This window comes from Schistocerca piceifrons, chromosome 4 (assembly GCF_021461385.2).
Source record: "Schistocerca piceifrons isolate TAMUIC-IGC-003096 chromosome 4, iqSchPice1.1, whole genome shotgun sequence".
Taxonomy (NCBI): Eukaryota; Metazoa; Arthropoda; class Insecta; order Orthoptera; family Acrididae; genus Schistocerca; species Schistocerca piceifrons.
Genome location: NC_060141.1, coordinates 123,538,868 through 123,610,956, shown reverse-complemented (window position 1 = coordinate 123,610,956; position 72,089 = coordinate 123,538,868). Strand labels below are relative to the sequence as shown.

Below are 72,089 nucleotides of genomic sequence, written 5' to 3'. Positions count from 1 at the left end.
CAAGAAGACTGCAATGCTTCAATCAAGAATTATCAAACAGAATTTTCTTTTAACTATGGTTGAAGGACCCAAGCCCAATGGACTGAGTATGTTATAGCAGTCATTGCTGTGGAACAGCTATTACATGTAACATATGCAAGAGGCTAGGCATACCTACACTCGTGCTAGCTCATGTCGATAGTGGTTGTCCACAATTATCTGTGGGAGTTACCCAGCAATGGATTCGGTCGCATCTGATGAGATACTGTGACCTGGCCACTTACGAGGGTTTTACAGGGTGCAGGCTGTACTGATTTATGTTTTGGGGTTCGGACTAGAGCGGATGGGCAACAGCACCTGCCGAGTGTCGTGTGTCGGGCCAGTGCAGACACTCAAGAGGATGCAGGTGTGCTGTCACGACACTATTATGCCGAGGTATGTGGGACTGTGAGAGCACTGAATGGTAGCAAGCAAAGGTTGGATGGACTGAGATAGTTGTTGCTTCTGATGCCATCTAAAGCACCAGTTGCCAACAGCAGGGGGATTAAAAGTGGTGAGCATGTATCTCAATATTTCATTCCGACCTTTCTGGGTTCTGCAAACCGTGCCTGTCGACACTTATCCTGACGAGCCTGTTTGAGTTGACAAGCTTCATCAGTTGTTGTAAAGAGTGGTTCTGGTATTATACTAGGTGTCTGGCCCTGCCTTTGCTACTGATTATAGCAGAGGCCTGTGAACTTCTGTGTTTTGGATCTGGACATAGTGATTAACTTTGAGATTTTCTTAAAGTTGGGAATAGTTTTTTAATTTATGCTACTAAGTTGTTTGGAGTTTAACATGCGGATTAACTTCATAATGTGTTATTCTAAAGCTGAAATATGGACCACTATCGACATGAGCTAGCACGAGTGTAGGTATGCCTAGCGTCTTGCAAATGTTACATGTAATAGCTGTTATTTTATCGTAATGTAGGAAGTAGTGCCATGCGTTGGGATCAACCACATAAGCCTGTACCGGTGTAACGGTTCCCATCTCTCTAACGTGAGAAGGTCCCCACATAATCAACATAAATCTTCTTCATTGACTGGTTAGCCACCTCCGATGCCAGAACGCCCTGATCAGTATTCAATGCTGGCATACTAATCGCACGTGTCTTACAGTTCAACACGAGATACCTAATCTGTCTTTCTATGGTATTCCAGAAAAGTCCTCCCCTATATACAGCCTGGCCTTAAAAACTTCCTGATGACCACCTAGAGCGGTTTCATGGTAATAACTTAAGACTAGAGGCACCAAATCCTAGTGTAAGCCAATTATATGACCGTGGCTTGCTCGAGCGTGCAACACAAAGTTCCCCTTCAGAAAATACAGACAAACAGACTCCTCTTCCCTGATATCTTCCTCAGATCACTTCACCCTGGATCAGAATCCTTAAAAAGGGGAGAACTCACAGTTAATAGTGGCCAAACTCTGTGGTCTGAGGCATCCAATTCCGTCTCCGGCTTGGATGCCGTCTCCAAATTCGCAAACTCTGCGACACAACGTTCTTCTCAATACAGCACTGAACAGTAACTAACAGACATACAACAATGAAACTTCCGGCAGTTACACTCTAAACACAGGCGTGTGCAGGGATGCCACGCGCATTCCGCGACAAACATCATAGTTGCGAAATTACGAATGTTCCGGAATTGTTGAGCAGACGTCGTATGGTTACACTGCTTCGTTTGTCGCCATGTCAATCAGCAATGCCCTCGATTTTGAAGTGAAATTCAGCAGCAGTTTGCTAAGGTTTATGGTTTAGGTGTAATGAGTGACGGAAATGTGCGTAAATGGCGTAGGCTGTTTAATGACGGAAGGAAAAATGTTCATGATGACGAAATAAATCTCGGGTGAACAGCCTGGTATTTGTGTGCATAGGACACAATATTTCGGTAAACGACCACGTTGCCATCATCAGGTGCGCTGATGTACTGGCCAGTGGTGGGCCGGCGCCATGTATATATAGGACAATCCCCCTCCCGCTCCTCCCTCAGACGCTTCCCATGAGTCGGTGCGGTCCGCGCCCCGCGCGCCGTCCAGTTACAGCGTCCGTTCTCCAGCCGTCTGGGCGCTGCGTCCTACGTCTTCTCGTTCAGGAGGGTCTGCCGGCACCGCTATCGTTATTCTTCCCTCCTTCCCCGAAGTCCTTACACTCTGGGAAAAATCCTTTTTCTTCTTAATCCGGGTGATAGCGGGTTCGCACGCCTTGCTAAGGATGTAACCGCTGTAACAATTTAGTTGTGGCTCTCTTACTCTGATCTCTATGGCTTCTTTGATGACACAGTTCCAGTATTTATAAGCTTGTCAGGACTTTTGTTTGGTCATAATGCATGCTGTGGAGTTCCGACAGGCAATGCTCAGCGATTGCCGACTTACTGGGCTGTTGCAGTCTAGTGTGCCGTTGATGTTCTCGGCATCGGTCCTCAATGGTACGAATGGTCTGCCCTATGTATAGACTACTGCATTGGCAAGGTACCTGATAAACCCCTGATTTACGTAGACCAAAGTTGTCCTTGACACTACCAAGAGGGCTCTTGGTTTTGCTTGGAGGACGGAAGATGGTTTTCACTTGCTGTTTACGTAAAATGCGTCCAATTTTTTCCGGATAAGGCCCCACAAAACGGAATAATAGCCAAGGCCGCCTCCTCCTGAGGTTCATCCTCAGTTTCCGCCGGTGCTGCAGGTGTGGGATGTACAGCCTTCCGGATTTGCCCTTCCTCGTATCCGTTCCTCCGAAACACGGTATATCAGCGCACCTAATGATGGCAACGTGGTCGATTGCCGAAATATTGTGTTCTATGCATACTCATACCAGGCTGTTCATCTGAGGTTTATTTCGTCATAAAATACGCCTGGAGAAATTGAAGAATCACAATATTCATGACGATGAAAGATTTGGGCGGCCTGCTGTCATAAATGAAGACTTGACACAAAAAGCTGATGAGGCGATTCGCCAAAACAGGTGCTTCGCTATAAAAGAACTGCATCAGAAATTTCCACAAGTTTGAGGATCAGTAGTTTATCACGTTGGTAGTGACAAATTCCCCAACGAAATTCCCCACGAAAATTCACACAAGAACTTCTACACTGAAAATCACGGCCCCGGTTTTTTGGGACCTGAAAGGCATTCTTCTGTTAGACTTCTTGCCAATAGGAATGACAATAAATGCTGACAGGTACTCCGTAACACTGTTAAAGCTGTGGCGCGCTATTGCCCTCTAGCGGCATTCTACTTCACAACGATGCTCGGTCTCACTTTGCGGCGAGAACAAAGAGGCAGCTGGACAAATTTCATCGTGAATTACGGGATCATCCACCCTACAACCCTGACTTAGCACCACTTTCATGTGTTTCCTAAACTGAAGGAATTTCTTGGCGGAAAGCTCTTGGAAAATAATGACATGTTGAAAGAAACTGTTACTAACTGCTTTGACGGTCAGGTGGGGCAGTTCTTTGATGCTGGTAACCAAAAGCTGGTGTCACGACCTGACGAATGTTTAAATATTCATGGTGACCATGATGATGTGAAAAAATGTGCATAATGTAGTTTGTGATACAATTTACGTTCATCAGTAAAGTTTCTATAACAAATTGGTTCTTACTTTAAAAACGCCACCTATAAAATTTACGAGAAAGTAGCAAAGACAAGAGAACAAGAAAGAACAAATTTTGTATCTAATAATGTTGATAATGGCAACAAGAAGTTCATTACATTATCCTATTGTGGCACTGTTAGTAAACCGGTTACATCTATTATTCGAAAACAATATGTTGTTTCTTTTTCAGCTTAAAGTAAACTTCGTTGGGTGTTAGTTAATAAAGTACATAAAACTAATTTCCTCCATGAATCAGGCGTATCCAAATTACAATGTCCTGATTGCAATGCCTGTTACATGGCACAAACTCAGAGGAGGTGTGAGATTAGATATCGTGAGCATGTGGAGCTAGAGAAGAGGGATAAAATTAAAGAATCCAATATTTCTTCCCGCCATGTTGACACGGGGTGTGGTCGTTCTGATCTGACCTCGCAACTGAAGCTGCTGCATAAAGCAGATAACGAGTTACCAGTTATATCCTTATGACATCTTGCTCAATCAGCGGGTGACAATGTGTGTGCTTTTTGCAAGTCACATGAGTAACGAACATAATGAGCTTTCACAGGTCCGATGGAGGCCTCACGACACCTCTTAAGTATCGCTGTATGTTATGCTATGTCATGGCTAATGAAGTGAGAACGACGTTCGTATCTCATAAACCACGCCTGTTTTCAAGTACCCACTGACAGTGCATGCATCTGTATTATTATTAACACTAAACCAATTTGCGTATGCTTCTATAATAGACAGGGATACGTTTTTATGAGTCATTATGTACTTTACACTGGTTCAGACCTGACAACCATGTAAGTTACTTTTCATAACGTAAACCATGTTTGAAGAGAGAAATGTGCACTCAGCCTGCGATTTGTATCCATAATGAATAATTCGTTTTTAATATTTGTACTGATATTAGTTTTATGTGTATAAACATGCAAATGTTAGTGTATTAATTTGCTCTACCTACAAGTGGATTCTTTTTGAATTTTAGTATATAATAATGCCGCTGAAATTTTTATATAAGGCTTTCACATTTTCATTTTTTTAAATAATTTTTAAAAATTTTAGAACAGAAACGACAGTAACAAAGAGAGTTCTAGTAACTAGTGACGTTAAATACCAAAATTAGCTGTATGCAAATGTAAATATTAAGTTCAGTTTAACGGCTGTTTGTTATCTGTAACTACAAGTGGTATCATTTTGATCTCTCAGAATTTGGATCTCTCGGAAGTTTTTGGATCTATCGGAAAATTTGGATCTCTCGGAAAATTTGGATCTATCGGATAGTTTGGATCTCTCGGACAATTTGAATCTCTTGAGTAATATCGATATCACGAGTAACATCGATCAATAGAGCAATTCCAATCTCTCACGTTCAATCGATCTCGAGTAATATCGGTCTCGAAAAGTTTCTGTCATGGAAGAATAACGATCTCTCGATGATTGCCGATCTCTCGAAGTATATCGACCACACAAAGAACATTAACCTCTATATAAATGCCGACAAGTAGAAAAATTTCGACCTCTCGGAAAATTTCGATCTCTCGAGAAATTACGAACTCTCGAGAAATATCTATCTCTCGAAAAGTATCTATTACTCCTAACGTACGTATCTATCGAAAGATACTTCTATCCCGAAATGAATCGATCTCTCGTAAAGAATAGATTTTTTAACTGTGGTTCTGTCAAGAGAATGGTCTCAAAAATATCGATCTATCGAAATGTATCGATCACTCGTATAGTATCTAACTCTCAAAAAGTATCTATATCTCGAAAAGTATCTATCTAACGAAAAATATCATACTCTCAAAGATACCAAACGCTAGAAAAATATCGATCTCTAGAAACATTTCTATCTCTCGAATAGTGTCTATCTCTCGAAATGTATTGATCTCTTCGAATATGAGGATCTCTCGGTAAATGTGGATCTCTTGGAAAATGTGGATCTCTCCAGTAATATCGATCCCACGAGTAATACCGATCTCACGAGTAACACCGAGCAATCAAATAATATCGATCTCTAGTGTTATCGATCTCTCGAGTAGTATCAGCATCGATAATATTTATCTCTCGAAGAATATCGATTTCTTGAAATATTACTTATTCAACTTCGCCTCCCCCCCCCCCCTCCCAATTTTTTAAATTGTGTCTCGCAAGATTATTAGTTACGAACTGATTTTCTCTTGATGATGCTTTTAACATCAATATTGTCTTAGTCTGATTGTTCTGCTTAATATGAATTTATGTTTCTGATGATGTTCACTATTGATACTATTCAGTGCACATTCACCAACGCTTCCTGTTACGGAGTTCTGAAGATGGTTGTAATAAACAACCGAAACTAGTCATTATTTAATTATCTAATGTAAATTTCTGCCTCTTCGACCAAAGTTGTTCGCATAACCTTTTTTTAACTTTAATGCATTACGTTAAGATCGCTGTTTTCTTGCCTAATAATTTGAGGGCCACATACCTTCGTTTGAAATTAACTTTGTTTTGTTCTTTGTTGTCGTTATATTTGCAACCAGCCAAATCATTTAATTCGTTTAAGGATATCGTACGGATAAGCACGGAAGGAAGGCGACGTTTCACGTACATTTCTTTTGGACTAGTCCAATGAATGGTTCGTGAATCAATATTCCAGATACAGTATGTCTCCTCAAAATGCTTTCACTATTTGTTTTGCCGGAAAACGGTAAAAAAAGACATAGATTAAATCGTGGCCGAAGGCTTACAGCCGGCCGCGGTGGTCTAGCGGTTCTGGCGCTGCAGTCCGGAACCGCGGGACTGCTACGGTCGCAGGTTCGAATCCTGCCTCGGGCATGTGTGTGTGTGATGTCCTTAGCTTAGTTAGGTTTAAGTAGTTCTAAGTTCTAGGGGACTTATGACCTAAGATGTTGAGTCCCATAGTGCTCAGAGCCATTTGAACCATTTTTGAAGGCTTACAGCTAGTCACCTCTTTCCATACTCCTTTAGCAAATGGTGCAAGAAAGGGAGTTACATTAATTCTGACAAGTACCCTCTAGCGCGCTCTGTTACATGAGTTTCTTTGTGTTTTCTTTTTTTTTCTTTTTTTTGTGCAGATGAAGGCTCCTCAAAATTTAAGATGCATTAAAACAGCCAAATGCACCTCTTGTAATCGGACCATGTGTCCGTAGAATCAACGTCTTATGTATTTTATCATGCTCGCCAAAACAATGGTTTAGAGGAGAGTAACATCCATTACTGTATCCCTACACTGTGAAACTGTGCGTCCCTAATAAGTAAAGAGTCCATTACTGAATACTGAACGCTATTTATCAGTTAGTGAGAGACTTCTGCTATCATTTCTTGTGAAGCAGACAGTGCGTCTCGAAGGAACAGTGCACAGAGTTTCTCATTAACCAAGTAACAAATGAAGATTTCAAACTGCGTGGGTGACACTGTCCGATGGTTAGATTTCCCGACAAAAGGAATAGGGAGTAACGAATCGGGCTGATCTAAAAGAATCTGTTGTCCTTATTCCCACAGAGATTTAAAAGTAATTCTGTGTGCACAGTGGTCCATATTTCATGGTGTCCCTTCTTCAGAGTTGCAAGGTGATACCGCGTTTTTGCTGACGTCTGTGGGAGGTACGGCGGAACAAAGGGAATGATAAAATCTCCTTGGTCTCGGATTTTCAGACTCCTTCCCCGTGAAGTTCTTTCCGCACTTTGACGCTGATAGTCAACACTTTGAAGGGCGCAGGTAACCAACTTTACTTGCCATATGCGAAACACACCACTCGTTTTGTTGCTTGATGTTTGAGCCTTTAAATCCTTCATGTAAGCATATATGTTGTAAATGAGCAGTGCTAATAAACAGGATGCTCTATTTTAATCTCCGCGGAAGAATAAATCAAGAAATACGAATCTTCTTCTTTAAAAGCAGTTTTAATTAGTCTGCCAAAGAGAACTGTAATCGGTGATAATAAAACAAACTTCATACTCATTAGCTTCGCAAATTTTAATTGTATGTGAACTTTCTAAATAAAAGTAAATCCGCATTAACAAGATTTTGTAGAACTGCAGCCTTTTTACAGCTCTGTGAATCGAAATCAGCTTTAATCTATGGACACTATGATTAGGTTCCGTCAACGGAATTTCCTCCTTGCGGCCTCCATGAAAGGAGTTCGTTTCCGTCTACGAGCACATTTTTCTGCACATTAAGTTTTTCAAAGCCAAATGCTGTGATGACGACAAATTATATCCTTGTGTGGCAGTTAATTACTTCATCATGAAACACTGCCACATTTTTGCAGCACAAACTGTTCTCATTACGCTTTTTCATATCACTGAATGTTTTAGTGCGAGGACCTATAATGAAAACTATTTCTTTTACTGCCACATTATGTGTAAACTTAACCCGCTAACGTCGTTGCCGTATGCATCGATGAAAGCGAATGCAGATCGACTGCAGGTTTTTGAATGTGCACTTTCAAACAAATGAAGTTAGATAAAATTTGTATTTAAGATGGTTCAAATGGCTCTGAGCACTATGGGACTTAACATCTGAAGTCATCAGTCCCCTAGAACTTAGAACTACTTACACCTAACTAGCCTAAGGACAGCACACACATCCATGCTCGAGGCAGGATTGGAACCTGCGACCGTAGCGGTCGCACGGTTCCAGACTGAAGCGCCTAGAACCGCTCGGCCACACCGGCCGGCTTGTATTTAAGAATTTTTTTCTATGTAGGCTCATCACACATTCAGGGATTTTTAGAAAAGGATATTCACTATGTTCACAAGGCGTCATTTAGGTGTTAAACAAAAACGTTTCAGACAAAAGTTGCTTCACTTTTAGGATCGCTATAACCTATAAGAACTGGGGTTCCTTTAATTCGGTAATGTAGTTGATCCAGTTATTATTAACTGCAGCTCCATCATAGATGAAACTATGAATTCCTTTGATAGCTACAAGTTTTGCCTGAAACACAATTGTCATAGTAGGAATACCTCTGGAGATATTCGCCGCTAAAATTTAAAATGTTCCAGCCTACCTATCTACGAGTACAACTGCAAGCCGTGGAGAGGTTTCATAAAATATCTGCAGTTGCAGTCGGATAACTTACATGGAATGAGACGCTGAAAGTATTTTAAATAACTTCAAAATAGCGGTATGAAGCAAGCACAGATTTCACTCCCAATAGTTTTGAAGCTTAAGGCAACAAGAAATCCAACAGATATAGTTTACAGCTACATGGAGGTTCTCTAACACTGAATGTTACCGCTAAAACGTAGCGACATTTCGACGATGTACAAATGCACCACCTTCGGACGATGATGCTGATTATTGTTTATTAGCAGGCACGGGTTACAGTTTCAGCCAGTTGTAGTGTCTCATGATGACCCTGATTATCATCCGCTACAGAGGATAATGCTAAAATGTTGCATTTGGCACTCAACGGCCCGTGAGTCAATTTGTACCGCCTTTTAACCCAGTTGGCTTGTATCACGACGAGAGACTATGACTGATGCTCAGATAATAAAATCATTTTCCAACAAAAGCTGACACCGTAATCTTGAAACAAGCGTGTGTGCTGGCCGCTGTGGCCGAGTGGTTCTAGGCGCTTCAGTCCGGAACCTCGCTGCTGCTACGGTCGCAGGTTCGATTCCTGCCTCGGGCATGAATGTGTGGCATGTCCTTAGTTTAGTTAGGTTTAAGTAGTTACAAGTCTAGAGGACTGATGATGTTAAGTCCCATAGTGCTTAGAGCCATTTGAACCAATTTTTGAACCAAACGTGTGTACTACCAAAGTGCTGAAAACCTCGAGAGCCTAGCATCGCATCTTACGTCGAAAGAGGCTTAAATATTACAATACAACTACTACACTGCTGTTATTTGGGGAGGTTTTCTACAAGCATGCGCTGGTGAAACAGACGACCAATGTATCTTTAATATGCATACAAGGCATACAAGAGTAATTGCTGATTCAGAATAGTTTCCAGAGAGTGATTTTAAATGCAGAATAAGAGATTGCAGTAGACACAGAGAGGAGATCAACTGTCTATTGGGATTTTTGGGACACCTTTCCAACGATGCAGTAACTGGGATATTTGCTTTATCAGTAGCTCTGGCGGAATTTTCGCCATATTTAAGCACTTTTTAGAAATCAGCGAACTTCCACAGTATCGTACAGTGAGGTCACACTACCTTTTCTCTTCATTAGTTTCGCTAAATCTAGAACCCGTGGTCTAGGGGTAGCGTCTTTGATTCATAATCAAAACGTCTTCGGTCCCGTGTTCGATCCCCGCCACTGCCTAAATTTTGATAAATAATCAGCATTGGCGGCCGAAGACTTCCGGCATAAGAAGTCAGCCTCATTCTGCCAACGGCCTTGTCAAAGAGGGCGGAGGAGCGGATAGAGGTTCAGGGCACTCTCTTGGCCTAAGGGCGGGAAATTGCCCCTAAAGGCGGAAGAATCAGCAATGATTAACGACATGGGATGCTGAAGGCAATGGAAACCACTGCATTAAAGACACGTAACGCGTATCCACAGGACATGTGGCCTGTAATTGAAGAAGTGTTATGATGATCTCTCCATTGGCAAAAGATTCCGGAATAGTCCTCCATTAGGATATCCGGGAGGGGACTGCCAAGGGGGAGGTTACCATGAGAAAAAGATTGAATAATCAACGAAAGGATAACGTTCTACGAGTCGGGGCGTGGAATGTCAGAAGCTTGAACGTGGTAGGGAAACTAGAAAATCTGAAACGGGAAATGCAAAGGCTCAATCTAGATATAGTAGGGGTCAGTGAAGTGAAGTGGAAGGAAGACAAGGATTTCTGGTCAGATGAGTATCGGGTAATATCAACAGCAGAGAATGGTATAACAGGTGTAGGATTCGTTATGAATAGGAAGGTAGGGCAGAGGGTGTGTTGCTGTGAACAGTTCAGTGACCGGGTTGTTCTAATCAGAATCGACAGCAGACCAACACCGACAACGATAGTTCAGATGTACATGCCGACGTCGCAAGCTGGAGATGAACAGATAGAGAAAGTGTATGAGGATATTGAAAGGGTAATGCAGTATGTAAACTGGGACGAAAATCTAATAGTCATGGGCGACTGGAATGCAGTTGTAGGGGAAGGAGTAGAAGAAAAGGTTACAGGAGAATATGGGCTTGGGACGAGGAATGAAAGAGGAGAAAGACTAATTGAGTTCTCTAACAAGTTTCAGCTAGTAATAGCGAATACCCTGTTCAAGAATGACAAGAGGAGGAGGTATACTTGGAAAAGGCCGGGAGATACGGGAAGATTTCAATTAGATTACATCATGGTCAGACAGAGATTCCGAAATCAGATACTGGTTTGTAAGGCGTACCCAGGAGCAGATATAGACTCAGATCACAATATAGTAGTGATGAGGAGTAGGCTGAAGTTCAAGACATTAGTCAGGAAGAGTCAATACGCAAAGAATTGGTATACGGAAGTACTAAGGAATGACGAGATACGTTTGAAGTTCTCTAACGCTATAGATACAGCAATAAGGAATAGCGCAGTAGGCAGTACAGTTGAAGAGGAATGGACATCTCTAAAAGGGCCATCACAGAAGTTGGGAAGGAAAACATAGGTACAAAGAAGGTAGCTGCGAAGAAACCATGGGTAACAGAAGAAGTACTTCAGTTGATTGATGAAAGGAGGAAGTACAAACATGTTCCGAGAAAATCAGGAATACAGAAATACAAGTCGCTGAGGAATGAAATAAATAGGAAGTGCAGGGAAGCTAAGACGAAATGGCTGCAGGAAAAATATGAAGACATCGAAAAAGATATGATTGACGGAAGGACAGACTCAGCATACAGGAAAGTCAAAACAACCTTTGGTGACATTAAAAGCAACGGTGGTAACATTAAGAGTGCAACGGGAATTCCACTGTTAAATGCAGAGGAGAGAGCAGATAGGTGGAAAGAATAAATTGAAAGCCTCTATGAGGGTGAAGATTTGTCTGATGTGATAGAAGAAGAAACAGGAGTCGATTTAGAAGAGATAGGGGATCCAGTATTAGAATCGGAATTTAAAAGAGCTTTGGAGGACTTACGGTTCAAAAATGGTTCAAATGGCTCTGAGCACTATGGGACTCAACTGCTGAGGTCGTTAGTCCCCTAGAACTTAGAACTAGTTAAACCTAAGTAACCTAAGGACATCACAAACATCCATGCCCGAGGCAGGATTCGAACCTGCTACCGTAGCGGTCTTGCGGTTCCATACTGCAGCGCCTTTAACCGCACGGCCACTTTTTTTTTTTTTTTTGAACAAAACGGAGAGTACATATATATATATATATATATATATATATATATATATATATATATATATACACAAAGCAAAAGTTCTTCAAGGTACCAGTTAAACATATACAAATGAGTGTTAGGTAAACAAATTATTAGAATAACATGAAATACAACAAATTAGAACATATCCTGTTTTCCTTTTTTTTTTTTGTTTTTTTTTTGTTCGTTTTCGTTTTTGTTTAAAAATTTGTATTGAACAAACTAAAAGTACATATATATTCACTATGCAAGAGTTCTTCAAGGTACCATTTAAAAATATACAAATGACTGTTAGTTAAACAAAAAAAAAATATTAAAAAAGAAAAACATTAAATACAACAAAATATAACATATTCTGTCCACTTCCTTTTGTTTAAACAAAAAAAAATGTGTTTGTTTTTGGTCGATGCATGAGAACGTGGATAAGGGTGTTGCATCATGTGACAGGTAGGCATGGTACACCCCAACTTTGAGGGGGGTCAAGGAAGACGCTGCGGAGATAACCGGCAAAAGTTTGTCGGTAAGATGGTTTTCGGGTGAGGGTGCTATGCGCGGCCACGACTTTGTACCAGAAGTCAAGGACTGTATGCGGACCACTCCGAAAGAGATATTCTAAAGCCTGTCCTCGAAACCAGATTAGGGTATGGTGCTTAGCAAGAGGGTAGTGAAATGTCTGGGGCAACAACAGGAAATCCGGGGTTACCGTCGTTGGCGGGGCACGGAGGTAAAAGCCCACGATTCGTTGGATGAGGAGCCATACGTTTTGTTTCAGGGGGCACGTAAGACGGTGCACGTCGGTGTCTTCGAGCTGACACTCAGGGCAGAGTGGGGAGGTGGCCAGTCCTATGCGATAAAGTCGACTATTAGTCGGGAATTTTCCATAGACTAAAACATACCAGAGTGCAGACACAGACGACGGTAAAAAGGGTGCATGCACACACCCCCAAACCGTGCGCCAGTTAATGTCAGGATGCTGTAGCACCATGGGGTCGCAAGGGTTGGACAGCATAAACAAACGATAATAATCTTTTGTACGGGGAGGACGGGTGACTGGAAGATCGGCCCGAACGTAGCTGAGTTCTATGAAACAATTGGCGACGTAGTACAATAATGGAGAAATAGGTGCCACATTGATCGGTGGATCGAGAGAAGCTGGATACTTCGGCCGGCTGGACTTACGGTCAAATAAGGCAGAAGGGATAGATAACATTCCATCAGAATTTCTAAAATTATTGGGGGAAGTGGCAACAAAACGACTATTCGCGTTGGTGTGTAGAATATATGAGTCTGGCGACATACCATCTGACTTTCGGAAAAGCATCATCCACACAATTCCGAAGACGGCAAGAGCTGACAAGTGCGAGAATTATCGTACAATCAGCTTAACAGCTCATGCATTGAAGCTGCTTACAAGAATAATATACAGAAGAATGGAAAAGAAAATTGAGAATGCGCTAGGTGACGATCAGTTTGGCTTTAGGAAAAGTAAAGGGACGAGAGAGGCAATTCTGACGTTACGGCTAATAATGGAAGCAAGGCTAAAGAAAAATCGAGACACTTTCATAGGATTTGTCGACCTGGAAAAAGCGTTCGACAATATAAAATGGTGCAAGCTGTTCGAGATTCTGAAAAAAGTAGGGGTAAGCTATAGGGAGAGACGGGTCATATACAATATGTACAACAACCAAGAGGGAATAATAAGAGTGGACGATCAAGAACGAAGTGCTCGTATTAAGAAGGGAGTAAGACAAGACTTTAGCTTTCCGTTCCTACTCTTCAATCTGTACATCGAGGAAGCAATGATGGAAATAAAAGAAAGGTTCGGGAGTGGAATTAAAATACAAGGTGAAAGGATATCAATGATACGATTCGCTGATGACATTGCTATCCTGAGTGAAAGTGAAGAAGAATCAAATGATCTGCTGAACGGAATGAACAGTCTAATGAGTACACAGTATGGTTTGAGAGTAAATCGGAGAAAGACGAAGGTAATGAGAAGTAGCAGAAATGAGAACAGCGAGAAACTTAACATCAGGATTGATGGTCAGGAAGTCACTGAAGTTAAGGAATTCTGCTCCCTAGCCAGTAAAATAACCAATGACGGTCGGAGAAAGGAGGACATCAAAAGCAGACTCGCTATGGCAAAGAAGGCATTTCTGGCCAAGAGAAGTCTACTAATATCAAATACCGGCCTTAATTTGAGGAAGAAATTTCTGAGGATGTACATCTGGAGTACGGCATTGTGTGGTAGTGAAACGTGGACTTTGGGAAAACCGGAACAGAAGAGAATCGAAGCATTTGACATGTGGTGCTATAGACGAATGTTGAAAATTAGGTGGACTGATAAGATAAGGAATGAGGAGGTTCTACGCAGAATCGGAGAGGAAAGGAATATGTGGAAAACACTGATAAGGAGAAGGGACAGGATGATAGGACATCTGCTAAGACATGAGGGAATGACTTCCATGGTACTAGAGGGAGCTGTAGAGGGCAAAAACTGTAGAGAAAGACAGAGATTGGAATACGTCAAGCAAATAATTAAGGACGTAGGTTGCAAATGCTATTCTGAGATGAAGAGGTTAGCACAGGAAAGGAATTCGTGGCGGGCCGTATCAAACCAGTCAGTAGACTGATGACAAAAAAAAAAAAAAAGAAATCTAATCATGAGTGACCGTACCTCACAGCAACCACAGCTAGTTAGCGGAACTAGTGCCGCGAGCGAGAAATAACTCAAATATTTTGTAGCCATAGTGTTGACTGGTCCACAGACCTAAATGTTTAACAAAGTACTTGATCAGATGTCGTAAATACGTCTACGTAGACTCACTAAAAGTGAAAAATGTAGGTCCGGTGGGATTAGTGTTGGGAATATTATCGTCCGTCCCTGCTTTCGCAAACGAACTTTGCCAATTTAGTGCTGGAATTCGTGCTTTTACAGTGACGTATCTACTGTAGTGATAGATGATCGAAAGCTCCTACTTTGGAAATCCAATGAACAGTGATTTGGCTCAAAAGGTTGTTACCTTTCCATGGGAGTTCTGTATTAGACCAATCGCTTATAGGGTACTCTACCCAAAGGTAGGTACTTGGTTGGGCTTAGGGAATAAACCGTGTTTTTGACATGACAAATGAAGTGATTTTAGTGAGATATTTTGATCTTTACACCTTTATATTCCTTTCCGAGATTTTTCGTTTAATAAAGGTGGAAAGAATGTTGGAAGAAGACAATTCGGTAAGGTCCAACCTAACCATAGCTATGCAGTTTCCTTTGCACAGTTAGTTCTTCGCAGTGTTCACTCTCCATCTCTTTTTCCACTCCCGCAACAAGGACATGAAAATAGCTTGAAAGCATTACCTGCAATCTGCGGTCCACATCTTGATATCTCAGCCCCATGTGCCAAAAAACACTGACTGCAGTAAGGTAAATGGTGGTAAAGTAAGCTTTTCGAGAAATAAGGTAAAGTTCGATCAAGTAAAATAGAAGTTTCTTTAATATTTTTAAGTCCACATGGTCAGCAAGCCCTTCACAACGCAAACAGGCAGCACGTGGCACGTAAGAGACTCTGTTAGCGGCCTATGATTCCGTCCAGTGGTTAGTTCTTGATAATTTTTCGTCCCGCCGTAGCCCTCAGTGGTTCACGACCCACAACAGGCCACAGCAGTCCACCCACCCCACCGCCGCCCCACACCGAACCCAGGGTTATTGTGCAGTTCGGCCACCAGTCAGAGGCTGGCTGAAGCGGCACAAATAAAAGAAAAAGGAAGAAAAAATATGCAAGATCTACGTGTTTAGCTCGAGTTACAGCACTCTTCTTGTGAAGATGCATACGCACTGTGATGCGTTGTTGAGACTCATTGGCGAAATTCCTTATCGTGGAGCTTTCATGACAGACTTCTTCGCCATTCCTCGCGAAGAATCGTGTCCACTTGTAGGATTAATTCAAGGTTGGCGGAAAGCTGGAAGTTGAGTCATCTGCTGTACTGCTGGAAGAATGTACTGTATGTAAACGAAATTGCTGAAATTCTATTTCAGAAACCATTTTACTTGTAGCATAAAAAACAAACCACGTTATGTTCTGCATTTTCATGTTATTTCGATGTACAGTTTTTCTCCACTATTGGTTATCTCAAATTGTAAGTCTCATGTCACAGCCTAATGATCAGGTTTTTACCTTTTTTGTTATTGGTCATATTTAATAAGACATTTCAAAGCTTAATACATCACTGCCAGTTGTTCGAAGAATGTGCATTGAATTAACGGTGAGAACTGCGATTGCTAAACTGATAGAATCGGAACTCGGCAGTCTGCTACTGCCGCCATATTTCCAATGCGGATCTCCACAACACTGGACGGCGAATGCTGCGATAAAAAGCAGAGTGAAGAAATTGGATCGTACAACAATCTGTTTTCCCGTCATATCCTCTACCGATAGACCTCCACAGCACATGGAGAGTTTGGCTCCGCTTGCTCCGTTCTCGAGACACTTCTGTTCTCTCGGGCTATAATGGAAACCTTCCTCCTGAATCAATGTATCCATTAGTCAATACTGGATCAAACTTCCACCATCAGTTCATGCGATTAGAATGCATATACACATGGACACGAGCAAGTGCAGAGAGGTATCGCTGAATATTGAATATGAGATGAATGTCGATGACAGATAAGCAGTGGAAATGGAAAGAAAGTGAGAGTGATAGTTATGGAAACATTGAGGAAGGTGTACTTGAATGTGAAGTAGCTGAAGAGTTGAAGGTAAACAACTGCGAGCCAGTGGTAACAAACAGTAGTTATCCTATACGATGTATCATTTCGGCTTTAATGATTTTCATGGAGAAAGTTTTCAGAATCACACTGACCACAGTGAAAATAATATTGTTAAAGTAGGACTGAAGGTTGTTAATGTGGCAATATTAATCTGCAGTGACTATAAACACAGTTGTGATTCATGAGAATGATTGGATACATAATTATATATCAATGTGCGACGAGTAATAATTAATCCGTATCAAAAGTGAAACAGGAACATGGCAGTGATGCCAGGAACACGGTAAGTTCATCACTTTCCCTTGTTTACTTGTATATAAGTTCTTCACTCTCATATAATTACCGATTGTCTTTACTAACATTTACGGTGGATAATAACTATTGAAAAAAAGAAGAGACTGAAATGTTACGTAGGCAACGGCTGTGAAGGTACGGATAGCTGTTATTGTGTTACCGGGCTGTCGAGATGTATGTCCCAAATAAGAGGCTTAAATATGAGAAGGATCCTCCATGGTTTAATAATAAAATTCGGAAAATGCTGAGGAAACAGATATTGCTGTACACTCAGTTCAAAAAAAGAGTGGTCAAATATTGACAGGCAAAAGTTAGTAGAAATTCGTGCGTCCGTAAGAAGATCAATGTGAGAAGCACACAACAAATTCCTCCGTCATACATCACCGAAAGATCTTTCCGAAAAACCGAGAAAATTCTAGTCATACGCAAAATCACTAAAGGGCTCGAAGGCTTCTGTTCATTCACTCGTCGACCGGTTTGCTGTTGTAATAGAGGATAGGAAAAGGAAATCTGAAATTTTAAATTTCACGTTTAAGAAATCTTTCATGCAGGAGCATCGTACGAACATACCATCGTTTGGCTATCGTACAGACTCCCGCATGGAACACACAGAAATTGGCATCCGTGGCGTAGAAAAGCAACTGAAAGAGTTGAAAAAAATAAGTCCTCAGGTCCAGATGGAATCCGCACTCGGTTTTACAGAGAGCGCTCTGCGGCGTTAGCTCCTTACTGTTAAAGCGTTTATCGCTTATCTCTACCCCAGCGCGAAGTCCCAGGCGTCCGGAAACGAACGCACTTGACTCGTTTATCTAAGAAAGATAAATGAACTGACCCGCATAATTACACATTTATATGCTTAAAAACTGTTTACTACAGAAATCTTAAATGCATCCTGAGGTCAAATATAGTAAATGTCTTTGAGATAGAGAAGCTTCCGTCCACGAATCAGCACGACGTTAGAAAGCATCGCTCGTGCGAAACTCAGTTTGACCTTTGCTAAAATGATAGCCCACAAACCATTGATGGATAGCAACATGTAAATTCCATATTCCTAAATTTACAGAAAGCGTTTCACACAATGCCGCACTGCATATTATTCAGGTTCCCAGCTAAGTGAGTGGCTGGAACACTTTGCGCAATAGAACCCATCACGTTGTCCTCGAAGACGAGTGTTCATCAGAGAGCATGACAGGGAAGTGTGATAGGATCACTATTATTCTATGTGTACATAAATGATCTGACGAACAGAGCTAGCAGCAATCTGCGTTTGCTTGTCGGTGACGCTGAGGTGTACGACAGTTGTAGTCGTTGAGTGATTGTAGGAGCATACAAGATGACTTAGACAAATTTTCTAGTTAGTGTAATGAACGACAGGTTGCTCTAAATGTTGATAGATGTAACTTAATGCGAACAATCTTGTAACATTCGAATACAGCGTTAGCAGCGTGCAGTTTAACAGCGTCACACCGATTAACTATCCAGACGTAACTTTGCAAAGCAATATGAAATGGAGTGAACACGTCCAAGTTAATAGTAGGGAAAGCGAATGCTCGATTTCGTTTTAGTGGGAGATTTATGGGAGCGGCGCCCGTTTCACTCTTTAGTAAGCATTTCAGAGACACGGTGCTAGATTTGTTACCGGAAGCTTCTATCAGCATGCAGGTATTACGGAGATGTTTCGTGAACTCAAATGGGAATCCCTGCAGGGAAGGCGACGCTCTTTTCGCAAGGCGCTATTGCGGAAATTAAGCGAACCGGTATTTGAAGCCGACTACAGCAAGACTCTAATGCCGACGACGTATATTTCGCTTAAGGACCACAAGCGTAAGATCCTAGGAATTAGGGCTGCCGCGCGGGATTAGCCGAGCGGTCTGACGCGCTGCAGTCATAGACTGTGTGGCTGGTCCCGGCGGAGGTTCGAGTCCTCCCTCGGGCATGGGTATGCGTGTTTGTCCTTAGGATAATTTAGGTTAAGTAGTGTGTAAGCTTACGGACTGATGACCTTAGCAGTTAAGTCCCATAAGATTTCACACACATTTGAACATTTTTGAATTAGGGCTCACACAGCGGGTTTTGGACAGTTTTATTTCCCCTATTCGCTCAGTTTGCGGGTGGATCACCAAAGGAAATGACTAGTAGAGGCAGAAGGTACCCTCCGCCATGCACTGTACGGTGTTTCGCTGAGTATGAACGTAGATGTAGATGCAGGAGTTTGCACTGTGGTTGACCGTCAGTTTCCCGCGTCGTTCGGCAGACATGGTGCAGGGCTCGCCGGCTCGACTGCGGACGGAGCTGTGGCTGCAGCAGCGGCTGCTGAGGCTGGCGGGCCAGTGGGCGCCGCGGGCCAGACTGGCTGCGTGGCTGTACGCCGCCTACGCCGGCGCCGTCGTGGCCTCCATGCTGTTCCTGGTGGCCAGCCAGCTGTCCGCCATGCTGCACTTCTGGGGCGACATCCTCAGCGCCACCAACAACGCCTGCGTTACCTCCAGCTACTCAATGGCCGTCTTCAAGTTTTTCGCCTTCCGCGTGATGCGGCCCTCTGTCGAACGCCTCATTCACGACCTCGACAGATGCCTGCAAGTAAATTTCTCCGCACTTCTTGTCTGTGCAACTTTAGTGTGGAATTCAAAGGTTTCTGACATTCCTGCTTTCTATTTTGGACTTCAGTCTCGAATTACAGGTACATGTCTGGCGGATTTCATAGTCGGTTGTCAGGAAGTAATAAGTTCATCCTGTAATTGCAGTGGAGGTTTAAAGTAATAAAAAATAATGTGACATCAGTCGTCAGCTGAAATCAATTTTTTACTGCCTAACGATCACAGGGCGAATACACAACTTTAAAGTTGTTTATGGCCCGTTTGCTAACATATGGGTTCATTTTTGCACTCTTGCATTCTGCCGTTAAAGAAGCATCGATTACTCATGCAGTCAGCCTAATGGACAACCAGTAAATAGAGAGATTTTCACTCTGCAGCGGAGTGTGCTCTGATATGAAACTTCCTGGCAGTTTAAAACAGTGTGCCGGACCGAGACTCGAACTCTGGACCCTTGCCTCTCGCGGACAAGTGCTCTACCGACTGAGCTACCCAAGCTCGACTCGCGCCCCCTCCTCACAGATTTACTTCCGCCAGTACCCAGTCTCCTACCTTCCTAACTTTACAGAAGCTCTCCTGCGAACCTTGCAGGACTAGCACTCCTGAAAGAAAGGATATTGCGGAGACATGGCTTAGGCACAGCCTGGGGGGATGTTTCCAGAATGAGATTTTCACTCTGCAGCGGAGTGTGCGCTGATATGAAACCTCCTGGCAGAGCACTTGCCCGCGAAACGCAAAGGTCCCGAGTTCGAGTCTCTGTCCGGCACACAGTTTTAATCTGCAAGAAAGTTTCAATTACTAAATAACTTGCAAAAGCAAACAAATAAAAGAAAAATCAGTAAATAAAGGAGATAAGAAAGAACTGATCCCTGAGGTTAATGATGTTTCTTAATCACAGGATTAAGAACATAAATTACTTTGAATGGTGGCCTTACATTGGATAACATATATACACGGTGAAACAAATAAGATATAGAATGACTGGGGAACCAGAGCGTTCGAAGGCAATGACTGATGTAAGCCAGAGGCAGTATGCAGTGCACCAAAACTAAATTCAACAAAACTCCTAATGTTAAACAACTTAATTCAAGTCTGTATGCAATGACCAATTCACCTTAGCAAACTTCAGTCACTGAGAGTTACCCTAGCACTCACTGTTCAAATATTCTCTAAGTCAGAAACTGCTAGAATTGGTGCACGTTGAACACACTTGAACACCTGTGGGTCGCTGGCAGTTCAACCTTAGCACGAACCTTACCAAACAAACACGAACATGAAAAGTATGTCAATTGCATGCAGTTCCCCTCACGTTGGTTGATATGGACCTGTATTGACTGGCGATATATATATATATATATATATATATATATATATATATATATATATATATATATATATCATAAAGCAAAACGACAAGCACAGCTTCATACAGCTTACCACTTCAGCACAAAGTCATTTGCACATCCTTAACACAGAAACTGAGTATTAAATTTTCTTGTGAAACGAACATAAACACAGTAAAATAATGGTACAAATATTTCATGCTGAAGCTACTCTCTTTTGTTACTGTGGAGAACTCTGTTTTGGCACACAACTACTAACAGTAAAATTAGTCTGTTTAGCTTTAACATTAATATTTTACAGCTGATTTCAAGAACCATCATATGCATATGTTAAGTGTGTGTAGCTTTTGTTACTGAAGTTATGAACAGTTTTACGCATAAATGTTAACAGCTTGTTTAATTTTTGATTTAAAAACATTGCGATAATTTTATTGAATTCTGGTCTTCACAGAGATTTCAACGCTGTCGTCAGATTTGCTACAGCTTCTTTGGAAGTTATTTTCGTGTTTTTGGTGATTATTTGAAACATTACTTTTAACACAGGATCCCGCCACACTGCTTAGTGTCCATAGGCACGCGGTGAAACAGTTTACCCTTGCCGCATGCGGAAATTCCAAGCTGCTTCCTCCCAGTCGCTCGCTGGTCGTCAACCAAACTCCTCACACTCGCTGTAATGACTTCGAGATCTACCCAGCGCTTACGTGCCTGCTTTTCCTAGATGCGTTTCCATTCTATTATTAATTTGTACATAACTGACGAACTGCTCGTAATGCTACTTCCCTCCTACACAGCAGTCCCTCAAGGCTTCAGGGATAAGCGTGGGGGTAAGTGGGAGGGTGCTCTGTCAGCGGTAGCAGTTAAGGACTTGCCTGTGCACTGCTTCTCTTTGAGAGCAGAATGCCAGTCTTCTTCAGTTTCAACACGTTACTGATTATCGGAATACCTCTGTTACTATTGATAAACATTGGGTTTTGTTGTGTCTCATAGAAATGCAATAGACGACTGTAGAAACTTTTCCTAAACTTCAGACAAGCTGATGGTGGCTGATGTTCATGAGGGAAGTGCCCTTAGACGTGACAAGGTTTTGCCTTTCTATATTAGCAGTGACTGTCCGCCTGCTTAGCTGGTTGGTAACGTGCTTTGCCCGCCATGCACTGGACCCGGGTTCGACTCCCGGCACGGTTGGAGATTTTCTCCGCTCGTGGACTGTGTGTTGTGTTGTCCTCATCATCGGCCGCAAGTCGCCCAATGTGGCGCCGACTGAAATAAGACTTGCACTTCGCGGCCGAACCCGAATGGGACCTCCTGGCCAACTATGCCATCCAACCATTTCATTTTAGCAGGCACTTCACGTATGATTTCCAAAACGGCTGTGCTTGCAAGTGAATACAGTTTTTATTTACGTGTTGGTTCCAAGCAGCCCCTGTGATTAGCCTGCTGCTATAATTCAGGACAATATCGACCTTATTTGCATGAAAAGATTTGTATCACTCGGGATTAGCATATTCAGCAGCAAGGTAGCAGATTGACTAGTTGACTATTAACTCAGAACAGGAACTTCATCCAGATCCAGACTCCTTACGTTGTAGACTGTTACGATATGGAAACTTTGCCTTGATGTTGATACAATCCGTCTTTAAGATCAGAAAGCGCTCTAAGGTAATACTGAGGTTAGTTGGGGCATTTATGTTTTCCAGCTGTATTGTATGTTTTGTTATAAGAGGGACAGAGTATTAGGTTTTTAGATCAGGGATGAGGAGCCCATTTAGGGAAATGTACGTGGCGTGATGGAGACTGACAGTTGTCATTCCTCTTACAACGACGGGAAAAAATCACAGCACCAAGAAGGAGTTGTGCGACATAAACGTAACTTGGTAGGGGTGTTTATACATCTAAAAGATGATGTCTATTGAAATTTTGCGCTTACGAGTGGCGTTAGTGGCGCCACTATGAGGATACAAAACATGTTTGCTATAAACACACTCTCTAACGATCGTGAGCGTTAGTTACCTTTGAGATTGCTCGTAGTGAGTTGGTTGTTAGTCAAGAATGTCTTTAAGGTGACAAAGACGTCATTATCAGGGACTGGGTGTTGTGTTGTCCTAATCATCATCATTTCATCCCCATCGACGCGCAGGTCGCCGAAGTGGCGTCAAATTGAAAGACCTGCACCAGGCGAACGGTCTACCCGACGGGAGGCCCTAGCCACACGACATCTCCATTTTATATTTACCACCTCTCTGATTCTGAACGACGTTTCTTTTGCGATGCTACAGAAGGAATGTTATGCAGAGTCACATTATGGCAACTTAAATTCACTTTTTCTAGTTGCATGTCACCACTAGCACCGGCATTCCACGGTAATCAGAAAACAGTTCATACCCTGTCAATAACTTAGTTATTCTTTCTTCCAAGAGTGGTAGTCCACCAAAGGATCCATAAATCATTCTATGGGAATGGTAGCAGGAAGATACATGCAGAACTGAAATGTGAGAGCAAGTCGTGGCTTTGTAAGGTGTCTGACCGCAAATGTCTACTGCATGTAGTTCCCTTCACGCTGGTTGATAAGGACCTGTATTTACTGGCAACAGCAACTCATATGCAACAGTTCGTATGATATGTTAAATGTCGGCGAGTGATATAGTCGTTGTAGGTGTGTCTGACAATCTACACTGATATAAAAACAAATCGGGCAACCTCATTCATGGTCTGGTCGTGAGCACATCCCAACACTATGTCTTCTTTTTCCATTCTGGCATGTCCGCACGTCATCGCATTTTACTGCAGCGAAGTTTGAACTCGTAAGTGCTTCTGAAATGCTGATGTTCAGTTTAGTTCCTATTTCAGGTACCTATGCAGGGGCACCACGTGCGGGAATCAGCTTCTCCCAAACAAGATACGTTCAAAAAAACGGTTCTTTTTAGAACCTGTTCTGACAGTTATTTCAGTAAATACTGAAGGCATGTCACAACCTAAGCAACAGCAGCTACTTCAAGAACTGTGCCGTGAACAAAAGTGTGATGTACTGTGCATACAAGAAACTCACAGAGATACCCAGCAAAGATGACCGAAAATACCTAGTTTCCAGCTAGCTGCAGAAATACCTCATGCTAAATATGGAAGTGCTATTTTCGTCAAGCCAGAAAACCAAGTCTTCAGTGACTATTGTACATATGACAATAACATCGAGATCGTCATCTTGGAACTCAGCAACTGTGTGATCACTTCAGTGTACAAGCCTCCTTCCGCAAAATTCTCCTTTGTTCCTCCTAAAAACTTTGATTCGCGGAAGATATCTGTGGTAAGAGGGGATTTTAATAGCCACTGCTATGCCTGGGCATACACTCGAGAAAATGAAAATTGTGAAGCCGTTATATCTTGGGCTGAAACTAACTCCCTCTCCCTCATTCATGACAGTAAACTAGCTCCATCCTTTGACAGTGGAAGGTGGCAACGAGGCTACAACCCTGACCTCTTATTTGTGACTGAAGATGCAGCGCAACAGTGCCACAAATCAGTATGTCATCCCATACCTAATACACAACATAAACCAATAATGTGACGACTTCGTCCCATCAAAAGACCCCGAGAATTTGGTTTTAGACGAAGGTATAAATTCAAGATTGCAGACTGGCGGATACTTTCTAAAATGCTGGACGATAAAGTTCATACAATTGAGCCTCTGCCTGAAGAGTATGAACACTTCGTTGAGCTTGTTAAATTCTGCTCGCGAGCATGTATCCCGAGAGACTGCAAGACAAACTATCTGCAGGGCGTAACTTCAGAAACAGCTACATTGCTCAAGGAGTATTATACCCAATACAATGAGAACCCATTCAGTGAGGAAACCTCCCTAATAGCTAGATCTGTCCTCTCCTCAATCTCCGAGGCAAAGAGAACACAGTGGGAGAAACTGATGGAAGACTGTGATATGAGTAGAAGTAATCACGAGGCCTGGAGGCTTCTAAAACGCTTGCATAATGACCCTTCACTGGCGAATATGCATGCGAATGTCCATGCTGATCAAATTGCACACTAGCTCATTCATATAAAATGGGAAACCACCTTATTCAACCAGGCCTGGTAAGAAGACGTGTGAGAGACGACCTGACCCAGAAACCAATACTCTGCTTCAACGATTTACCTAGACTGAGGTGGATTTCGCTCTGAGTAAGTGCAAAAATTGGAAAGCGGCAGGCCTTGATGATATAAGATTTGAGCAGATAAAGAACTTTGCGCTGATAACAAAAGCATGGCTGAGAGACCTAATGAACAACAGTGTCCAATCCTACAAGATTCCTAAACTCTGGAGGAAAGCCAAAGTTATAGCTATCCGCAAGCCAGGCAAGGACCAAAATGATCCTAAAAGGTACCGCCATATATCTCTCCTATGTCATCTGTATAAACTTCTTGGAAGAATCATCTTACACCGACTAACGGAGAAGCTAGAAACAACATACATTCCATAGCAGGCTGGGTCCAGACAGGTAAAAGCTGCACATCTCAAGTGTTGAAACTAACACAGCACATCGAAGATGGTTTTGAAAGGGAAGGAATCACAGTAGCTGTATTTATAGATCTAACAGCAGCTTATGACACAGTTAATCATAGAAGACTGCCTGAAGAGTATGAACACTTCGTTGAGATGTACTATGCCACTAGAGACTACCAGATAACCTGTTTCATAAGGAATCTCCTTTAAAATAGAAGATATTTTTGATGAATTCCAGGGCAAGAGAGCCAGATGGAGATCACAGAAAAAACGTATTACTCCAGGGAAGTGTGCTTGCTCCAGCTTTGTTTAACATCTACACAAATGATCAACCACTACCTGAAGGAACACAGAGATTCATCTACGCAAATGATTGTTCTATCACCGTTCAACCCCGCTACTTTGAAACTATTGAAGAGAATCTTTCCAAAGTATTGGGAGAACTGTCAGCTTACTACAGGGGAAACCAGTTGAGACCAAATCCTGGAAAAACACAGACTTGCGCTTTCCATCTTAAAAACCGGCAGGCAGATAGAGCCCTCAAAATCACCTGGGAAGAAACATCACTAGAACACTGTACGTATCCCAGATACTTAGGGGTCACCCTTGGCCGTGTATTAACATGTAAGAGGCACTGCATAAATACCAAGCAAAAAGTGGCAGCCAAGAACAATATCATCAGAAAGCTAATAGGCACAACGTGGGGAGCACAGGCTAACACTCTGAGAACCTCTTCCCTTGCATTGCATTCCCTTGCAGTGTGGTTCAATTCCTGCCATGCCAAAACAGTAGATGTTGCTCTTAATGATACTTGTCGAATGATCACTGGGTGCCTGAAGTCTACTCCTCTGGATAAACTGTGCAACCTCGCGGTAATTGCACCCCGCCGAGAGATAGCAGCAAAAAGTGAGAAGAAAAAAATCAGAAACTTCTGAAGCCCACCCCCTATATGGCTATCAACCAGCAAACCAACGACTAAAATCCAGAAATAGCTTCCTCAGATCTACCGACACTCTAGTTGGGGCACCACAGCAATGCCGAATGACGAAGGCTTACCAGTATTGTGGGAGGGATTACACCAAGAGCAAGACTACCACCCGACTACATAGAGTATTGGAGTGCACGGAGATCCCTCAACAGACTACGCTCGGGTGTCACGAAATGTAAGAGCATTTCACTAAATGGGGCTTCCTAGAGGAGCCGCCACTCTGTGAGTGTCGAGCAACGCAAACGACCTTCCATTTGCTCCAGTGTGCCCAATGTCCAGCAACGTGCACAACAGAAGACCTGCTACATGCAACGCCAAATGCAATAGAGGTCGCTAACTTCTGGGAGAAAAAGTGTAAGTAATTGCTACACCACGAAGATGACGTGCTACAGACGCGAAATTTAACCGGCAGGTAGAAGATGCTGTGATATGGAAATGATTAGCTTTTCAGAGCATTCACACAAGGTTGGCGCCGGTGGCGACACCTACAGCGTGCTGACATGAGGAAAGTTTCCAACCGATTTCTCATACACAAACAGGAGTTGACCGGCGTTGCCTGGTGAAACGTTGTTGTGATGCCTCGTATAAGGAGGAGAAATGCGTACCATCACGTTTCCGACTTTGATAAAGGTCGGATTGTAGCCTATCGCGATTGGGGCTTATCGTATCGCGACATTACTGTTAGCAGAATATGGAATCGGTGAGTTCAGGAGGGTAATACGGAAGGCCGTGCTGGGTCCCAACGGCCTCGTATCACTAGCAGTCGAGATGAAAGGCATCTTTCCCGCATGGCTGTAACGGATCGCGCAGCCACGTCTCGATCCTTGAGTCAGCAGATGGGGACGTTTGCAAGACAACAACCATCTGCACGAACAGTTCGACGAAGTTTGCAGCAGCTTGGACTATCAGCTCGGAGACCATGGCTGCGGCTACCCTTGACGCTCCATCACAGACAGGAGCGCCTGCTATGGTGTACTCAACGACGAACCTGTGTGCACGAATGGCAAAACGTCACATTTTCGGATGAATCCAGGTTCTGTTTACAGCATCATGATGGTCGCATCCGTGTTTGGCGACATCGCGGTGAACGCACATTGGAAGCGTGTATTCGTCCAGCGTGATGGTATGGGGTGCCATTGGTTACACTTCTCGGTCACCTCTTGTTCGCATTGACGGCACTTTGAACAGTGCACATTAAATTTCAGATGTGTTACGACCCGTGGCTCTACCCTCCATTCGATCCCTGCGAAACCCTACGTTTCAGCAGGATAATACACGACCGCATATTGCAGGTCCTGTACAGGCCTTTCTGGATACAGTAAATGTTCGACTGCTGCCCTGGCCTCCATATTCTCCAGATCTCTCACCAACTGAAAACATCTGGTCAATGGTGGCCGAGCAACTGGGCCGACACAACACACCAGTCACTACTGTTGATGAACTGTGGTATCGTGTTGAAACTGCATGGACAGCTGTACCTGGATACGCCATCCAAGCTCTGTTTGAGTCAATGCCCAGGTGTATCAAGGCCGTTATTACGGTCAGAGGTGGTTGTTCTGGGTACTGATGTCTTAGGATCTATGCACCCAAACTGGGTGAAAATGTAGTCACATGTCACTTCTAGTATAATATAGTTGTCCAATGAATACCTGTTTGTCATCTGCATGTCTTCTTGGTGTAGCAATTTTAATGGCCAGTAGTGAATACACACAGTACATGTAAATATTGTACATTATTTTATACATCGTAAGTGCTTCTGACAAGAATAAACAAATAACTGCAGCGGTTCCATTTAACCACAACTCCACTGCCATTACGCTGGTCAATGGTGGAGCTTTAAGTGATATCCTGATACCATTTCTACCCCGTATGCAGCACTCAAAAGTGACCAGTGTGCACATTTATGTGTTAGCTGATTTTAATGCGATGTGCCCAGTATCTTCAGCATACAGACGACAGTTTGAGAGCGGTGACGGCAGCGCGTGCCTCGGCAGGTGTACGGGCAGGAGTACGCGGTCCAGAAGGCGGCCGTGTTCGGCGCGTGCGCGCAGAGGGGCCGGCTGGTGGCGCGGTTGCAGGTGTCGCTGGGCGTGTCCGTCTACCTCAGCTGGGTGGTGTTGCCTGCCCTGCGCGCGCAGGCCTGCCACTCCGCAGAGTGCCGCGTCCACAGTGGCTTCCCCGCGCTGGTCTGGTACCCCTTCTCCTTCACAGAGCCGCCCGTCTACCAGGTGACGCTGCAAACTGCCACTTCTACTCACTTATTTCTATTCCAGCAATCGTAATTAATCTGAGGTGAGGGGCTAACGCCTTTAACTTTGGTTGGAAATGTCTGAATTCACGCACTGTCACTGCCAATCCAGTCGACTAGTGACAATGATTTTGTGCATGTGTATATAAGTCACTGAAATAATTTGTCTATTGCCCAATTTGTTGTGGTCATCAGTCCTGAGACTGGTTTGATGCAGCTCTCCCTGCTACGCTATCCTGTGCAAGCTTTTTCATCTCCCAGTACGCACTGCAGCCTACATCCTTCTGAATCTGCTTAGTGTATTCACCTCTTGGTCTCCCTCTACGATTTTTACCCTCCACGTTGCCCTCCAATACTAAACTGGTAATCCCTTGATGCCTCAGAACATGTCCTACCAACCGACCCCTTCTTCTAGTCAAGTTGTGCCACATACTCCTCTTCTCCCCAATTCTATTCAATACCTCCTCATTAATTATGTGATCTACCCATCTAATCTTCAGCATTATTCTGTAGCACCACATTTCTAAAGCTTCTATTCTCTTTTTGTCTAAACTATTTATCGTCCATGTTTCACTTCCATACACGGCTACACTCAGTACAAATACTTTCAGAAACGACTTCCTGACAAATCAATACTCGATGTTAACAAATTTCTCTTCTTCAGAAACGCTTTCGTTGCCGTTGCCAGTTTTATATTCTCTCTCCTTCGACCATCATCAGTTATTTTGCTCCCCAAATAGCAAAACTCCTTTACTACTTTAAGTGTCTCATTTCCTAATCTAATTCCATCAGCATCACCCGACTTAATTCGACTACATTCCATTATCCTCGTTTTGCTTCTGTTGATGTTCGTTTTGGATCCTCCTTTCAAGACACTGTCCATTCCGTTCAACTGCTCTTCCAAGTCCTTTGCTGTCACTGACAGAATTACAATGTCATCGGCGAACCTCAAATGTTTTTATTTCTTCTCCATGGATTTTAATACCTACTCCGAATTTTTCACTTGTTTCCTTTACTGCTTGCTCAATATACAGATTGAACAACATCGGGGAGAGGCTACATCCCTGTGTCACTCCCTTCCCAAACACCGCTTCCCTTTCAGGTCCCTCGACTCTTATAACTGCCATCTGGTTTGTGTACAAATTGTAAATAGGCTTTCGCTCCCTGTATTTTACACCTTCAGAATTTGAAAGAGAGTATTCCAGTCAACATTGTCAAAAGCTTTCTCTGAAAAGTGTAGCAGTTGTCAGGTTGATAAAGAAAACACATCCTGTAGGTGGAAACTTATAGTTCTTTCCTGCTCTGTCTTCGTTATATCTGCTAACTTCATCTATCATGTGTTATTTTGCTCATGAAGTAACAGAATTCCTTCACTTCATGAACTTTACAGTCGTCCGTTTTAACGATAAGTTTCTGATTAACCCTATTTCTGCTACTACTCACGATTTTCTCGTTCCTTTCGTTTACTCTCAGTCCAAATGTTGTACTTAGTAGATGATTCATTTCTTCAGTACGCCGCGTAATACATCAAACGCTGACTCAGTGACGCAATGTCAGCAGTGAGTCTTATCATTGGTATCCTTTCGCCTGCAGTTTAATCGCACCCCTGAAGCTATTCTTCGATTTATAATCTGAGCTATGGAAAAGGCAGTCTTCATCCTTGTCACACACCCTCTTCAATCCTACCACTTCGGACTTTTTCTTGTCTTTTTTTGTTCCGTCTTGGTTAATATACCCTAGTGTTCAGGGTATAAGATATATTTATTGACAATTGAGGACAGTGTAATGAACAACAAGACATCAGTATTTACTTCGTTTGCAGAATAAAAATTACAGCTATTAGAAGTAGTATATTTTTAGGTTGGTTAGAACCTCCAAGTACATAGCAAGAGCAAGCTGCCCCTGGACAGCAGGTCAGGTGTTAAAGTGAGGCCACGTGGATAAGTGTGGACATGTGGAAGCAAATCAATTATTCTATACTCACAGGTGTAGTTATGCAGTTACAGCTGTGCAGAATATATCAGGTAGTAAATTATGTGATGCGTTTTCGGGGAAACTGTTAGAGGCGGGTACGTATTAAAGTATCACTGATCACAATGTCTGCACTTATACGACCAATATCATGTGTACAAATACTACAAATTCTCAGAATAAATGGAGTGAGCTTTAGCGGTATAAATACACACACACCAAGAAAGTTTTGCATCACCCCAGTTCCCAGAACTCCTGAATATAAACGTTGACTGTGGATAGTGTAGCACAGACACAGTCCCTTTGACTGTTCAGAGATGTCACTACACCCGCCCAAAGATGTAAACAACCATGCATGAGCAACGCCTATTAGACGGAGGGGGTCAGACAGCTGACCAGGTCCAGTCATTCCACCAGGAAGGAGGTATACGGCTCGTATTGTCTGTAGTTCAACCATGCCTAGACGGTCAATACCGCGTTTCGATCGCGTCCACATTGTTACCTTTTCTCAGGAAGGACTCTCAACAAGGGACGAGTCCAGGCGTCTCGGAGTGAACCAAAGCGATGTTGTTCGCACATGGAGGAGATACAGACAGACAGGAACTGTCGATGACATGCCTCGCTCAGGGCGCCCAAGGGCTACTACTGCAGTGGGCGACCGCTTCCTACGGGTCATGGCTCGGAGGAACACTGACAGCAACGCCACCATATTTTTGCAGCCACAGGACGTCGTGTTACGACTCAAACTGTGCGCAATAGGCTGCATATGAGCAGCTTCACTCCCGACATCCATGGCGAGGTCCATCTTCTCAACCACGACACCATGCAGTGCGGTGCAGATAGGCCCAACAACATGCCGAATGGACCGCTCAGGATTGGCGTTCTCTTCACCAATGAGTGTCGCATATGCCTTCAACCAAGCAGTCGTCGGAGACGTGTTTGGAGGCAACCCGGTCAGGCTGAGTGCCTTAGACACACTGTCTAGCGAGTGCAGCAAGGTGGGGATTCCCTGATGTTTTGGTTCAAAAAATGGTTCAAATGGCTCTGAGCACTATGGGACTTAACATCTGAGGTCATCAGTCCCCTAGAACTTAGAACTACTTAAACCTAACCTAACCTAAGGACATCACAAACATCCATGCCCGAGGCAGGATTCGAACCTGCGACCGTAGCGGTCTTGCGGTTCCAGACTGCAGCGCCTTTAACCGCACGGCCACTTCGGCCGGCTGATGTTTTGGGGTGGCAGTATGTGGAGCCGACGTACGCCGCTGGTGGTCATGGTAGGCGCCGTAACGGCTGTACGATACACGAATGCCATCCTCCGAGCGATTGTGCAACCATATCGGCAGCATACTGGGGAGGCATTCGTCTTCATGGACGACAATTAGCGCCCCCATCGTGCACACCTTGTGAATGACTTCCTAGGATAACTACATCGCTCGACTAGAGTGGCCAGCATGTCATCCAGGAATGAACCCTACTGGACATCCTGGGATAGATTATAAGGGGCTGTTTATGGACGACGTGAGCTACCAACAACTCTGAGGGATCTATGCCGAATCGTCGTTGAGGAGTGGGACAATCTGGACCAACAGTGCCTTGATGAAATTGTGGATAGTACTCCACGACGATTACAAGCATGTATCAACGCAAGAGGACATGCCACTCTGTGTTAGAGGTACCGGTGTGTACAGCAATCTGGACCACCACCTCTGAAGGTCTCTCTGTACCGTGGTACAACATGCAATGTGTGGTTTTCAAGAGCAATAAAAAATTGCGGAAATGATGTTTATGTCGATATCTATTCCAGTTTTCTGTACATGTCCCGGAACTCTCGAAACTGCGGTGATGCAAAACTTTTTTTAATGTGGGTGTATCAGCAGTGTCTCCTAAGTGTCGCAAGCTGCTTCCTCTCTCTTGTTCTCGCTAATACATGCACTTTTACTTTTGTGATGTGTAGCTGGAGACAGCTCCAGCAACCATTTTTCATTACCTCTTCCATGCGACGCCCAGTGTTGACAAAAATCTTCGATTTGTTTCCCGTTATAAAAAACTGAAATAAAAAGATTTTTAGAGAGGAATTTCACGTGTCCATTCGTTAGAACGGTCTAAAATTAGTCTACTGCGATATTTGTTTTATCGACATGTTGTAACACGGACAGTAAAACACGAAGAATAACCAGTAGTCCAGTACCAAGAGAACCACCATGGCCTGCGTTGACGCTACCGCCATACAGAAACGCTGCTCTGTTGCTCCTGAAATACATATTATTCTGAGAATTTCGAACATCTTGCATCATTTTACAATGTCGACTGCTTTTTCTAGATCCACTGTCCCTAGGGTTTTTCTGAAGTTTTGCTTTCATTACACTGTTCAACAATAAAGTTTTTACGAAAAATAAAAGTACCCAGTTCTTACAGATTTTGGCACGCTGAATTCGAAAGTGACAATAACTTTTGCTTTTTAGCTCGTGTCCTCGTACTCTGCGAAGGTTTTTACATCCTTATTACTGTTCTTTTTTTACTTTTTAGTTTTTTAATTTACTTATTAGTTTTTTTAGCTCTCGTTTTCATGTTACATCAGATATGCCACTGAAATCACAAGTGAATTAAGCACGCCCTTAGAGATATTGACTGATGAAGACCGGCTCCATGTGATATTACGTCAGTGTTCTGTGTCTAGCTAACAGTCTGACACTGCTTGCCTTCCGGAGTTCTCCATCGGCTACTGTGAGTTTCTGATTAACTGTGTTATGCTGTTACGCCCCGTAGAGGTGTTGATAACAGCAAAAATTTATGTTACTTATGTACAGGTGCCATCCCTGGACACAAAGGAGGAACATTGTCACAACCAGTGAAAAAGGCTTATATCCTAGATTTCGAACCAATCAAAAGCATGAGCTCTTCGTGTTTTTTTATACATATTTATCAAGTATCGATGAAAGGAAAAAAGTTCCCAAGCATTTTGCAGTGCCGACCACATGGCGCGAAACTACAAACGACCTAACAGATTGCTACTTCCGCTTGATGTCTCCACTCATAAGGGACTTAACAAGAAAAAGAAGAGCATCATACAGTACCATCATATACGAAGAGTGATGCCATCAGTGCCTCTTGGAGTCAGTTTTCCCGTTCCGGACCCTACATTAGCCACACCAAATCTTTTTAGTGAAGATGTAGCTCAGCCACATACATTACATCCTTCCAAATGCAACTATCCCAGCTTTACACCATTGTTATCTAGTGAAATGCACAAAATTACGCGAACTGAAAACAGTGATCTTGTCACAGACTTCGACCTTCCGAAACGTAAGGCGGAACTATTAGCTTCTCGATTGAGGAAGTGGAATCTTCTAGAAGAATCAACTCGAGTATGTACTTTTCACCAACACTAAAGTCCGCCTCCGGTAGCTGAGTAGTCAGCGCGACAAAATGTCAGTCCTAAGGGCCCGGGTTTGATTCCCAGCTGGGTCGGAGATTTTCTCCCATCAGGGACTGGGTGTTGTGTTGCCCTAATCAACATCATTTCATCTCCATCGACGTGCAGGTCGCCGAATTGACGTCTACTCGAAAGACCTGCATCCGGCGAACGGTCTACCCGGCGGGAGGCCCTAGCCACACGGCATTTACGAACATTAAAGGCCATTCGAAAGGTTTTAAACATAACAAATGAAGAAAATTTGACGCAAGACCTTGAAGCCGCCGGCCGCTGTGGCCGAGCGGTTCTAGGTGTTTCTGTCTGGATCCACGCGACTGCTACGGTCTTAGATTCGAATCCTTCCTCGGGCGTGGCTGTTTGTGATGTCCTTAGGTTAGTTAGGTTTATGTAGTTCAAGTTCTAGGGGACTGATGACCTCAGATGTTAAGTCCCATAGTGCTCAGAGCCATTTGAACCATTTTGAATCTTGAAGCCTTTCCATAGTGGTTCCAAAACTAGTTTGACAGCCATGCTATTACATAATGGCATATGCAGCCCTACCAGAGGAAGGTTGCATCATGATAACAGCTACACTGTCGGAAAGAAACATCGCAGCACAAAGGAGTTGTGAAACAAAACGAAAATTCTAAGCGTGTTTCTACATATGAAAGATGACGTCTATTCAAATTACGCGCCAGTCGCATAATAGAGGTGCTAGTAGCACCACTGTGAGGATGCAAATCAGGTTTGCTTTAAATATACGCTGTAACGGTCGTGAGCGTTAGTTTCATTCGAGATTGGACACGATGAGTTGACGTTAGTCAAGAATGCCTTCAAGACGATAAAGACGCATTTTCAACACCTCACTGAATCTGAACAGAATGAACATCCAGAGTCTCATAGCCGCATTACGTAACCACTCATGTAATGCGGCTACGGGACTCTGGATGTTTATTCTGTGATACTACAGAAAAACTTGGCAGTAATGTAGCCACTGTACATGATTGCTGGCAACTGTCGTCCCGAAAATGTACTGTCGCAATAAGACCGGGCTCCGGACTGCAACGTGGTACTACCGAGAGGAAAGACCATGAAGTATGGCATACGGCTCTGGTGCATCCTACTGCATCACGAGCAGTAATTTGAGAAACAGTTGGCACGAACTATTTCAAATCGGTTACTTCAAGGGCGCAATGCAGCGTGCATTCCACTCGCCCCAAATCACCACCGTTTGTGGTGCCAAGCGAGGGGCGAAGGCGGACAGGGTGGAGGCCTGTAGTGTTTCCAGATAAAAGATGGTTCTGCCTCGGTGTCAACGATGACAGTGCGTTGCTAAGGAGGAGGTCAGCTGAGGACATGCAACCCGCCTGTCACCATGCTAGACACACTGGACCTAAACCTGCAGTTATGGTCTGGGGATTAATTTCATATGACAGCAGGAGACTCTCTTAGTTATCCCACGCATACTGACTGCAAATTTGAAAGTCAGTCTGGTGATTCGACCTGTTGCGGTAAAATTCTGTGTGGCTAGGGCCTCCCGTCGGGTAGACCGTTCGCCTGGTGCAAGTCTTTCGAGTTGACGCCACTTCGACGACTTGCGTGTGGATGGGGATGAAATGATGATGCTAAGAACATCACAACACCCAGTCCTTGAGCGTAGAAAATCTCCGACCCAGCCGGGAATCGAACCCGCGCCGTGAGGTATGACATTTCGTCGCGCTGACCACTCAGCTACCAGGGGCAGACACCTGTTGCGGTGCCATTCATAAACATCGTTCCCGGGGGTGTTTTACAACAGGTTAACGCTCGTCCAGATACCGCTGTTGCAAACCAATATGCTCTACAGAGTGTCAACATGTTGGCTTGGCCTGCTCGATCATCAGATCTGTCTCCAGTCGAGCACATGTTGTATATCCTAGCACGACAACTTCAGCGTCATGCACAAGTAGCATTAACCATACATTGACCGACTAAGGCATGGAACTCCATCCCACAAACTGGCATCCGGCACCTGTACAACACAATGCATTTTCGTAGTGATTAAAATTCTTCTGGGTATTACGTCGCGTCATTGCTAAAAACTAACAACAATAATAAACTAAAACCGACGTTTCGGCCGAATTGCGACGGCCTTCCTCAGGGCTCGACTGGTTTTGCATGGGGATCGAAATTATTAAGCAGCCTGACAACATCAACAGAGAAGATGGCTACAAACTCCTTGCGTCCTGGCTGCCGGCCATCCCAGTCCAACGGGCCGCGAGCGGTCGCGGGGCAGTAGCTACACGGGACACGGACGTATCTCCACAGCCGTAGAGCAACTGTCAGTCCACTTCCCCGCACACCAGGAGGAAAACATGCCGACCAGAAGCCGAACGCTGATTGGCTGACAGCTACCAATCGTTCACGACATGGACATCCACGAATAGCCTCTTTCCTTCCATTTTCCCTTACGTCATGACTAGCCAAAAAATTTAGAGGGCCAATAAAAAGTTTTACAACAGTGACGTCAGACATCGATAGTCTGTAATAAATAGAAGCACCTATCCCAATGCAAAACCAGTCGTGCCCTGAGGAAAGCCGTTGCAATTCGGCCGAAACTTCGGTTTTAGTTTATTATTGTTGTTAGTTTTTAGCAATGACGCGGCATAACATCCAGAACAATTTTAATCACTATGATACCGGCCGCGGAAGCCTACGTTCTTATATCAGTGACCTGTATGGGCAGGAAATCTACAAACACATGCGGAAACTGGAGCTGCTGAGGAAGAGGAAGGTGAAACTGCTGAATGATTTGGCGTTCCTTAAAAGGTGCCGAGATCATCATATCATTCTGAAATTCATCAGGGTACGGCCTCAAATCGATACGAGAAGAGCAAGAACCTTTTACTATCGGGCCAGCCATGCATTATTAAGGGAGGGGGTACAACACCTCCGGAGCTTCATAGACTACAACAACAGGCAGCTGTACAGCATGCATTTATGGCTGTCAACTACGTTATCAGCGAAGGACCGGGATAACATCGCCCGAATAACCCACAACCAGGCCTGCATGGAGGAGGACTTGGTCAGCAGTCGGAAAAATAGTAATTTGAGGAGCTAACGGGAAACAAACACCACTCACAGCTAAGTCTGGATACAGACCATCAGTGAGGCAACGACGTCAGTTCTGTCCAAAGGGTTAAACTTCGCAGCTACGCCCACAAAGATTCCCACAGAAGAAAGCATTCAATCTGTGGAGGCGTCACTCCACCAAGTACCACGTGTCGAAGCAGAAAAGATAAGGAAGGAAACTGTAACAATTTTGCAAACAGCAAACCACCCAGAGCCAATATCACACGTGAAGAAAGACTGGCCATGAAGGAGCTCAGGAATAACAAGGATATTGTAGTCCTACATGCTGACAAAGATAACGCTACGATTCTGATGGACACTTCTGAATATGAAAAGAAAATGGACGAACTGCTATGCGATGCCATTTACAGAGTACTAAGGAATGACCCGACGGCGAGGATAGGCAGAAGTACGAAGGCCCTCGTAAAGGACTCAAGAATTGATCCTGATACAGCGAAGAGACTAATCACCAAGGTGCCTGTTCCTCCTAGAATCTACGGAGTACCTAAGCTCCATAAGGAGGGTTATCCTCTGAGGCCCATAGTGAACGGAATAGATTCACCTACGTATTATGTTGCGAAACATCTGGCACCTAAGTTACGCCGTCTTGTGGGACAAACAGACTCCTACGTGAAAGACTCTTCCCACTTCATACAACTGATTAGAGAATAGCGAATAAAGCCATCAAACATTATGGTCAGTTTTGACATCAAGTCTCTCTTCACTAACGTACCTATTGAGGAGACTATGCGGATTCTACAGGATCGGATCCATCCAGATATCTGCGATCTGGTGCCCTTATGCCTGTCATTTCTGTACTTCACCGGGCGGGGAAAATATTACGAACAGTTAGATGGAGTGGCAAAGGGTTCCCCGCTCTCCCCTGTACCTGCGAATATCTTCATGGAAGCCTTTGAGCAAATGGCCATAGCTTCTGCTCCGTTAAGTCCCAGTTGTTGGCTACGATATGTGGACGACACATTCGTTATCTGGCCTCACGGTGAAGCGGAATTGGGAAACTTCCTCTAGTACTTAAACAGCCTGCACAAAAATATCAAGTTCACACATGAGACTGAAAGCAATGGTTCCTTGTTATTTCTGGATGTGGAAGTATACAGAGCTGCCGATGGGACACAAAGTGTACCGAAAACCAACGCACACTAATCGGTACCTGCACGCGGAGAGCCACCACCACCCAGCTCAAAAGTATTCTGTTCTGTATACGTTAACTGCCCGAGCCTACCGGATAAGCGATGAAAACAACACATCAAAAGAGAATTAAAAGAGCTACAACACACGTTTCGTGCCAACGGCTATGATGACATCATCATAATAAAGGTAGCTAAAACCAAAGGGAGCAGAACACGAGAAGAAGGCAAAGAAGAGAAGCTTCCACTGGTGCACTTGCCATATATAAAAGGCGTCAGAGAACGGCTAGGCAACGTCCTCCGCCGACGAGGTTTCAAACCGATTTTTCGAACCAGTCACAGGATCCACGAAATGATACGTTCCACGAAGGATGTAGTCAATAATCTTAACACTGCAGGTGTTTACGAACTACGGTGTGTGTGCGGAGGTGCCTATATAGGAGAAACAGGGAGACCTATCAGCTTACGAGTAGCAGAACACGAACGCTATGTACTATTACAACAACATAATAAATCGGCGATAGCGGAACACCACCGTGACTGTGGACAACCTATCAGGTTCCAGGAAGCCCGAATACTGGCGAAAGAATCGTGGATGCGAGAACGCAAAATACGGGAGGCGATCGAAATTATTAAGCAGCCTGACAACATCAACAGCGAAGATGGCTATAAACTCCCGGCGTCCTGGCTGCCGGCCATCCCCGTCCAACGGGCCGCGATCGGTCGCGGGGCAGTAGCTACACGGAACACGGACGTATCTGCACGAACAGCTGTAGAACAACTATCAGTCCACTTCCGCGTACATTAGGAGGAAAACTTGCCGACCAGAAGCCCAACGCTGATTGGCTGACAGCTACCAATCGTTCACGACATGGACATCCACGAATAGCCTCTTTCCTTCCATCTTCCCTTACGTCATGACTACCCAAACATATTAGAGGGCCAATTAAAAGTTGTACAACAGTGACGTCAGACATCGATTGTCTGTAATAAATAGAAGCCCCTTTTTTTTGGTCATCACTCTACTGACTGGTTTGATGCGGCCCTCCACGAATTCCTTTCCTGTGCTAACCTCTTCATCTCAGAGTAGCACTTGCAACCTACGTCCTCAATTATTTGCTTGACGTATTCCAATCTCTGTCTTCCTCTGCAGTTTTTGCCCTCTACAGCTCCCTCTAGTACCATGGAAGTCATTCCCTCATGTCTTAGCAGATGTCCTATCATCCTGTCCCTTCTCCTTATCGGTGTTTTCCACATATTCCTTTCCTCTACGATTCTGCGTAGAACCTCCTCATTCCTTACCTTATCAGTCGGCCTAATTTTCAACATTCGTCTATAGTATCACATTTCAAATGCTTCGATTCTCTTCTGTTCCGGTTTTCCCACAGTCCATGTTTCACTACCATACAATGCTGTACTCCAGACGTACATCCTCAGAAATTTCTTTCTCAAATTAAGGCCGGTATTTGATATTAGTATCCCCATGCAAAACCAGTCGTGCCCCGAGGAAGGCCGTTGCAATTCGGCCGAAACGTCGGTTTTAGTTTATTATTGTTGTTAGTTTTTAGCAATGACGCGGCATAATACCCAGAAGTATTTTAATCACTATGACACCGCCCGCGGAAGCCTAAGTTCTTATAACAATGCATTTTCGTTTTCATGCTTGCATTCAATATTCCGGTGACTACACCCACTAGTGGTCGAGCATTTAAGATTCGCAATGGCTTGTCTCGCGTTTACGTTAATCTGTTATCATTCATTGTTAATCACTTACATGTGTTACCTACACAAATGTAATTATTGATTTTTTTCGTGTGGTAATTTCTTCTGTCAGTGTATTTTACATAACAATGACTATGGTAAGCATCAATACCTCATATGTGCTGATCTAAAAGTCATCGGTATGCTTCAGGGCCTGCAAGATAGGTACATTAAGTACTGTTCCTATATTGATGACTGGGACAGTCGCACTAGGGATTAACATTACAAACAGAAGGACTGGCCATGGTGAAAAGTTTTCTTGTCTGGCAGGAAAGATGTCTCCTACCACCCTCTTGCAAATTCTAGTCAAGTCCTGTTAGCACCACAACATGCGAAGTTGATGAAGTTACTTGAAAAACCAGTGAATAAAAAACGAACGAGCATTTGAATACTTGCGTGGAAAATTCCCTTCATTGAGTACTGAGCAGATGCAGCAGGAAGTATTTACTGGCCGATAAAAACGCAAGATAAAAAAAAATGGTTCAAATGGCTCTGAGCACCATTCGACTTAGCTTTTGAGGTCATCAGTCCCCTAGAACTTAGAACTACTTAAACCTAACGACATCACACACATCCATGCCCGAGGCAGGATTCGAACCTGCGACCGTAGCAGTCGCGCGGTTCCAGACTGTAGCGCCTAGAACCGCTCGGCCACTCGGCCGGCTACGCAAGATCCTTGCAGATCAGTAATTCGAGTGAATTCTCAGCTCCGATGAGCTAAAAGCGTGGCAGTGCTATAAAAATATTACCTCATTGTTCATGGGCGGTAAGTGCGCTGAAAGTGCGTTAAACTTAGGAAAGACCCTATACGTGCCTATGAGAAACTGAAATGCAACGAGTCACTCAAAATTCACTTCACGTATTCACAGATCGACGTTTGCCGTGAATATTGTGGGCCGTTTAATAATGAACATGGCGAAAGCATTCGCCAACAGATCTCTGTAATGAAACATCCATATCGAAGAAGATTCAGTGCTTCACTGCTTACAGATTTCTGCTCGACTTTGCAGAAAGACTCGCATCTTCCCCCTAATAGTGTGTGTTAAATTTAGCTAAACGGACCGTAGCTTTTCATGTACATAGTCTAAAGCAATTTGATCTATTATTCATATTGTTTGTGAATAGGTTATACTTTACTATTTTGCATTGTGGATATATTTCTGTGATATAGCATACGAAATATGTAAAAAACCTGGTGCGTATCTTTAATTGTATAGCTCCGTTCAAGTATTATTGTCATTATTAATATCTTTGAATGGAACATGAAAAATATATGTGTCAGTATTTCGGTAAAAACATAAACTTCAACGCCTTGTATCTAAAATCCTGCATCTACCTCTACATGGTTACTCTGCAATTCACACTTAAGTGCCTGGCAGAGGGTTCATCGAACCATTTTATTACTTCTTCTCTACCATTACACTCTCGGAAGGCGCGTGGGAAAAAGAAACACCTAAATCTTTCCGTTCGAGCTCTGATTTCTCTTATTTTATTATGATGATCATTTCTCCCTACGTAGGTGGCTGTCAACAAAATATTTTCTCATTCGGGAGAGAAAGTTGGTGATTGAAATTTCGTAAATAGATCTCGCTGCCAAGAAAACCGCCTTTGTTTCAGTGACTGCCACCCCAACTCGCGTATCACATCAGTGACACTCTTACCCCTATTGTGCCATAACACGAAACGAGCTGCCCTTCTTTGCACTTTTTCGATGTCCTCCGTCAATCCTACCTGGTAAGGATCCCACACAGCATAGCAATACGTATTTCAGCAGTGGACGGACAAGTGTGATGTAGGCAGTCTCTTTAGTATAGATCCATTCGAGAAAAACGTACAGCATATTTGTGATTATTGCATAGAATTAAACACAAAATCACTGTCATATTTCTGGTAAATAAGTGAGTGTTTGGACAGTGACACGCTTGATAGATTATTGCCCATTATAACATGTGTAGAACATAAAAGCGACAGTAACTTCCTAGTGTGACGCTACAACACAGTCCTTGCTATGAAATTTTTCGCTTACTTAACACATGAAACTGTTTGTATACGATGTATTGTCTAGTGTAAATATGTATTGTAAATACTATGTTTAAATTATGCAATATTTAACACTGGCAAGTCAGGGCATATTTAGTTAACGTTGAAGTCAGAGAGATTGTTTTGTCGGGCCTCTGGGCGCGGGAGCGCGCCAGCGGGTAGTAGTAGCAGTGACGCCGTGCTCGGAGTAAGACGTACAGTAGAGTGCTGCTAGTCCTAGCTGTGTTACACCTAACGGCTAGTGTGTGGATCTAAGTACGACGGGAAAGTAATGGTCGGCATATCTGGAAGCATGGCCGGGCGAGTTATTATGGATTAGCAACAGTAAAAGCCCGATGCCACATTGTGTCGCTGCCGTGCACTTCCGTCGATCCAACGACAACGAGGGAAGTAGGATCTACGTAATTTTCGTAGGATAAAATTGTAGAAGGCTTGCCAGTGACTGTGCTTTTCTCTGAAGTTGAACAATTAATATCAAGCACTTTATAATCGAAGGGTTGCAGTTACATTCCACCTGACAATAACACCAAGTAGGTTCCTTCCAACCCTTACCTTATTCAACCGAGTGTGTCACGCCATTATCAAGAGAAAATATGTTAATTATTAAATTATTTGCATAGACGGTGAAGAGAAAATATCAGACTGGTTATCGTAGATAATTGTTGCACTTAATAAGCTTACGCCAACCGTAGTAACTTAATAATAACTGGGTGTTGTGTGCTGTCTTTAGGTTAGTTAGGTTTAAGTAGTTCTAAGTTCTAGGGGACTGATGACCTAAGATGTTAAGTCCCATAGTACTCAGAGCCATTTGAACTTAATAATAGACTGAAGTAATAAATTTGATGATTAAGATTTATTTCAATGCATATTCAGCTGAAATTAATTCAAGGATATTTCATGAAACTATAAAGCTTATTCCACCTGACAATCCCCCCAATTAATGAATTATTATCAGTCAAAACATAGTTAATCAATTATTGGCAATATATTACATTATCAGTAGATTAAACTGTGCAAAGTACCTAATTTTAAAGACAGAATGACAGTCCATTATTCAAAATCTCGATAGATAATTATCTGTGTTGTCAGCATTGCACTTAGCTGACAAATTATGAACAAAATGAATGTAGTTAGATTGTTATGACATTGTTTTATATGACTACTGAGCCTGACACAGCACTTACGTAAAAGTTTCGGTTCCACCTGCTGCGCTACAAACAGGTAAACTTTATTTTTGACACAATTATTCACGTACTTAACAGTGCTGTCGCTCATCAGTTGAGCTGGCGACAGATTTTTTAATTGCTTTTACAACTTAATCATTTCTTTCGGCAAAATTTCCACTGGCAAAATTTATTTCCAAATTACTTCCATTATTTCATTTACCGATCGTTATTGAATGAAATTACTTATTCAATAACGATCAAGTTATAACGTCTCCTGTTTCCCGCGGAATAATCATTATTTAATTCGGATTCGGATGCTTTATCCCGACGCAGGTAAAAATTCATAATTCACGGTCATTGTCAACTTGTAATTTCGCAAACCCCGGGAAGCAGGGGGGTGTTATACTAGCATGACCTTATCTAGATTTTTAATTGCCGTTTTCAACTTCAGTACATTCAAATTCACATAAACCATTTACCTTGGCCTTTTTTTTTAAATGTTAAAGTCTAGTGATATGAAACGCAGTTTAAAGACTAGCTTTCTTTGCCATTCGACGTAGCGGTCTTTTCTGCGATGACTGTCCATAAACCAACGAAATGTATTACATGCAGATGATCTACGCTGTCATCTCCATGGGCCTCTTCTACGGCTGCATCATCTTCACGTCCCAAGACGGCTTCTTCTGGTCGCTTATCATCTATGTAGGGGCACACTTGCGCTTCCTCAACTTCATGGTGACCAACATGTCAAGCGGCGACAGCGACACGAAGTCTCCTAGAGGGTCTCCACAACTGGAGGAGAAGATGAGGCGACGCCTCAAGGAGTGCGTTTGCTACCACAACGACATAGACAGGTGGGACTCGCCGTACAGAGAAGGTAGGGTAGCATCGGAGAAGCAGTCTTTTCAGAAATTATTCTCAATCTTATACTGGAACATTCCTCAAACTAAATATTACTATGATGCTTCAGTGAATAGTTTAATAAATTTCATGTCACAGGAATGTACATCCGCTGATGTTTTAAATAATTTTTTTCCATTCTTTGCATTTTGGCCGTTTAAATTTTTCCAATTTTTTTAATCAGCGTAATTTTAATGTGTAAAAACATCTTTTTTGTTAAAAAATTTGAACTGGATCGTAACTATTTATAAATTTGAAATTGTCCAACAGCTCATCTAGTTTGTGAAACAATATGTCAACTTACTGAAAACTGCTGCACGCTGGAAACTCGCAGATTCACCTTACTGCCTTAAGTCTTCAAGTCTTCATAAAATCGTAGTAAATACCTTCAACCACTTTCGTTTTGCTCTCATTGAACCCATGCATTATTTTAAATTACGCTGCAGATTTATACACTAAATACAGGAGCTCATTTCTACTCAAAACAAAAAGCTGGCTATCTAAATTTTTTAACATTATCGTGTGATACTGTTTCCTGGTCTCGGAAGAAAACTTAATACACTACTGTCCATTAAAACTGGTACACCACGAAGACGACGTGCCACAGACGCGAAATTTAACCGGCAGGAAGAAGATGCTGTCATATGCAAATGATTAGCTTTTCAGAGCATTCACAAAAGGTTGGCGCCGGTGGCGACACCTACAACGTGCTGACACGAGCAAAGTTTCCAACCGATCTCTCATACACAAACAGCAGTTGACCGGCGTTGCCTGGTAAAACGTTGTTGTGATGCCTCGTTTAAGGAGGAGAAAGACATACCATCACGTTTCCGACTTTGATAAATGTCGGATTGTAGCCTATCGCGATTGCGTTTTATTGTATCGCGACATTGCTGCTCGCGTTGGTCGAGATCCAACGACTGTTAGCAGAATATGGAATCGGTGGGTTCAGGAGGGTAATATGGAACGCCGTGCTGGATTTCAACGGCCTCGTATCACTAGCAAAAGAGATGATAGGCATCTTATCCACATGGCTGTAGCGGATGGTGCAGCCACGTCTCGATCCCTAAGTCAACAGATGGGGACGTTTGCAAGACTACAACAGACTACAACCATCTGCACGAACAGTTCGACGACGTTTGCAGCAGCACGGACTATCAGCTCTGAGACCATGACTGCGGTTACCCTTGACGCTCCATCACAGACAGGAGCGCCTGCGATGGTGTACTCAACGACGAACCTGAGTGCACGAATGGCAAAACGTCATTTTTTCGGATGAATCCACGTTCTGTTTACAGCATCATGATGGTCGCATCCGTGTTTGGCGGCATCGCTATGAACGCACATCGCAAGCGTGTATTCGTCATCGCCATACTGGCGTATCACCCGGCGTGGTGGTATGGGGTGCCATTGGTTACACGTCTCGGACACCTCTTGATCGCATTGAGGGCACTTTGAACAGTGGACGTTACATTTCAGATGTGTAACGACCCGTGGCCCTACCGTTCATTCGATCCCTGCGAAACCCTACGTTTTTGCAGGGTAATTCACGACCACATGTTGCAAGTCCGTACGGGCATTTCTGGATTCAGAAAATGTTCGACTGCTGCCCTGGCCAGCACATTCTCCAGATCTCTCACCAACTGAAAACGTTTGGTCAATGGTGGCCGAGCAACTGTCTCGTCACAATACGCCAGTCACTACTCTTGATGAACTGTGGTATCGTGTTGAAGTTGCATGGGCAGCTGTACCTGTACACGCCATCCAAGCTCTGTTTGACTCAATGCCCAGGCGTATCAAGGCCGTTATTACGGCCAGAGGTAATCGTTGTGGGTACTGATTTCTGAGGATCTATGCACCCAAATTGCGTGATAATGTAATCACATGTCAATTGTAGTATAATATATTTGTCCAATGAATACCCGTTTATCATCTGTATTTCTTCTCGGTGTAGAAATTTTAATGCCCAGTGGTGTATTTCCTAAAGCATATTTGATGGCAACCTCTTTGTACCTAATCTACTGTACTTTTTCGAACTAAATATTTTTCTCTCGTTCCTCTGTTTGTCATTTCAAGAAGACTATTTTTCACAACTTCCTTTATGTTCTTTTCATCCCGTTTGTACCCAGATTTCATGGAAAAAAGTAAAAATTTATGTTTTGTGCTATACGTTTTGCCCACTACAATCCGAAATTGTTTCTTTCTATAAAATCTATCGTAGCTTTACACTCCCCCTGTTATTACTTAGGATAGACTGTTACAGCCAGCCGTATCGAGAATAAAATCAGTTGTAACTAAAGATAGGCCAACAATAAAAATGTGGTATTATTTACTTGCAGACAAAGCACAACACTCAAAATTTTAGTTCATGCACCGAAAAATTGAAGAGGAACAGATAACTATTTTTCGACTCCCAAGCGACCTGCTGTTTTGATACGGAATGGTGTGAGTGCGTCTTGTTCTTCCGTAGCTGACACTGCAATGGCGCGATAGTTGTTGCCACTACCGCTGTGGTTTAGGAACAACTCCCGCCAGACACTACCCGCTGGTCGACTCTGCCCTACCTTTTCCCGCTGCATACTACAGCGCAATTCTGCATTCGCAGTAGTATCACCTGTGGCGATGATCCACTGTGCGTATGTTTCAGGTGTGTTCAGCGACTGAGTTCCCTGCTGGGCCCCGTGATGCTGGGACAGTTCCTCACAGACATCGTCACCATCAGTGCCAGTGCCTTTGTAGCTACAATGCTGGTAAGTATCCCACTGTCCGGTAAGTTCGTTGTCTTACCCGCAACACGCTGCAGAATGTGTTGTAATTTAGTGGCCTACAACGAGAAAGCAGGAGTTGTATTTATCACCAGGAATAGTCTATTAATATCGGCTTCCGCAGCTACGACTCGGTTAGCGTTCGACAACTTTGACTATGGAAACGAGAGAACTCATGCAGGTCACCTACATAGACCCTAAGCGGAAGCTAGCTAGGGGGGAACAGTGAAAACATTTTGGCAAAGAGGATTTAGTATTTAGTCTTTCTGTTACCCTCCGTTTCGGTGCCATAATGGCGATGCAGGCACGGGTCCATTTATTGATTTAACGTAAGGCCAAAACCAATTAGGATTTCATGTCAGATCGGTAGATAATTTTGCTTTCGAACTAGTCGAAGACTTCACATATGGCTATTCATACGCTAATTTTTGCGTCTCTCATTTTTGTTTGACTACGAGTCTTTGGCTACGTTTCAGTATGAAGTGAAGCTCCCTTTGCTTTTGGAGCACTATTCTAACACGGCTGTCAAACCACGGTGGGTCTTTCCCATCCCTCATTTTTCCGACATATCTAAGGCCTGTTGCACAATAATCTTGATCTTTGTCCACCTAAATTCATTATTTTGTGTGTCAGAGATTGATGTTCGGGGAACCCTGCTTTTAGTCACTCTCGTTAAGCAGCTATATCTCCCTACCTCTCTTTTCAGTCCAATTTACAGCCGTATTCAGTGATGCTGTAATGGCCGTATAATCACGCATTTCTTTGCTGATTGAGTCCAAAACTTGGTGCCTGTGTTGACAAGGACATCTAATATGTTATTCTGATTAATAGTTTCTTCGGCTAACTACTCAAGATAAGTCTTGGATAAAGCACTTAAAATATAATTTCAGGCGATTTCCTGTCCACACTACCCACCAAATCACTTGAGTCTCACACTCTACAGTGGATAAGTTACAATCTCCAGGTAAAAAAATGTAACCAAGATATTTTCGCGCAACCTTCACGAAGCTTTATTTAAAGTGTTCCGCCACTACGGCTCCTGAGGTAGGCGAACTGTAAATGCATTCAGTTACCATATTTGAACACTCTTCAACAGTTATATTAACTCAAATTATGTCGCATTTGGAATATGTACCAACCTTATTTGACATTATTTAGCGATATAAACTCGCACACTACACTAATTCAGGTATACATACCGACATCACAAGCAGGAGATGAACAGATGGAGAGAGCATACGAGGACATTGAATGGGTAATTTGTTATGTAAGTGGGACGATACTCTCATAATTGGAACGCTGGGGTAGCCGAAGAAATGAAATGCGGTGGTCTCAGTAGTAGGTATGAATACAAGAAAACTTAGAGTTGTACAGTAAATCTCTTCTGGTAATAGCGAATATACTTCGAAAAATCACAAATGGAGAAGGTGTCCTTGGAAAATTGTGGTGACAGGGAAGGTAAGAACAGGATTATGTCTTGGTGGAAAAAAATTCGCAAATATGTGGTAATGTCTTTTGAGACTAAACTGCTAAGGTCCCTAAGCATACACACTACTTAATCTAACGTAAACTAACCTACTTTATGGACAACACACACACACACACGCACACCCATGCTCGAGGGAGGACTCGAACCTCCGACGTGGGGAGCCGCACGGACCGTGACCAGACGCCCCAGACCGCGTGGCTACCCCGCGCGGCCTATGTCTTGGTGAGACGATTCCGTAATCAGATATTTTAGCAATGATGAAGTGCAGGCTGAATTGTTAGATGGACGTCAGGCGGAAGTGTGACACAGTAATACTGAAGAACTGTGATGTGCGTTTAAGGTTCTTTAAGGTTGTGGGTACTGCTCTACTGAGTACCACTGTATTTCAGTTGATGTGCACGGACGATTCTGAAAATGAAAGCCACAGAAGTTGAACAGGCAAATATAGAGAGGAAGTTAACTCTGAAGAATCATTGATTAACGGAAATATACTTCAAATGATCGATAAATGAAGTAAGTACAAAAATATTCAGGAAAAGACAGGATTATAATTTCATTCATAAATCAATATAAGTCATGTAGGAATGGAATAAATAGAAAGCACAGGAAACCTAAGGCAAAATGGGTACGACAAAAATAAGAAAAAATCGAAAAAGGAATGGTCGTCGAGAGGACAGTTTCGGCATGTACAAACATCAGCAAAAGTTTTGCATCACCACTTTATTTTGAACTGTATTGAAACAAAATGTTCGTGCAGCGACAAAATCGTCTGTGTCACAAGCCGAGTTTTTAACAGTACTCCCGAGTAGCGTCATTAGGTGGTAGAACGTGCCCTTGCTCGGATTCAGGCATCAGTCGGTCGCGGCATGCGATCGATTGCATCATCAAGCCAGCCATGATCCAGACTTTTCCACTCTTTAATGGTGATTTTGCGTAAGTCACGTAGAATACGAGTACATGGTCGTTGTCGACGCCCAAACAAACCTCGTTCTCGTCCATCCCATTTATGTTTGACTGAGTTCGTGTGCTGAGGTCAGGCAGTTTATTCCATTCTGATCGTCCTAGTATGCTGAAGGAAAGAATTTCCGAGAACAGAACGTTGATTAAGAGAGTTATCATTCATCCAGATGAAACTGTCACCGAAATGTTGGCAACACGGCCCCACTATTCGTTGCATAATGTCGTCCCTATATCGTAAACCAACGAGACTTCCTTTCAACAACCACTAAAGGTGTACTGTAGTCCCACGTAATGCCACGCTAGAAGATCCTCCACCACCACCTCCGTGTACATGTGGTGCGCAGTTTTGGAGGCGTTGGATACTACCGCGTTGTCTCCAAACACGTTGTCTGCGATTATCAGGGTACTAACACATCCGAATTTCGTCCGTGAAAAGCGCCCAATACTGGGGCATGATTTCATGCCCATCTGTAAGGAGTCTACAGTGTTGTGGTGCACGACATGGTACTCACCACTGTTGTTGGCAATGCAGATTCGCGTCATGCAATCGTTTCCTAACTTTTCATGTGATATAAGACGTCTTTGTAGTCTCTTCGAACGCCGAATTCAGTTCTGGATCACTCAGCGCACGGTACCTTCGATTCAAAAGTTGCAGATATCGATCACAATGAGCACCTGCCCAACGTGGAGAGCCTGTGCGTGTTAAGTCCTCAACACTACCCATCAATTGGCACCGATTCCATGCCCACACGTCGAATCCTGTGCACACGTCTAGCAACTTCTCTGATTGACAAGACTTCTGCGTCGATAGAGATTATGCACACCCGATCACTAGTCGTCATTATCCTTCGTGGCATGATGGATATTTACTCTAGTGTGCCACAGGCGTCTCTAATGCGTCCAGGGTGGTGCTACGCCTTAGCTGAAATGCTGCAGTGCATTCGAGTGAATCGTTCTACCCATCATACTGCACATGGTAAATGTTTCTATCTTTACAAGCCTTCCGATCGGTAGAGGAACACCCACAACAACATTACACCATCTCGACGTATCTAGGGGACGAAAAACTTTTGTTGATGTGAGTTCAGGAGCGAAAAGTACCTTCGGTGAAATTAAAAACTTTGTGTCAACATTAAGAGTGATGAAAGAACTTCACGGTTAAACGCAGAGCAGAGGGCGGATAGTTGCGAAGAGTGTACTGAAGGCCTCTACGAGGAGGGAAAACTGTCAACTGACGTAATAAAAGAAGAAACTAAAATCAATTTAAAAGAGATAGTGGAACCGTTATTACAGTCATAGTTTGACAGAGCGCTGGAAGAAGTACGATTGAATAAGGTGAAAAGTATAGATAATATCTTTCGAAATACCCAAAATTATTGGGAGAAAAGGGAGCTAAACGACTATTGAAGTTGGTGTGTAAAATCTGTAGGATTGGCGACGTACCAAGAGACTTCCGGAAAAATACCATTCAAACAATCCCGAAGATGGCAAAGCCAGATAAGTGTGAGAACTAGAGCAGAATCAGTCTAATCGCTCATGCACCTAGTTGCTGATAAGAATAATACGAGTATACACAAGATCTTTTAGACGATGATCAGTTGGACTATAGGAAAGGCTAAGGCTGCAGAGAGGCAGTTGTGACATAACGGAAGTTATACAGAAAAATTAAGATCTGTTCATGGGTTTGTCGGTCTAGAAAAAGATTAGTGTAAAATGGTGCAAGATTTCTACAGTCTCAGAAAAATAGGTATAAGCTAGAGGAAAACAGATGTAATATGTAATATGTGTAAGAACGAATGTGCACCCGTAAGAATGGTAGACAAAGAGCGAGCTGTTCGAATTAAAAACGATGTACGACAGAGTGCACTCTTTCTCCCCTAATCTTCAGTCTGTATATCTAAGAAGCAATGAATGTTGTTTTTAAGCCTTGGTCTTGCGGGGTGGCCAAGGGAAGCACATAAATAACTCAGTGCACCAGTTACAAAAAACGAACACTTTTATTGGTAACATGGAAAATAAACAGTTCACTATTCTGATGTGAAGCCTGAAAATTAAAAACACTTCTGGTAGAAATAAAATTTCATACGATAGTCCATATAGACGTCTTGATCGGCGTTGGGTCGATGTCCGATTAGTGAGCTGTGCGCTAATATGGTCGGTGGCCGGGTCGGTGATGTTGCCGGTGTTGTTGAGCCTTGCTGAGTCGACGGCCTGTCAGGGTCCGTTACCGATTGATGGGCTGCAGCCAGCATCACGCCCGGATCGAGAGTGTGTTTAGCTGTCACCGCGCTATACCTTATGTAATCCGGCGGATGGATTTACGTGCGACTTCCGCGACGCGCGGCCCGCATCTCGTGGTCGTGCGGTAGCGTTCTCGCTTCCCACGCCCGGGTTCCCGGGTTCGATTCCCGGCGGGGTCAGGGATTTTCTCTGCCTCGTGATGGCTGGGTGTTGTGTGATGTCCTTAGGTTAGTTAGGTTTAAGTAGTTCTACGTTCTAGGGGACTGATGACCATAGATGTTAAGTCCCGTAGTGCTCAGAGCCATGTGAACCGCGACGCGCGACTTGCAGCACCGCGGGCAGCTACTGGCGGGCGATGATTGCGCCTCTCGAGGAGTCCACTGTAGTCCCGTCTGTTCACAGAGGAAAAGTTCAGTTTGCTGTTGTCTTTCGAGAATAGAATGCGCAATTTGCTGTTGTGGTCTGGTACGTACACAGCGCGGTATGTACGACCAGAGTCCGTGTGTTCCTGGCTTCTGCAGAGGACGCCTAGGAACGAGACAACCCTCCAGCCACAGGTGTGCTCTACAGTGGTACGTGGCCAGGCGAGTTGCCAAATACTACAGTTGTCAAAGATTGGCTCACGAGTGGGATTAAAACTAAGGGTGAAAGAAAACCATTGATAACTATCGCTTATGGCATTGCTATCCTCAGAGAAAGCGATGGCAAATAACAGGACATATTGGATGAAATGAACAGAACACTGATCACAGAATACGTATTGTGAGTAAATTTAAGTAAAGACGAAAGTAATGAGAAGTTGCAGAAACGAGATTAGTGAGAAACTTACCATAAAAATTGGGGACCGCCACATAGATGAAGTGAAGGAATTCTGTTCCCTTAGAAGCATCAGTAATTGGACTTCAATTTAAGGAACAAGTTTCTGACAAATACGACTGAAGCATTCGGTCTGTTTGGCGACCGGAAATGAAGAGCATCGAAGGGTTAAAACGCGATGCCTTAGAAGGGTGGTGAAAATGGTTAGATTGAAAAGAAATGAGGAGGTTGAGGAAAGAAATATGTGGAGGAAACTGGCAAGAAAAAAAGACAGAATGATCGAACATGTGTTAAGATATCAGCGAACAGCTTCCATGGTACTGTAGGGGAATACAGAGGGTAAGAACTGTAGAGAAAGACAGTGATTGGAATATATGCAACGAATAATTACGGTCGCTGGCTCTAAGTGATATTCTGAGATGAAGATGGAAAGGATATGAATTTAGAATTCATTGTTGTTAGCACTTGTTTTGAACCAGCTTTCTGTTCCTAGCATTATGTGTGCATTATTACAGTTTACAAGTCTTAAACCCTTTTATGGAATATTATACTACAGTAAATTTTTTTTCTCCGATTTGCCATACTACTTTCAATTAATGGGGCTGATATTCTTCCATGTCCTTATAGGGCCTTCGAGGAATTTCTCAGAAAACGCACATGTGCACCTTACATGTTCTTTCCTACCCTAGTAGTTGTTTCCTGACTTGACCTGTCCTCTTGAGACGCGTCCTTCAGTTCTCTACCCGCTAGAGGAGGTGAAGAAATTTGCATCCACGATATTTCCTCTGAGCTTCTGGTTTAAGCCTTTCACTCGGCTCCAGTCCAGAGGAGCGTGATCGTTTTTGTGAACGACGTTACAAAACGTTAATTCGCTTTCCGCCCAGCACGCGAGGCCAACTGTCTTCACAAAAGCAGCCAGCCGCCTGTAGGAACCGACGATGGCCTCTGAGTACACCTAGTAGGTGCCACTCTCAAGGCATGAATCATTATTTGTAGCCGGGTGTGCACCCACTGTGCTAAGCTGCCGGAGGAAGAACCTCCTACACATCTCGGACGAGTCCTTCTGGCAAGCAGAGCCGGCTGTTCTCGCTATTTCCCTAAGGCATCCCATCACCCGACTTACGCTGGAGCTCCCCACGACTGGAAAAACAGTCCACTGCGTTTGTCTTGAGCATTCAGGAAGGTCGGTCGCAGCGCCGACAGACGAACAGACGAGGCGTCCCGTGCTGACTCAGATGTGCTGTCATTATGGTGTAAGTGGACAGTCGTATGATTAGCATCCCACAGTCACCTTCCACCAAGACGCATGCGATCCCGTCGCTTTTCGCTGTTCATCGTTCGTGAAAACCTGCCATTGTTCGCTAATCAGTGTCTTTGTGCAATTTTGTCATATTAATCTGTAAAAAACACACCACATGTCATTAAGAAAGCATGTAAACCGTCTGAGGATGAATCACAACGATTCGAAACCGGTAACGGTACCCTTTGAATAAAGTAACTGAAAGTAAATTTGTGGCTGGTTGCTGTCCTAACACCATCAACATTTGTAATCACTGTCTTTACTAGAGAGCCGTAAGGTGCTGTGACACCAGAGACCCCATGCGAAGCTGTAGGAACCACATGGTAAGGAATTCGTCTCAGGTGCCCCATTGTCAACACAAACTGTGGCAGCGGTCGGAAGCCTGTCGAGCGTAGCCAGTGCAGCTTCCAACTGCCTCGAGACAATGGACAGCTCCCCCTTCATCCGTACACAAGCGGGCACAGACCCTATTCACGTTTAGTCATAGTTCGTCTGCACAGTAAGGAATGTAGCACTAATCCAAGCAGCCGTCAGATACAATCTGATTACTCTTACTATACTGCTTCTGATTATCAAAACACCACAAAGAAACTTCATGCGATACAAATGCTCGAAAAATACGGAAACATTTTGTATAAGTTAATCAACTCCATTCAACATGGTACATAATCAGCTACTTTTCATTTATTCACAGAGGCACGTGAGAGTAAATAAACTAAAAGCTGTGTAGCGGACACTATTACTGTCGCTAGTGCGTAGACAACTTCACAATTGCGGAATTACTGACTATTCAAATATACTGTATACGCAATAGTTGCAAACTAAGTCAGATGACAGTACCGCTAATGACGGCGTAAAACTACACTAGAAAGCTAACACGAGGCAACTGCACAAACAGATACCTAAACAGGAAAGTTGACTGACACTAGGCAACGCAATTAAATACACCGAATCCTTCACAGAAGCACGTCACAACACATACTAAACAAAATCTGTGGCTGGGGTTCTATTTTGTTGCCAAAAATCTGTGTTCATGCTTTGTTACGCAGGTACTAACAAGGCTAGTGGTTCCACACAATATACACAGTATACACCAGTGGTGCACGTACCTTACCTCACAAGCATCAGTTATCGGGAGCGCAATGAGTTTCTCAAAGGCGGTTAATTAGCAGAAGTGGTACAAGATCCAGAATTTTATAGGTTCCACAAAGGCTGAAGTATTAATTTTTTTAATTTTTGTCACCAGTCATTATCCCAGTAATTGACGCTTACCTCCTCAATTATTTGTTGGCCGGCCGATGTTGTCGAGCGTTTCCAGGCGCTTCGGTCTGGAACCTCGCGACCGCTACGGTCGCAGGTTCGAATCCTGCCTCGGGCATGGATGTGTGTGATGTCCTTAGGTTAGTTAGGTTTAAGTAGTTTAAGTTCTAGGTAACTGATGACCTCAGATGTTAAGTTCCATAGTGCTCAGAGCCATTTGAACCAATTATTTGTGGGATGTATTCCAAGCTCTGTCTTCCCCTACAACTTTTATCCTCTACAGTTGCCTCCAGTTCCATAGAAATAATCCTTGATCTCTTAACACATGTTGTATAATCCTGATTCTTCTTCTTCTTGTCAAGACTTCCATACGTTCCTTTCTTCTCGGATCATTCCATCTAATTTTTAACATTCTTCTATAGCACCAAGTGCTCTTCTTTATCGGTTTTCTCACAGTCCGTGATTCCCTACCATAAATTGCTGTACTCCAAACGTACATTCTCAGAAATTATGCCTTTGTTCGGTAATAGTAGACTTATTTTGATGCCAGGAATGGTTGTTTTACCTGCGCTAGTCCGCTTTTTATGTCCTCCTTGCTTAGCCGGACATATGTTATTTTGTTTTCAAGGTAACAGAGTTCCCTAACTCAGGCTTCTTCGTAGTCACGCTTCGCTGTCTTAAGTTCACCGTTAATAATTTTTCTGGTACTCTTCATTACTTTCTTATCATCGTTTACTTTCAATCCAAAAATTTTTCTAAATCGACTTATCTTATGAACGTGTTCTGATTTTTCTGAACTCTTGCTTCCATTACCAATCGCAACGCCGTGTGTTTATTTTCTCGAAAGCCAGAAGTGATCGTCATCTAACTGCTCCTCATCTTTTTCCCTTTCTTCTGTATATTATTATTGTCAACAAGTTGGATGCGTGGACATACATTTCAGCTGATTGTCCGGTAGCTCTCGTACTTATCTACCCGCTCAATCTTCAGAATGGCGTGGAAAATACTTTTCCGGAAGTGTAATGTTTTCTCATCAATCTCATAGGTTCTACACACAAACTTATGTAGTCGTTTGGATGTCATTTCCTCCAATGATTTTAGAAATTCCGAAGGAATATTGTCTGTCCCTTCCAACTTGAATAATAATTTGATTGCGACTTTCTTCAACAAATTTTGAAATACCGAAGGATTGTTATGTCTCCCTTCTGCGTTATTTGATCACAAGTCTTCCAAAGCTATGTTAAACTCTCACTCTAACACTGCACCCCCCACCATCCCACTTTACCCCCCACCATCCCACTTTACCTTCTTTTATCCCGTCGTCAGACGAGTCTTCCTCCTAGTAGTGGCCTTCTGTGTGTTCTTTCTATCCATTCCCTCTCTCCTTTGTGTTTGAGCAATTCCCATGGAAATCTTAATGTTGATGGCCGTGGTTTTAATTTCACCGCACAATGTTTTAAGTTTTCTGTTCACTGAATCAGTCATTCCGAAGACCAATTCTTTTCCGATTTCTTCACAATTTTCCTGCTGCTATTTCACCTTGGCTTCGCCATTTATCTCATTTGTAAGTGATTTATATTCCCGGCTTCCAGTCACTCACTGAACATTCTTGCACTTTCTTCGTTCTTCGATCAGCTGAAGCATTTCTTCTGCTACTCAAGATTTCTTCACAGTTATCTTCTTTGTATCTATGCTACAGTAAAAGCCTTCAACACTGGAGGTGTTTAATATTACCGATATAGTAAACAAACCTTTTCGTCTCTATGGATCTATTGAATCTGACATCCTTGACACTTTCGTTTACGTATTTTAGTCCTGGCCTGCCCCCACTATTGTTCCCTATTCCTGCTACCTCCAGTCCTAGTTAACTGTTCCTGAATGTCGTAGTGCATGTTCCATTAACTTACTCCCTTCTCTTGTAAAAGTCTTACATATCAGTTTTAATTAATGAGAATTATCACAACTGTATTGATTGCCATTTACTATGTCACTTGTAACATGTTTTCCAGAGTTTTCCAGTATCTTGATATCGGAGCTCTAGTTGTTTTGTGTGAGAGGAAAAACTTGGAAATGACTGTCTTATACATATTGTTAGATATATTTCATTTCTCACCAATCTTTTTAATAATTCTTCATTTGATACTTTATCTGTGCACTTAATTTTTAATCATGTTTGATGGTACCACTTTTCAGATGCTAGCAGTGATTTTTTTTTTAATTTCGGACTCTCGTTGTTTAATTATCATACAATGCAGATCTCCGTACGTATCCTTTCAGAAACTTCTCCATCAATTCCACAACATTATCGGATGCAACCAAAGCTTTCTTATGGATGAAAGTTTTCATCGCCTGTGCCAGTCAATTTTGTTCGTACGCTGAAGAGCAAAAGAAATTGGTACACCAGCCTAATATCGTGTAGGGCCCCCGCGAGCACACAGAAGTGCCGCAACACGACGTAGCATGGACTCGATTAATGTCTGAAGTAGTGCTGGAGGGAAACGATACCGTGAATCCTGCAGGACTGTCTATAAATCCGTAAGAGTACGAGAGGCTAGAGATCTCTCCTGAACAGCACGTTGCATAGTATCCCAGATATGTTCAATAATTTTCATTTCTGGGTAGTTTGAGGCCAGCGGAAGTGTTTAAACTCAAAAGAGTGTTTCTGGGGCCACTCTGTACCAATCCTGGACGTGTGGGGTGTCACATTGTCCTGCTAAAATTGCACAAGTCCGTCGGAATGCACGATGGACATGAACGGACGCAGGTAATCAGACAGGATGCTTACGTACGCGTCACCCGTCAGAGTCGTATCTAGACGTCAACTGTACACGCCCCACACCATTACAGAGCCTCAACCAACTTGAACAGTCCCCTGCTGACATGCAGGATCCATGGATTCATGAGGTTGTCTCCATACCCGTACATGTCCATCCTTTAGATACAATTTGAAACGAGAGCCGTACGACCAGGCAACGTGTTTTCAGTCAGCAACAGTCCAATTTCGGTGTTGACGGGCTCAAAATGGTTCAAATGGCTCTGAGCACTATGGGACTTAACTTCTGAGGTCATCAGTTCCCTAGAACTTAGAACTACTTAAACCTAACTAACCTAAGGACATCACCCACATCCATGCCCGAGGCATAATTTGAACCTGTGACCGTATTGGTCGCGCTGTTCCAGACTGTAGCGCCTAGAACCGCTCGGCCACCACGGCCGGCTGATGGGCTCAGGCGAGGCGTAAAGCTTTGCGTCGTGCAGTCATCAAGGGTACACGAGTGGACCTTCGGCTCCAAAAGCCCATATCGATGATGTTTCGTTGAATTGTTCGCACGCTGACACTTGTTGATGGCCCAGTATTGAATTCTGCAGCAATTTGCGGAAGGGTTGCACTTCTGTCACACTGAATGAAGACTCTTTTCAGTCGTCGTTGGTCCCGTCCTTGCCGCATATTTTTACGGCAGAAGCGATGTCGTAGATTTGATGTTTTACTGCCTTCCTAATGTTCACGGTACACTCGTGAAATGGTCGTACGGGAAAATCCCCACTTCATCGCTACGTCGGAGATATTGTATCCCATCGGTTGTGCGCCGACTATAAGACCACGTTCAAACTCACTTAAATCTTGATAACCTGCCATTGCAGTTGCGGTAATCGATCTAACAACTGCGCCAGACACTTGTTGTCTTATATAGGCACTGGTGACCGCAGCGCCGTATTCCTCCTGTTTTCATATCTCTGTATTTGAATACGCATGCCATTACCAGTTTCTAATAACAGCTGATTCCCAGCGCGTTATGACGCAGTCACCGACCAAGCAACGTTTATGGGTTACTGATAATGGCTAGACAGTGGAAAGAGGCATAGTCATAAACAATTATGTTATTATTGAGTGAAATAAATTTATATTGCTACGAAGTCTTTCACGATGGAGTTCTTGGTTAACCTGCCGCGTCATATATGGATAAAATCACAAGTTTCAGACTTAGGTCCGACGATACCGATGGAGGCAGTCATCGAAGGATTGAGATTTTATCCGAATTTGGCAAGTTATCTAACAACATTTAAATCATAAACTTTACTGTACGCAAATATACTACTGTTGTCTTCCAAACTACTAGATTACTTATGATGGACACTAGTTTCTTAACAAGTATATTATCTTCCGCTTATTTCATACAAGACTAGAAATGTTTTGTTCTTTTTACAGAAAGCAGACTCGGGGTGGCTGTTGAAGTATGGCTCGTATCTTTCTGGCACGATCGAGCACATGTTCCTGTTCTGTTGGTTCGGGAACGACATCTTGACGGAGGTAGGTCCCATCTCTTACCGATCAGTACTCCATCCAGTATGATTAATGTTAGGGCAGTGTGCCCTCCCTATGGATCGCCGACGGTTCACTGACGTTTGCGGCTTATCCGAGACAATTTCACTTCCAGTTGCGATCTGACCTCGTGCTATTCGCATAATGTGTAGCTATTAAGTTTATGGGTGTCTATCGGGACCACAGAGAAGATATTAGTTTATGCTTTACAACCATTCCTAAATTAGCAAATTCCTAAAAGCTCGGAGCAGCGATACGTATCAAAAGTCCGGTAACAGGGAGTGTTTCCGAATTAAACAGTTTATCAAAGTTTAGTGTACTCTCAAAACACAAAGTCAAGATGGCTTATTAATCAATACACGAATGTTCAATCTACTATCACACACTTCCCCATCGTAACAAATAAAGTGTGAGCTTCATCAAATAATTTCAAGACCAACATTGTCTGCATGAAACCAGTCCGCACGACTTCGAAGTCCAGCGACTGTCGGACCTCAACCAGAGTATTTTTCACACCCTCATAGAGTTTCTTCACCAGCTTGGCAGTTGTACCATTCTTCTGCGAAGTTCTCTCACTTAAATGAACAGAACCTCGCGACATAACTAGCAGAGGACTGCCAGCGAAATTCTCCAGTAAAATAGTGACCCAGAGCATCTCATCCGTTGGCCATTACGAGTCGCGCCGACCGTTTTACTGAGCCATCGAAATCTCATTTCCCGCGACCGTTTGAAAGTTTTTCTGTTTAGCACATGAGTTCCACATGTCAGATGGCCGATGCGTCATCCCGGTGTTTGTAAAATTAATGCAGTTATTACATATTTCACAATCTTTAAAATACTAAAATTGTCCTTAGCAGCTAGCTTAAAATTAGTAGAAAGTTATTACATGATTCCTTGCTAAGAAAGGACAGATCAGTAGCTTTTATGTAGTTACTATTTGATGCTATTCGTCAAAATATGAAATTAGTTTAAAATGATTGAACCTGCTTTTCTGATAGAGGGCTTCGTGGTAATGTTTCTTACTTACATGTGTATGGGACATGGTATGTGATGTCAGCAGCTAGTCGGTGGCGGCAGTGAAATTACACTAGAGACCTCAGCGGTTTACTGCAACTCCTACATTCTTTTGTTGGGTGTGTGATCAACCTGTTGATAATATCATCCCTCCGTCGACTCCCGAATAGGGGCACCACAGAGAAGATATTAGTTTATGCTTTACAGCCATCCCTAAATTAGCAAATTCCTAAAATCTCGGAGCAGCGATAAATATCGAAAGCCTGGTAACAGGGATTGTTTCCGAATAGTGTCGGAGGTTCCATGCGGCTTTTCGCGGATGATGCTGTAGTATACAGAGAATGAAGCATTAGAAAATTGCATCGAAATGCAGGAAGATCTGCAGCGGATAGGGACTTGGTGCAGGGAGTGGCAACTGACCCTTAACATAGACAAATGTAATGTATTGCGAATACATAGAAAGAAGGATCCTTTATTGTATGGTTATATGATAGTGGAACAAACACTGGTAGCAGTTACTTCTGTAAAATATCTGGCAGTATGCGTACGGAACGATTTGAAGTGGAATGATCATATAAAATTAATTGTTGGTAAGGCGGGTGCCAGGTTGAGATTCATTGAGAGATTCCTTAGAAAATACAGTCCATCAACAAAGGAGGTGGCTAAGAAAATACTCGTTCGACCTCTACTTGAGTACTGCTCAGCAGTGTGGGATCCGTACCAGGTCGGGTTGACAGAGGAGATAGGGAAGATCCAAAGAAGAGCGGCGCGTTTCGTCTCAGGGTTATTTGGCAAGCGTGATAGCGTTATGGAGATGTTTAGCAAACTCAAGTGGAAGACTCTGCAAGAGAGGCGCTCTGCATCGCAGTGTAGCTTGCTGTCCAGGTTCGAGAGGGTGCGCTTCTGGATGAGGTATCGAATATATTGCTTCCCCCTACTTATACCTCCAGAGGAGATCACGAATGTAAAATCAGAGAGATTCGAGCGCGCACGGAGTCTATCCGACAGTCGTTCATCCTGGGAACCATACCTGACTGGAACAGGAAAGGGAGGTAATGACAGTGGCACGTAAAGTGCCCTCCGCCACACACTGTTGGGTGGCTTGCGCAGTATAAATGTAGATGCACATGTAGATAGGCTGGTCAGGAGCAACTAGTTCGTTTATCTAGGATGACAAAATTTCGAAACACAACGCAGTTATTAAGGGCAAGTACATAATTTTACAACTGTGTTAAATTCACTTCAACTCGCAGATTGTGATGTTACAAGTCGTCCGTTTTACCACAAGCATTTCATTCGCGATTTCACAGTCTGGCGAATAACTTTCAAATGCAGGAAACAGCTTAACTGCTTTTATAGTAACTGTCAATGTCTTAACGAGCGTAAAACCTTATTAAGTTTCCATTGAAAGATCTTAGGACATATTGATTTTGGGAACTCATGCCATAGCAATCAATTTAGCACCACAATCTTTCTGAGGTTGGGACATTTAGGAGGGGTTTCCACTCAGCCTCACAAGGCGATACATGGAGAGTGTAAGCCAATGTATTTACCTTGTAGGAAGAGGGATACTACGGCAGTAGAACGCCACAGATGGACGACGCACCCGGATCGTGAGATTATTATTTATTAAAACAGAGCACTCGCAGAAAGCGTCTCGTCAGTCGCATTGTCCAGCTCGTACTCCCATCGCGTTGCGCTATACAAAAGACATTCCACACTGCTCGTGCCAAAGATGATCGGTCGCTCTAGAACGAAGGTCCTCACAGAGTACGGAGCACTCTGGGGTGTGGCGACCAGTCTGCGTCGACGGGCGTGGGAGCACCAGCTAGCGGTGACGTAGGTGCGCGTGACCGGCTGGGCCGTGTGTGACGCCTGCAGAGGGCCCGACCGGATCGTTTGTCGTGCAGCGTGCGGGAGCGTGCATGAGCGATCACGCCGTGACTGGAACTTGCGCGAGGCCTGATCGGACCATTTCTCGCAGAGGAAGAATTAGCGCGGCAGACGCCGTTTACCTGGTGGGGGCCAGGTGTTACGGTGGTCATCAGGTGCGGCCTTACTGAGAAGTCAGAGGGTCTGTTGGCTCGTGCGGAGACGTGGCAGTGTGGCATAGCTCTTGTGGCAGCTGAAGTGTTGAATGGCCTGTGTCGGTGTTGCAGTGGTCGGGGTGGGTGTCATCATCATCCAACGACAAACATCATCATCATATCATCATCAGTGTTCTGCCAAAAGGCAGGTTTTCACATGGTAGTTCTCCAGGCTGTCCGGTCTTCTACCATTCTCTTCAGGTCTGCATAATTTCCTCTTCCCTTTATGTCGTCTATCATCTTGTATCTCCTTCTTCCTCTCGGTCTTCTCCCACAAACCAATCCTTCTAAAGCATCCACTAGCAAAGCACTCCATTCTCAATGAATGTCCCAACCAGTTCTTTTTCCTTTCTCTTACAACCTTCAGCAGACATCTTCTCTCACCGACCCTTTCCAATACTCTTTCATTACTCACTCTTTCCATCCAGTTTATTCTCTCCATTCTCCTCCACATCCACATCTCAAATGCTTCTAACCTTTTTTCATCCTCTCGTCTCAGTGTCCATGTTTCTGCCCCATATAGTGCCACACTCCAGACAGAGCATTTTCCAAGCCTTTTCCTTAGTCCTTTATCTAATTTGCCACGTAAGAGTCTCCTCTTTCTGCTGAATCCCTCCTTCGCTACGGCAATTCGAGTTTTCACCTCCTGGTGACATCTCAAGTCTTCAGTTATTGTGCTTCAAAGATATTTAAATTCACTTACTTGGCTAACGGTAGATCATCCTATTTTAATATTGGAAAGTCTGCGTCTTGTACTGATGACAATACTCTTTGTTTTTGCTGTGTTCATTTGCACCCCATATTCCACCCAAGCCCCATTCAGAACTTCCAGCGACAATGGAGGAGGTCCATCTTCCAGTACCCTTGCCGGTTTGAGGCAGTAAAGCGAGACGGTGGTAGGGATCTCTTTAGTCAAAATGTCGCAGCTATGAATTCCACGTCTGAACGCTTTGTTGTGTTCTGAATAAGGAAATTGCAATGTAGGACGTATCGTCTCATGACGCAACATCACCTGTTCGCAGTTTCTGAGATCTCTATGAACGAATAACTTCAGCACGATGTGTGAAGACAACGAAGTGACCCATGTGTAGTGGATGCGATTTTTGAGGCGTCGTACAACTCACCGACGTCGGTCACTTGTAGCGTATAGTCTGCAGGAAGTCCAAGGGCTTCTCCATACACCACTGCTGCGAGCGAAGCCTGAAGGTCCTCTTTACATGCAGCACGTGTGCCTAGTATGACCCAAGCAATAGTCTCAGTCCATGAAAGCCCATGGCTCATGAGCGCCGCTTTCATTTTTCTATGCCACCCATCTACCAGGCCATTGCTTTGTGGGTAGTAAGCAGTGCTGCACTTTTGGTCAAAATGGTTCAAATGACCCTGACACTATGGGACTTAACATCTGATATCATCAGTCCCCTAGAACTTAGAACTACTAAAACTTAATTAACCTAAGGACATCACACATATCCATGCCCGAGGCAGAATTCGAACCTACGACCGTATCAGTCACGAGGTTCCGGACTGAAGCGCCTAGAACCGCTCGGCCACCTCGGGCGGCACTTATAGTCAGCCTCCCAGAGACTGCAAAGAGTGTTGAAAAGGGCAGCTCGAACTGTCCGATCTGGTTGGTCATAATACATTCAGGTCGGCCGGTGTGGCCGAGTGATTCTAGGCGCTACAGTCTGGAATCCTGCCTCGGGCATGGATGTGTGTGATGTCCTTAGGTTAGTTAGTTTTAAGTAGTTATAAGTTCTAGGGGACTGATAACCTGAGGAGTTAAGTACCATAGTGTTCAGAGCCATTTGAACCATTTGAATACATTCAGGTATACCAAAGTGCGCAATTCATAGTTCGATAAAGTCCATGCGATGCTGTCTACAGTGTTATTGTGGAGGGGCCGCCTCCAGCCAGCGAGTCGTTCTATCTGTGGTAGAGAGAATGTAACAAAATCGTTCTGACTCAGGCAGTGGACTGACGATCTCAAATGGACGTGTTTGAAACGTGCTGCTGGGATGGCAAAGTTGCTCTGTTTTGCTTTGATGGCAGGGTAAACAACATTGTGCTCATTGGCGAAAGGCACGTTTTACATTAGGCCACAGAAAACAGTCTGCAATCAGTCGTGTAGGATTGCTGGGATTGTGAAGTTTGTGAAATACTTCGAGTAACATGTAAAGGGGGCCAGTGGACTTGGTTTCGCCAGAGTGACATCACAAATTAATGTGGTCGTTGTAGAAGACAAAGTCCGTAGCTCAATCTGAAGGCACTCATGTCCAGCAGTGTGTATTTAAGTTACGGTTGAATCATTTGTTTATTCTTGTTCTATGCATTCTCACTCGCATTGTAGGGAGACTGCAGAACGTCATAAGACATAATCGGTGATGATACACTACTGGCCGTTAAAACTGCTACACCTAGAAGAAATGCAAATGATAAACGGGTATTCATTGGACAAATATATTATACTAGAACTGACATGTGATTACATTTTCACGCAGTTTGGGTGCATAGATCCTCAGAAATCAGTACCCAGAACAGCCACCTCTGGCCGTAATAACGGCCTAGATACGCCTGGGCATTGAGTCAAACAGAGCTTTGATGGCGTGTGCATGCAGCTTCAATACGATACAACAGTTCATCAAGAAGAGTGACTGCCGGATAGTGACGAGCCAGTTGCTCGGCCACCATTGACCAGACGTTTTGAATTGGTGAGAGATCTGGAGAATGTGCTGACCAGGGCAGCAGTCGAACATTGTCTGTATCCAGAAAGGCCCTACAGGAGCTGCAACATGCGGTCGTGCATTATCCTGCTGAAATTGTAGGGTTTCGCAGGGATCGAATGAAGGGTAGAGCCACGAGTCGTAACACATCTGACATGTAACGTCCACTGTTCAAAGTGCCGTCAATGCGAACTAGAGGTGACCGACACGTGTAACCAATGGCACCCCATACCATCACGGCGGATGATACGCCAGTATGGCGATGACGAATACACGCTTCCAATGTGCGTTCACCGCGATGTCGCCAAACACGGATGCGACCATCATGATGCTGTAAACAGAACCTGGATTCATCCGAAAAAATGACGTTTTGCCAATCGTGCACCCAGGTTCGTCGTTGAGTACACCATCGCAGGCGCTCCTGTCTGTGATGCAGAGTCAAGGGTAAACGCAGCCATTGTCTCCGAGCTGATAGTCCATGCTGCTGCAAACGTCGTCGAACCGTTCGTGCAGATGGTTGTTGTCTTGTAAACGTCCCCATCTGTTGACTCAGGAAACGAGACGTGGCTGCACGATCCGTTACAGCCATGCGGATAAGATGCCTGTCATCTCGACTGCTAGTGATAAGAGGCCGTTGGGATCCAGCAAGGCGTTCCGTATTGCTCTCCTGAACCCACCGATTCCATATTCTGCTAACAGTCATTGGATCTCGACCAACGCGAGCAGCAATGTCGCGATACGATAAACCGCAATCGCGATAGGCTACAATCCGACCTTTATCAAAGTCGGAAACGTGATGGTACGCATTTCTCGTCCTTACACGAGTCATCACAACAACGTTTCACCAGTCAACGCCGGTCAACTGCTGTTTGTGTATGAGAAATCGGTTGGAAACTTCCCTCATGGCAGCACGTTGTGTCACCACTGGTGCCAACCTTGTGTGAATGCTCTGAAAAGCTAATCATTTGCATATCACATCATCTTCTTCGTGTCGGTTAAATTTCGCATCTGTAGCACGTCATCTTCGTGGCGTAGCGATTTTAATGGCCAGTAGTGTATTATCGGTTGCATGCGCATGTTCGGTATCGATTGTGTATTGGCCTATAATATCCAAGTGACATAAACGGCTGGGACTGGTGTCTGTGAACGGCTTGCGATCTCACTGATCATGCATGCGTCATGCATTATCTGTAAATATTGTTACATGGCTACCTTCGATGTCTTAACTGATATAACCAACAGCGGAGTACACTGCGATTAGTTAGTGGATGAATGCTGACCATTTCAGTTGCTTGATCCAGACTTTCTGGGAGAAAAATCGGAGTAGTTGTGTCGCATCATTGGTAGGCTCCTGAAGAACTGCTCCAGTTGTGGTGTCTCTCGAGTCACTTGTTAATGTCAATCGTGCATACGATTGCGGGTGTTCGATTGAGACAGCTAAACCAGGAAGTTATTAGCGCCGCGAAATGCTTCCGGAATTTCTGAGGTCCAACATGATTTCCTTTTCCCGTGTTTGTCTTTCAAATCAGTTGTTAGAAGACTGTGCAACTCAGCTATTGTGGGAAGTGTCGACAGTAAAAGCTGAGAAGCCTGAGGAATCCTTGTAGGTCATCGACCGGTTGTGGGTGGGGAAGGTCTTCTACCAGCATCGTATGTTCAGTTGTCAGTGCGAAGACAGATACGTTGAGAGTGTGCCCGAGGAAGGTGACTTCCATTTGCTGAATTTGTGATTTCGCCTCGTTAATGACCTCTCCGTCGTCCTGCAACGCGGGTACAATTTGTTCTAAGTGCAGTGAGTGCTGTCCGTGGAACGTGAGAGGATGAGTATGTCACACACGTTTAAAGCAGAACGTGGCTGTCAATGAACCACTGCTGAGTCAGTGGAGCATGTGTAAGCCTGTACGGCAACAGAGATACTTAGAATTCAGAAAAGAGTTACAATGAAAGTCTTTCGAATATCATTGGAATGCATCGGTATTTGTAGCTGGGCACGCTTACAATCGACCAGGCTGAAAATTACAGCGGCTGTGAGGGCGTTCATAAACTCATGTTTGTTGTGAATGGGGTAGCTGTCAAGCGCTGTTCGAGAACTGAGGTCCCTGTAATCGTTGAACAGCGTGACAGAGCTGTCTTTCTTAGAAACAACCTTGTTTCCGCAGGCCCAGGGCATATCAGAAGGTCGAGTAATTTCTTCTTGAAGGAGTTCGTTAACTGAGGCTTTGGCAAATTGTAGATGTCCTGGGGCTAACTATCGTGGTTCCTGTCGAACCGGGGGTCAATCAGTAGTTCCACTACTGGCCGTTAAAATTGCTACACCACGAAGATGACGTGCTACAGACGTGCTACAGACAGACCGACAGGAAGAAGATGCTGTGATACGCAAATGATTAGCTTTTCAGAGCATTCACACAAGGTTGACGCCGGTGGCGACACTTACAACGTACTGACATGAGGAAAGTTTCCAACCGATTTCTCATACACAAACAGCCGTTGACCGGCGTTGACCGGTGAAACGTTGTTGTGATGCCTCGTGTAAGGAGGAGAAATGCATACCATCACGTTTCCAACTTTGATAAAGTTCGGATCGTAGCTTACCGCGATTGCGGTTTATCGTATCGCGACATTGCTGCTCGCGTTGGTCGAGATCCAATGACTGTTAACAGAATATGGAATCGGTGGGTTCAGGAGGGTAATACGGAATGCCGTGCTGGATCCCAACGGCCTTGTATCACTAGCAGTCGAGATGACAGGCATCTTATCCGCATGGCTGTAACGGATCGTGCAGCCACGTCTCGATCGCTGAGTCGACGGATGGGGACGTTTGTAAGACAGAAACCATCTGCACGAACAGTTCGACGACGTTTGCCGCACCATGGACTATCAGCTCGGAGACCATCGCTGCGGTTACCCTTGACGCTGCATCGCAGACAGGAGCCCCTGCGATGGTGTACTCAACGACGAACCTGGGTGCACAAATGGCAAAACGTCATTTTTCCGGATGAATCCAGGTTCTGTTTACAGCATCTTGATGGTCGCATCCGTGTTTGATGACATCGTGGTGAACGCACATCGGAAGCGTGTATTCGCCACTGCCATACTGGCGTATCAGCCGGCGTGATGGTATGTGGTGCCATTAGTTACACGCCTCGGTCACCTCTAGTTCGCATTGACGGCACTTTGAACAGTGGACGTTACATTTCAGATGTGTTATGACCCGTGGATCTACCCTTCATTCGATCCCTGCGAAAGCCTACACTTCAGCAGGATAATGCACGACCGCATGTTGCAGGTCCTGTACGGGCTTATCTGGATACAGAAAATGTTCGACTGCTGCCCTGGCTAGCACATTCTCCAGATCTCTCACCAATTGAAAACGTCTGGTCACGTGAAATTATAATCACATGTCAGTTCTAGTATAATATATTTGTCCAATGAATACCCGTTTATCATCTGCATTTCTTCTTGGTGTAGCAGTTTTAATGGCCAGTAGTGTATTACGCGATGCATGCTTCTGTCACGAACAGCAAAGGCGGGTGCATGTATGCGTGAGGTGCCGAGGTCAGGAGCACTGTTAACAGACACTGTGTGCCGTTGTTTACTGACCTTTGGGTAGCTGTCGGTGGCCGGTGGTGTCTATCGTGGCATGGTGTAGTCTGGAGGGGGGACGGTTGTGCCAGCACGAGGGAGGTGCGGCCGCGTCAAGCTGTTAGCTGTTTGGTGTCTGTCTTGCGAAGTACCTCGTATGTTGCTGTTAGGGCCGTGGCAGTGGTAGCGATGCGATGTCGAAACTCGACGTTTTTTTTATGTGGAGTGACTGCGTATACGCATTGCAAGCGGAAATGGTATAGCGTCGATGTCTGCGGAAATGTCATCTGAACGTTTGGCGCTTTCGCGGATTGTGTCGTGAACCGTGCGATCGATGGGGAGTGCGACGGGCGATGGCTGTAGAGGTATGGAAGAGGTGGAGGTAGCTTGCTCTCGTCCGCGCGAGATGTGGTAAATGAGCATGGACTGTAAGACATCGGGGGAGAGCTGGTGGTGTAAAAAATTTGGAACATCCCCTTAGAAAAATTTATGCATTACTGTACTGGTAAACCTCTTACGTTGTATGATTTTCAAACAGATGAGCAAAATTGAACGTACTCGGACATTTCTCTCTTTACTTATTCTGATCATCATTAAACTGACACACAATATTTTTAGCGCAACGCAATCTGACTTTCAATAATCGCTACAAATTAATGGCTGTGACTAACAATAGCCTATACCTTTCATGAATCACTTACCTCACAAAAATCTTCGTTACTCGAACTACTGCAATACAGCGAGCGCCAATACTGCCAGGTAAATAAAAGATTCTAACTATTGAAGGCACTAACTACTGATAGACATAGTTAGCAAATGAAAGATTTTGGTGAAAACAAACAATGTATTAACCTTTGTAGTGTTCAAATATCAGTTCATGACATCCAGTCTTACAAATTTCGTTTTTCTGACGGACACACGCTCAGATCGTCTGCTCTCAAAACTGTGCCATCTCTCTCCCCACATCCACCACCGCTGGTGGCTCACTTCCAACTGCGCAACACTACGCGCTGTTCACATCCAACTGCCCAACACTACAATAGCGAATATTCCAACAATGCCAACAAGCCACAGATTGCACACACCACAGTCAGTGATTTTCATACAGAGCACAATGTGGCGTTACCAACATAAAAATGTAAACAGCCTACTTGCATAGCCCTTTCCTTTTGTGTTATCCCGCTATGTGTTTGTGTACCCTTGTGTATTTGTGTTCTTCCTGTCTTGGTGTGTTTATCTGGTACGAGTTATGTTGTAGAATTTTTCTAATAATATATTATTTACTTTGTAAAGATGTTTAGACATTATTTATTCTGTTTTGTTTTAATCCTCATATGTAAAGTTGATGTTTCAAAAGGTATTCTGATATTTTATGTATTTACTTATGCCATAGTTACCGTAACACTGATGTATATATTTATTTCTATTCTTTTGTAGAGCCTGTATTACTGAAAATGATATCTGCATTATTATGTTCTTTAATGATGTATTTTGTACCTTTGTAATTGTATTCTTATGTTGTAAATTTATAATTGTGTAGACATCTGTTCTTCAAATTAAGTTTCTTTTCACTGCACACATTTCTGTTGGTCATAGTATATGCACAATATGTGGGAAGTGAAAAGAAAAGAAAAAGAAAAAAAAGAGGGGGGGGGGGAATGATAGTGTTTGAATGTGTGTTAATAATTCAGCAAGAGACTGGTGAACAGCATTGCTGGTTCTAAGGACAATTACACAAAGTTTGTGAGTGCACAAGTGGTGGTTTATGGACTTTCTATATTGTCCACAAGATTCTTCGATGGTGATTATGCACCCGCACAGTCGCAACAGATAGCTGCTGGCCGTCTCTACGAGGACTGCATCGGGTCTGCACCTTTGATGGCCCACCAATACCATACTCTCTACCAGGACTACAGTGGGTCTGTTCTGTGATGACGTACCTACCAATATTCTTCAAAACTTCGAATGACTCTGCTGTGGGTTTGCTCTGTTGTGGTCCATTACCTGTCTGCATGTCAAGAGTTAGCACTGTCTTTCCGTTGGTAGGACAGCACTACTTCTTCAAGACTGCATGGAAATCCACTACTTCCGTGTGTTTTTTCTCTTACTGCTGTGATGAAAGATCACGACTGTCTTTACGTACTGTGAGAAAATTTTTGCTTTTGACCAACATTCTATCGATAAGTTTGTGCATTTGATATATTTGTTAGCGTTAATATAAAATTTTTTAACAAATATGTATTGGCCAATGCCCAAAACAATTTCTAAAATTTTTGTGGGGAGCATGGAGGCTATGTAAGTAGGCTTTTTAGGTTTTTATGTTGGTAACGCTACGTAGCGCACTGTATGAAATCACTGACTGTGGTGTGTACGATCTGTGGCTGGTTGGCATTGTTGGAATATTCGCTATTGGACAGTTGAATGTGAACAGCGCATAGCGTTGTGCAGTTGGAGGTGAGCCGCCAACAGTGGTGACTGTGGGCAGAGAGATGGCAGAGTTTTGAGAGCGAACGATCTGGAAGTGTGTCCGTCAGAAAACGAAATTTGTAAGACTGGATGAGATGAATATTATGACTTTTGAACACTATTAGGGTAAATATATTGTTTTTTCTCCACCAAAATCATTCATTTGCTAACTATGCCTATCAGTAGTTAGTGCCTTCAGTAGTTAGAATCTTTTATTCAGCTGGCAGTACTGGCGCTCGCTGTATTGCGGTAGTTCGAGTAACGAAGATTTTTGTGAGGTAAGTAATTCATGAAAGGTATAGGTTATTGTTAGTCACGGCCATTCTTTTGTAGGGATTATTGAAAGTCAGACTGCGTTGCGCTAAAAATATTGTGTGTCAGTTTAGTGATGATCAGAATAAGTAAAGAGAGAAATGTCTGAGTACGTTCAGTTTTGCTCAGCTGTTTGAAAATCAAATAACATAAGAGGTTTACAGCACAGTAATTCATAAATTTTTCTAACGGGATGTTTCAAATTTATTCCGGTGATTGTATCTACCAGATCGGTAACTAGGGAGGTCCATTGACGCTGGATTATGTCTGACAGGTGTGCATGTGACCCTGCCGTATAAAATAACGTTGGAGTCGTTGGCAGCCTGAAACATGAGGGCGGCCGCAGGCTCGAAAGTCAGAGCGGAGGTGCGTGAAAGCGATCTAACGTGGGGGACCGTGTCAGTTAGTAGATATTGGTCTGATGATTTCTCCGTGACGGCGAGGCGTCCGTGAGAATCAGCTGAGGCGGACGTGCGAGTATTAGAAATTCTGGTGGGTTGGAGGCGACTTGGAGAGGCGTCACAGGGCTGAACGCCTATTGCGACCCGCTCGTGGAGTTTAGGTATCCGCAAGGATCCTGATATTTGCATGCAGCGTTGCCAAA

General features: G+C 43.7%; 1 protein-coding gene across 1 annotated transcript; it reads left to right on the top strand.

Moving 5' to 3' along the window:
• The first annotated feature begins 19,225 nt into the window (after positions 1-19,225).
• Positions 19,226-46,813, top strand: LOC124795655. The gene is made up of 4 exons (XM_047259729.1): positions 19,226-19,549; positions 28,381-28,614; positions 43,862-44,126; positions 46,797-46,813. The coding sequence occupies exons 1-4, from the start codon at positions 19,226-19,228 to the stop codon at positions 46,811-46,813; spliced, it is 840 nt and encodes a 279-aa protein (XP_047115685.1).
• Positions 46,814-72,089: the final 25,276 nt, after the last annotated feature.

Coding starts and splice junctions, on each gene's coding strand:
- LOC124795655 (XM_047259729.1), top strand. CDS start 19,226: ATGGTGCAGGGCTCGCCGGCTCGACTGCGGACGGAGCTGTGGCTGCAG. Junction 19,550..28,380: donor ACCTCGACAGATGCCTGCAA/GTAAATTTCTCC, acceptor GTGCCTCGGCAG/GTGTACGGGCAGGAGTACGC. Junction 28,615..43,861: donor CAGAGCCGCCCGTCTACCAG/GTGACGCTGCAA, acceptor TATTACATGCAG/ATGATCTACGCTGTCATCTC.